At 36.4% G+C, this 72,089-nt stretch overlaps 3 protein-coding genes and 1 long non-coding RNA gene across 5 annotated transcripts; 2 read left to right on the top strand and 2 right to left on the bottom strand.

Annotated features, from left to right (window-relative positions):
• Positions 1-31,695: 31,695 nt before the first annotated feature.
• LOC148848516 (uncharacterized) lies at positions 31,696-35,304 on the top strand. The gene is made up of 9 exons (XM_088950694.1): positions 31,696-32,222; positions 32,590-32,741; positions 32,865-32,960; positions 33,044-33,106; positions 33,590-33,658; positions 33,745-33,847; positions 33,947-34,018; positions 34,671-34,759; positions 34,866-35,304. The coding sequence occupies exons 1-9, from the start codon at positions 31,880-31,882 to the stop codon at positions 35,016-35,018; spliced, it is 1,140 nt and encodes a 379-aa protein (XP_088806820.1). The 5' UTR covers positions 31,696-31,879; the 3' UTR covers positions 35,019-35,304.
• A 1,820-nt stretch (positions 35,305-37,124) lies between these two features.
• Positions 37,125-51,593, bottom strand: LOC148848515 (Peptidase M20/M25/M40 family protein). The gene is made up of 10 exons (XM_088949124.1): positions 51,146-51,593; positions 50,587-50,831; positions 50,361-50,469; positions 48,781-48,919; positions 48,559-48,616; positions 48,426-48,443; positions 47,771-47,893; positions 47,411-47,567; positions 47,297-47,330; positions 37,125-37,712 (listed from the first exon to the last, which is right to left on the bottom strand). The coding sequence occupies exons 1-10, from the start codon at positions 51,476-51,478 to the stop codon at positions 37,603-37,605; spliced, it is 1,326 nt and encodes a 441-aa protein (XP_088805250.1). The 5' UTR covers positions 51,479-51,593; the 3' UTR covers positions 37,125-37,602.
• Positions 51,594-51,797: 204 nt separating this feature from the next.
• On the top strand, positions 51,798-53,084 carry LOC148848514 (uncharacterized). The gene is made up of 2 exons (XR_016100597.1): positions 51,798-52,316; positions 52,409-53,084. It is a non-coding gene; the product is annotated as an uncharacterized LOC148848514 (long non-coding RNA).
• A 4,769-nt stretch (positions 53,085-57,853) lies between these two features.
• On the bottom strand, positions 57,854-67,404 carry LOC148848513 (uncharacterized). 2 transcript variants are annotated; one of them, XM_088949122.1, is made up of 4 exons: positions 67,047-67,404; positions 66,878-66,934; positions 65,492-65,680; positions 57,854-58,294 (listed from the first exon to the last, which is right to left on the bottom strand). In XM_088949122.1, exons 3-4 carry the CDS (start codon positions 65,671-65,673, stop codon positions 58,108-58,110), a joined length of 369 nt encoding a protein of 122 aa, XP_088805248.1. In that variant the 5' UTR covers positions 65,674-65,680; positions 66,878-66,934; positions 67,047-67,404; the 3' UTR covers positions 57,854-58,107. The 2 variants fall into 2 exon arrangements, with proteins under 2 accessions (XP_088805248.1, XP_088805249.1); XM_088949123.1 differs by lacking the exon at positions 67,047-67,404 and having other exon boundaries at positions 66,878-67,012.
• Positions 67,405-72,089: the final 4,685 nt, after the last annotated feature.

Below are 72,089 nucleotides of genomic sequence, written 5' to 3'. Positions count from 1 at the left end.
TCATAAGAAAGGTTTTTTCTAGTTCAATTTTGGGTAACAAGGCTCATACAATTGCATGGGTTCTGACTAATATACATATATTATATTATATTTTTTATTATATACATAATACTATTGGGCCAAGCTCAGGCTTGGGCTGATCTTACTTGGTAAAGCCTAACCCCACAATCTTAAAACTTTGTCCAAGCCTGATATAGCATGGACCAGATTGCCGGATTATTTGACCCATGAACATGGCCACCTAGGTGCCCGATACAATGACCACACCTCTTTTTAGCTAACTTGGTAACAATTAGTTAGGCTTTATTTTTTTTTAATTTAGGAGGTGTTTGGAACCGGTGTCATTCTCCCAAAAATGATGACATGTCAGTGCCACATTAGTGTTTCGAGTTCTGAAGACATGTTATATGTTTGGTTAGAATTTTTCATAAGATGTTGAAAAAAGACCATACCTAGGAAATTGGGAAGGCATGCATCAAAAAGACCATACCTAGGAAATTGGGAAGACATCTTTATTATGAATTGAGAGATGTGTGGCTGCAATTCACGGTGGCGGTTAGAGAGTGAGTAGGAAATCTGGGTTTGGCATGCATGGTTTTAGAAAACGTCAAAAATGGTGTTTTCTCTTTCCATACCGTTTAACAATAATTAGCGAACATGGCAAAGAAAACATTTAGGTGGCAGTTACGAAACCAAACAAAGAACATTATCATTACACCATTATATCACCTTTTTTTTTTATTAAATGGACAAAGAAATCAAACACCACCTTAAAAAAAGTTAAGGCTCCATTTGGAAGGAATACAAAACCTTATATTTTGTATAGATTTATACTATAGATATTTGTATTTGTACTCTTTCCAAACTAAACCTAAAGAAAGAACAAAAAACATTTCTAAACAATACAAAGAACTTGTATTTTTTGTATATATACACCAAGGAATTTATATTTTGGAGTACAATATATATATATACACAAAAGAATAAAATAATAAGGGAAATTAAGAAAAAAAAAATACAGTTGCCTATGCATAATATTTCTTAAATAGGTTATTTCCTAAGAAATGCTCGAGTACAATGGAAAGCAATAAAGATGGAGAGTCGTGCTTAATATTTACACTTCACCGAATTAGGAATCGGAAAAACTAATGCAAACAGCGACCTACTGAAATTGGTTTGGACCGTTCAACCGGTGGGCCAACGCTTATTGGATGGATAACGACACAAGATTTAAATGTGTTTGAGTCGAATAAGTAATAAAACTCTTGGAAATCGCAGCTAATTAAGCGATGGTTGGAACAGTAGAACATAATCCCTTTTTTTTTTTAAAGCTTCAAGCCTTCAATGCTTCTCTCTGCTGTGGCCTAAAGACAGCTAGCCTTTTACACTGACAGGCAGTGACAGCCATTTTTAGTAGCGCTGAACTAATGATGCGATTGAATAAGAAACAACCCATAATCAAACAAACACCTCCAATGTCACGTTTTCGATAAAGATGAAGATTGTTCACCAGAGAGAGAGACAGGCTCTTGTCGTGTGGGAGGTGCTTACGTAGAACCCTCCTCTCTTGTAGTGTTCACTCAAAGGTGGATGGTCTTCAGGTTATGTTTGGTTTGAAAGAAAAAAAAAAGTAAGAAAACTTGTACTAAATTTGTAATGGACACTGAATTCTTGTCTCAATCCAGTATTTAAGCCCCTTGTTGGCGATTCACCAAATATATCTACACGTGAGAAAAAGCCCTAATATTGTCAAATTCCTATGACAACTTTGCTTATTTTATTAATTCATTGGTTTCAGGAATCCATGTTATATTTTTAGAGTTATGTGGGATTAATTATAAAATAGAAAAAAGATTCATGTGGAAATGCTCTTATCCGGATAAATATTTATTAAAGAACATTTATCGGGACAAATACATTTACCAAGTAATTAAGTAGTTTCCTGAAAAATGAACTTTGAGCTAACGCAGCAGTAACCGAAGTCCAAATTCCTGCCTAGACCCTTATACCCGGCTCAATGACTAGGCTCTAATTAAGTTGGATCAGTTGATAAATAACCGAGCAAGTTTTGGTTCGAGTAATCGATAAGCCAGTTCAGTTTATCACCATGTTGATGGAGTTTTAAACACCTTATTGCAAATTGCTTTTTCTGTTTGAAATGTCAAATTTAATATTTCTCACGCATGCATTTTTATAATTGAAAGGACACTCATATTTGATATATGACATTTGAATAATTTTGTAATGATCAATCCAAAACCTAAAATGGCACGTCAGATAGAATATCGATCTATCTATCTATTTATATATCAGAAACATCTCTCGTACTTGTATATTGTTATTTATAAGGCTGAGTATAATATGAGGTACATCTGAGTAGCGATCTTCAAGTAAATCCGGATTCATACCAAATATTCATTCCATTTTCTTCTTTTGCAGGTTTAAAATGACTTATTAGATATTTTCCATTTTTTCCCACCCTCTAGAGGAGAAAATCACTTCGCTTCAACATTCCCAAATCAAGAATCAGACCGACTTAAAAATGTTCCAACGAAAGTACGAAGTTTCAAAGCTGTTAAAACTATCCACGTCTATCCTTGTGGAAGATGTTGCTTCAACAATTGGCCAAAGAATGATTAGGTGGAAGGTCTCAATCAAGTGGTTGGGCCCCATCATTAGATCAGGGTTCAAAATATCATGTATACGTATTCTGTCAATGGCTTCCCAATATGCCCGTATTGGTATGATATGGCCGAACAATATCACGCTGATTCGCTTAAAAAAAAGTATCAATACATACCGATATTTTGAACTTTGGATCACACGAATCCAAACTCAATTTACATGCTCTCTCTAAGCGGTATCATTAAATGGTTAAGTCGCAAAAATCAACTTTGATGTCTCCAGCACGACTATGAGCAAATCAATGGCAAGAGACGTTTAACCTTATCAAATTTAATTGCCATTTGATTGAGCTATCAAAACTCTGGTCTGAATCATTTCCAGTAATCCGTTTAATATAAGGTTCAGTTTGGAAAGACTTCAAATATAAATTCAGTGCAAAATTTTATATTCATAAACAATTCTAATTGAGCATAGCTGTCAATCTATACTACTATAAAAAGTATATATGAATAGGGTCTTAAGATTGCTGGAATTTTTTTGACTAAAATATCCTTTTTTTTTAAATAGAGTGTCTATTTATTATGAGGGTGAAAAATATAATTTGAATACTATTATTCATTGCATTCAGTTCTCTCTCATTAAATTACATTTAAGTTATTAACTCTTCTTCACCCTCATTTAACCATACATTTAAGGCATTTTTGTTTCTTTTAATTACTAAATGAGTAAATTCCACTAATTAAATCCATACATAAACAATTCTAATAACATAAAAATTTGTACTCTTGAAACTGACTTTGAAAAGCAATATATTTATGTGGTGGTAAGAAATTTAACAGTTTTGGGTCAAATATTGCCACAATTAAATAATAAAAAATAAAAAACTTGATAAACTGCAAAAAATATAGAAACTAAAGAAAAGTTTGGGAACATCTTTAATATCACATATTCATCATATTATACAAGAATAAGTATGATAAACAAGAAATAATTTTCTTGGTATATATTCTCTCATTAAATCCTGTATTCAAGATATATTTTTCTCATCATTAAATTCTATTAATTAAATCCACAACATTGATTTTAATAGTATAAAAATAATTTTATTTGTGTCAAATGGGTTAACCCCTAATGTCATAATTAAATAATAAAAAATCAAAATAAATAATATATAAAAATACAAAAAAAGGAATTGAGCATATCTCTAATATTATATATTCATTATATAGAATAAAGTTAAGTATGGAATGTAAGAAATATTTTTATTAAGGATGAAAATGGAATTACAAATCTAAAATAAACCTTGAAATTAAATCAAATGATGTCATAGTCAGATAATAAAAATTTTAAAATAAAAACAATAAATCACAAAAATAAAGAAAAAAAATTAGAGAACAATTTGGGCAAATATTTGATGTTATAAATCAAATATTGGGTCCATATATAATATTATGCATTCATTATATTAAATAAAAGTAAGTATTATATATAATTTTATCAATGTTGGAAATGCATTAATAAATGATTTGGGTGGTGGGTTAGTGGTTTGGGTCAAATGGATTAACTAATGATGTTATAGTAAAATAATAAATTTTTAAAAAATAAAAAAGGTAAAAAGAATAAAAAATATAAAAATTATAAAAAATTTGGACATATATTTAATATTATATATTAATTATATCAAATAAAAATTAAGTATGATAAACAAACATTATTTATATAATGTAGATGAAATATATAATTTAAAACTGATATGAAGGCAAGGCTATTTTCCCATCTAGATGGTGGGTCAATGATCAAACTTTTCAAATAAACTCAAGTTGATGTCATAATTGAATAATTAATATTTAAAAAGATAGAACATAAAAAAAAAGTATACAATTTTGTTGGAAACATTTACAGATATTTCTAATGTTATATATTCATCATATTAAATAAAAAATTGTTGAAATAAAAATTATTTTTATTTATTATAAAAATAGAATACAAAATAATAATAATGATGATAATAATAATTGTCATTGTAATTTAAAATTTCAACGTTGCATGTCCACATTTACTAGTAAAAAATAAAAGAGCATAAGAAAAACAAAAATGGGGCAACTCGTTCCCTGTTGCAAATACAATTGGATTTGAACCGGATATACCTTGATCAAAACGGTTAACATTTTGATTTGAATAGAATCTTATTCATTGGATTCAAATGAGATTGTACTCAGAATAATATTTATTATTAATAAAATGAGGGAAAATCTATGATACTGAAAATACATGGTAACGGAAGAGCTTTGACCAATTAAAGTAGTCTAGTGAATTTTGATAACACCTCCTTCTATGATACTGGTTGATTGGCTGTAAGTTATTTCTGTATCATAGTCGACTTGAACCCATAAAATCATGTATATATTGTATGTTATGAACAAAACTCATTAAAAAATTACTTATGAGACTTGAACCTGTGATTTTTAAGCTGGTGTTTGGCTTTGATGTCGTTGTTTTAGTGTCATATTGGGAAACCTAATCCCCACATTTCCTAGATGTATTTGGATAGTAGTTTCCCAAATTTCTTGGGGAACTTGTAGTTAGTAGAACTTATAATTAGCAATTTGCTACTGAAACTGAATCTCCTCTCCTAAATTCAGGCGTAGGAAATTGTATATATATGGTATACCTTGTATAATGAAGAGTGACAAATTCCACATAGTTTTTTCTCATGGTATCAGAGCAAGAAATAGGAGCAAGAGGTCTCTGTTCTAAGACTTGGAAACTAGTGGCGGTTGCGACATAGCTCAGCACCAGCAGAGTACAGGTTGTGCACTCCGATCTCTAGTTTGGCACTTTGCCTGTAGGCAGAGTACAGACTGCTTTTCGTCTTCCGCAATCGTCGCTATGACACTCCTAGAAACCAGAATCCAGACTCATCACCTCCATTGGAAATAGAAAGAAGAAGAAGACTCTTCGTCGTCCTCAATCCCTCACTGTGAGTTCAACTTCGGAATTTCAGCTTGAGCGGTTACCACAGTTCTACTGTTCGTCTGTTCTAGACCCTAGAGAAATAGAAATCGAAGGTTGCGACCGGCAAATTCGAGTTCCAAACTGAGACGTTCGCGGATCAGACAATAACTCTGTTGGGTTTTAATCTCATAAGAGATTAAATCCAATGGGGTTGATTGGTCAATTACATGATAAATTGCACCTGTACACTTGTTTGAAAAAATCAGTTTTTCTCTTACAAAAAACCCAGTTTTGAACTTGTCCCACATTGGAAAATTATAAGTTTTGTTTTCAATATTTCAATAGGAGCTGATTTACACTCCTTAGAATTAGTAGAGGAGAGTATGGGGATTCGATACTACGCAACGCGCGCACGCATGTGTGTGGCGCAATGAGGCGCTTTAGAGGCGCACTTTGCTTGCACTTCGTGCGCACCCACGTGGCTTGAGATGGGCGGCTCTGGTTTTGGTACATTGATGACCGTTGATCACCATTGATGAGATCAACAGTCACGATTCGATCGGGTGTGATCAGGAGGCACAATTCAAAGTTAATAGTCACCAACTGTTAACAACTTTTTAAACAGTCACAATGGTTGAAATTGTGACTGTTCAAGGTGCATTCTCTAAACCAGCACCTACCTTTTCCTCATACCTCTTCACAAGTTATTTAAGGAGTATGAATCAGACTCCAAAAACACAATTTTGAAATTCACTCTTTTTCTCAGTCCAGTTTGCTACAGTCTCACAGAAGGTTTCTTTGGAGACTCTTCAACTTTGTTGGTTGCAGATTCTCGCCCAAGGCTCTGTTGTATCATGAGAATGAATTTGCCTGTAACCCAACAGCAAACTCAGTAAAATTGAGTGGAAACAAATAACATTCTAAAGAGAGTGTCTTCATACGCGCATTTTTTATTATTCTTCAGCCTTCTCTATCTTTATTCAACAAACGGCTCCGCTTTCACCTCTTCAGTTTCTGCTACAGAGGCGAAGATTGGACTCTTTCCCGTCTGAACCAGAGCAGCGGCAGTGGAGCTTTTGAGCGGAAAGGAAGGGCGGCGAAGCTACTGTTCCTCTTCTCTCCCTATTCGAACGGAACTAGCGGCGGTTTCCGTCTGAACCAGAGCAGCGGCAGACAAGACACCGTTGAAGGTAGCAACGCAGTTTTTTCTATCGGGAGACACCTGAAACAAAACCAGCATTGCGACGGAAACAATCATGTTCAACGAATTGGCAATCTTTTTCGGCCATGGTAGTTTGGGCCAATTAGTTGTCTCCGTCTGAACCAGAGCAGCGGTAGCGAAACTTCTGAGCGGGAAAGAGCGGCGGCAAACTACTGATTCATCGTCCCCATCTCTGAGACAGTGACCAGAGTTTGGGTTCGCATTCTACGACGAAATCCAGAGAGAGTTTCGTCATCTTCGACATGGACTGTTCTCTCTCCTCTGTTTTCGGGAGTACTTCTTCGACCCTTCCTTCCAGACCGTTGGTTTCCACAGTGCGACGGAGTATGATCGAGATTGACAGATTCTATGCCGAAGCATGAAGCGGAGTGTTTGATTTGGTTTTCATGAACTGAAAAACTAGTTCTGGCCGGTTGATGGTTTGTGTTGTATTCTTCCAGTCGATCGATATATCCTTCGGAATCTAATCCTGCTGCGTAGGCCCTTGGTTTCTTGGATTCTTCTGCAAGGTACCGTGGCCGCACTTCTTTCGCAAACCTCATCCGGAGTTCGACGAACCCCAGAAATTGGGAGGATTTGCGCGACTGTCGTAATCTCTGATTACCATCATGATCGTAGCGGGTCTTCGGGGCTGAGTGGAGACGGATGGACAACATTTCTCAATATTCTAAATTCACATAAATCCGAAAGACTTTCTGGTAAGAAAAATTATGCTGATTGGATAATTGGTTCCGGGGCATCGCACCATATGACTGGAGAAATTAATTTATTGATTGATGTTCGGAATATTACACCATCCGGTGAAACTTCCCAATGTGAAGCAAACTACTATAGTAAAGGAAGGGACTCTACATATGGGTGGAAATATTTATTTACATCATGTATTCTTTGTACTAAGAATGAACTGCACCCTTATTTCTGTAGTTAAATTATTGCAAGAGATAAATTGTACTATTACTTTTATTGACAAGCTGTGCGTGATACATGACAAAACCTTGAAGACTCTGATTGAAGTGGGTGAGCAGTGTGATGGGGTCTATCATTTTAGAGGAGTAGCACCGGTTCGGGCAAATAGAACTAGTAGAATGAGTGAATGGGAGTTGTGGCATCGTAGATTGGGACATCCGTCTGAACAGATATTATCTTCACTTCCTAAAATAGGTAAATTCAACAGTAGACCTGAAAGAGATAAGCCATGTGATGTTTGTTACAGAGCAAAACAAACTAGGGAAGTTTTTTCTGAAAGTAAACATAAAGCCGATGACTGTTTCTCTCTAATTCATTGTGATACAAGGGGTGCTTATAAAGTACCGGCCTCTTGTGGTGCCGTTTACTTTCTAACCATTGTTGATGATTATTCTCGTGTTGTGTGAGTTTACCTGCTGCTTGAAAAAAGTGAAGTAGCACATATTGTTAAAAATTTTTGTGCCATGGCAAAATGCCAATTGGGCAAGCAAGTCAGAGTTGTTCGAAGTGATAATGGAACAGAGTTTAAAGGCCTGAAGTCATACTTCGAGACTCATGGCATTCTGCATCAGACCTCCTGTGTTGGAACACCCCAACAGAATGGTCGAGTGGAAAAAAAACATAGGCATATTTTGAATGTTGCTAGAGCATTGGGGTTTTAAGCAGGTTTACCTATTCGGTTTTGGGGGGAGTGTGCCTTAACCGCCGGATACTTGATAAACAGGACACCTTCTTTTGTACTTGGTGGGAAGACTCTGTATGAGGTACTGTTTGGGACACCACTTCAATATGAGCACATGAGAGTATTTGGCTGTCTCTGCTATACTCATTAGAGTCCTCGAGACAAGGATAAGTTTGGAGAAAGGAGTAGGAAGTGTGTTTTTGTGGGTTATCCCTACGAAAAGAAAGGTTAGCGCATACATGATGTTGAAAGAGGTGAATATTTTGTCTTCCATGATGTAGTCTTCTATGAAAATATATTTCCATATGTTACCGATTCAGAAGCCAATCTGGGAAACAAACCTGGCCCAGCCATTGCACAAGTTGATGCTGTAGTTTATGATGATGTTGTACACAACCACAGGGGGAGTGATGCAGCCAACATCTATGATAGGGGGAGCCTTGAGAATAATGGTGATGGAAGAGAGGAAGAGCACGGAGAAGAAGAGAGTGAGTAGGAAGTGGGAATTAATGGTAGTGATGACAGAATTAATGTGGATCCAGCACCACAAACGACACCAGAAGAGCAACTTGGTAGGGGACATCGGCATCGCACGTCGTCTGTTTTGTTGAAACCCTACGTGACCTACACTGCTCGATGTTTGAAGGACCCCATTCACACTCAAGCCAACTCTAAATCAGAGTCCTCAGGTGTGACTCCCTATCCCATAGCGAATTATGTGACATGTACTAACTTCTCTGCTAGACATCAAGCTTTCTTAGTAGCAGTCACTGCAGGAGCCGAGCCCACCAGCTTTTCTGAGGCAATGAAAAGTGAGAAATGGAGGGAAGCTATGAGGAAGGAAATCCAAGCTCTGGAGGATAATGGTACTTGGACATTGGAAACTCTACCTCCCGGGAAAAAGGAAATAGGGAGTAAATGGGTTTATAAGATCAAATATAATTCAAATGGGACGATTGAACGACATAAGGCTCAGCTAGTTATTCTTGGGAATAGATAGGTTGAGGGGTTAGATTATAATGAGACTTTCGCTCTTGTGGCCAAAATAACGACAGTCCGCACTTTCTTAGTCGTGGCAGCCGCTAGGAAGTGGGAGTTGCATCAGATGGGTGTACATAATGCCTTCTTATATGGGGATTTGAATGGAGAAGTATACATGTAGTTGCCGCCAGGATTTGCATCTAAGGATCGAACAAAGGTGTGCAAACTGAAGAAATCTCTCTATGGACTACGTCAAGCTCCCAGATGTTGGTTCTCGAAGTTAACAATGGTCTTGATATAGTTCGGGTTTGTCCAGTCATATCTTGACTACTCTCTGTTCACCTATTGCAAACACAATATTCGTTTGTACATGCTGATATATGTTGATGACCTGATTGTTGGGGGAAATGATACTGCTGCCATTGTAAAATTAAATAAGTATCTCCATTGATGCTTCCATATGAAAGATCTGGGTCCACTCAAATATTTCCTAGGGATTGAAGTATCTCGTGGTCCTGAGGGAATCTTTTTGTCTCAACGGAAGTATGCCCTAGACATCATCATAAAATGTGGACTCTTGGGAGCCAAACCAACATCTGTACCCATTGAATAGAATCATCATATTGCATTGGCAAAGGGCACTCTTATGGAAAATCCGAATCAGTATCGACGCTTAGTGGGACGGTTGATCTACTTGACCATTACATGTCATGAGTTGTGTTATTGTGTTCATATCCTAGCTCAGTTCATGCAAAGCCCACGGCAAGAACATTGGGAGGCAGTTTTGCGCGTAGTGCGTTATATGAAAGGATATCCAGGACAAGGTATATTGTTCCGTTCTGATAACGATCTACGTCTATATGCTTATTGTGACTCTGATTGGGCAAGCTACCCACTGACACGACGGTCGTTGATTGGCTACTTTGTTCTACTGGGGCAATCGTCGGTTTCTTGGAAAACGAAAAAACGACATACTGTGTCGCGCTCCTCTACAGAAGCCGAATATCGTTCGATGGCTTCGACAAGCTGTGAGCTGAAGTGGATGAAGAAACTTCTTCTGTCTTTTGGGGTGGCGCATGATGAACCAGCGCGATAGTACTGTGACAATTAGGCAGCTTTGCACATAGCCACGAATCCAGTGTTCCACGAGCGGACAAAGCATATTGTGGTCGATTGTCATTTTGTTCGCGATGAGATACGGTGTGGGAACATTGTCACTTGCCATGTTCGAACCACAGAGCAGTTGGCTGATATCTTGACGAAGGCTCTGGGAAAAGAGAAATTCACATATTTTCTTGGCAAATTGGGCATTCGGAATCTGCATGCACCAATTTGAGGGGGGTATTGGGAAACCTAATCCCCACGTTTCCTAGATGTATTTGGATAATAGTTTCCCAGATTTCTTAGGGAGCTTGCAGTTAGTAGAACTTGTAATTAGCAATTTCCTACTGAAACTGAATCTCCTCTCCTAAATTCAGGCATAGGAAATTGTATATATATGGTATACCTTGTATAATGAAGTGCAACAAATTCCACATAGTTTTTTGTCATGTCATTTTCTAAGAAAATATTACTGAATGAATGAGGGTCTGTTGCACTGTTTTCTGAGAAAATGACTCCTTTTTTTTTGTTTGGCATTGGTGTTGCCACATAGATTGTTTTCTGGGGAAACGACACTGGTTTTATTTGGTACAAGTGCTCTATAATCGTTTTCAACATTGGTCCACATTATCCAATGCTTCACATAATGTCACATAATCGTTTTCAGTAATGGTTATGAAAACGAGAAAATGCCAGATTTTTCTCAAACCATACCATCTCGAATTTCAAGGCATGGTCATTTTTTTGCATTTTTTGAAAAAAAGTCTCAAACAAGTCTGCATTTCTTGGCATACCGTTTTTCCTGAAATGACACCGATGTGGAGCCGTTTTCTGAGGCAATTGCATCGATGCAAACACCCCTAATAAACATACAACATTAATTCATGTTTTTCTTATAATTGATGCCATGGACACAGCTATATACTTGTACAAAAAAACGGAAGGGTTATTTATTGATGGGGGTTATTTTATTGATGTCATGATCGAGCTGAAGCAAGAATTCAGCCAGTCCATGGGGTGATTTATTGATGTCATAGAGTGGGCCTCAGCATGCATAATTATTACTTTATAAGCATGTGTAGACATGCTGGGCCTGGCCCAGACCAAATCCAATACTGAAACTCATCCTGGCTGAAAATTGGCCCAAAACCTCACGGATCCAAGCTTTGACATGTTTGAGGTGAGTTTGGGGTGATAATTACCCCCACAAAATAAGTTGGCTCGGTAATTATTACTCCTACGGGCAGTGCTGATGAAATGGTTGCCGTGGAGGATTCTTTGGGAATACACCTCCCAGAAGAACTGACAACACAATATTACAATTCCTCCCATGTTTGGAGCAAGTGAGCAACCACTCTAGTTTCTTTCGGCCCCGTTTGGAACTGTTTATTTTCAAGAATAATTTATTAAAATAGCCCTATAATTTCATGGATTTATTTAAATCTATCATATAGTTTTCATTTTATTAAAACACTCTTTATAATTACAACTTATTTACTTAATTAATCTTCATCAATAAGTGTTTGTTTTGCCATCTTAGGTGATCACCTACACTTAGTGGAAAATGTTCAAGGGCATGGGCCCATGATTGTTTATTACAAAAGTATTCCTAACATTTGTTCGTAGATAAAATAAAATTGACTAAAGAGGGTGGTTTCTTGTGTGTGTCTTACTAGGGGTGAAAATGATATTTTCATTTTATTTTCTTTTGATTAAATTTATTCAAATGGGTTAAAATTATGATTTTTCACTATCATCTCATGGAAGGCTGATGAAATAATTGATTGAAAACTATAGGGGTATTTTAGTAAAAGCAAACTATAAGGTAGGTTTTAGTGAATCTCTGAAATTATAGGGTATTATAAAAAAAATGAAATTATATTGGTGTTTTAGTAAATGGCCCTATTTTTAAGAACTTATTTTAGGCTGAAACGGCAGAATCACACCAATAACAACTTCCATGCATTTGCAAAATAAACCTAAATAAGCATTTCTTTAGGAAATAAGCCCGTTTTGAATAAGTCCAAAATTTTACCTCTTTTTCAATATTTTTCGAAAAAGTGCTTATTGTGTTTTCTAACCCATTTCGGCCTCCCAAATAAGTTTCAAAATACCTATATTGTCCTCATTTGAAAGTAGCATTTCTCACTAAGGGTGTCAATGGACCGGTTTTGAATTGGGCCCCGTCCAATCCAAAATCAATTTGGTCGGATTGGATGGACCAACAAGACATATTGGATTGTATCAATTTGGTCCAAAATATTTATTAGATTGGATTGGACCTGGTCCATCCATAAAAAAAATTATATTGGATTGGGTTGGATTTAGCCATTATCTAGTCCATTGATATACAATAAGAATGTATGTATCAATGGACCGGGTTTGGATTGAAATCAATCTAAAATCAAAATGAATTTGAACAGATTAAACGGTCCAAACATTGAATTGGACCGGTCTAAATTGATCCAAAGCATTCATTGAATTGGATTGGACCTGGTCCATTTATAATGAACTCACATTGGACTGGATCGGATTGGACCAAATCCAGTCCAATTGACACCCCTACTTCTCACCACACGCTTACAAACACTTAGTAGGATAATAAACACTGCCAAATAGAAGGCCAGTTGATATTCTCTTCAATGGCTTGTACAGAAAATTTAATTAGCATTACTTTAGGCTGTGTTTGATTTGATATCTCAATCAAATTTCTGTTTTACTTTCATTTTCTATCAATCCAAACACAGCTGTTTAAGCCTGCTTATGCTCCATCTCTTATTTGATATTTATTTCTTGTATGTTGCTGCTTACTCGAACGAGTAAGCATTCACATCGGACGTTATCATGTTTACCTTGCCTTTTTATAGTTCTACATATGTAGGTAGGGTCTTTGGTTCCACATATCGTAGGAAATTAATACTTGGGAGCGTTTGCAATGTACTTGTCTGTTGTGATGTTGTACTTGTAATTTTGGCACCTAGTAATGATAGTAGAAATTCAACCTTGCGCTTGATTAGTTTTATTCAATAAAGGAATTGTTTTTTATCTGATGTATCAATGCTTTTGATTTCAAGCGAAAATTGGACTCTAATATCTGAAATTTGGGGTAGTATCAAGTTAGTAATAACTGCATTACTTATACTTTTAAAAAGTGTCAAGTTGGTCCTTGCTGTTAATGGATCGTTAGTTATTTGTTAAAAATGTCAAAATTACCTTTTAAAAGAAGATATTGTTTATTGTCTTCTATCTTGAGACTGAATTGATTGAGGTGTTTGAGATTCTAGACTAATGAAGTCATTGTCTTTTACCTTTAGATGATAGGCCCACTTCTAACCAGAATGGGAAGAATTTTCCCATTAAAACCTTCTCATTCAAATAGGGGACCAAAATCTACTGTTTGGCATTGCTCACCTTCTTCATTCGAAATGAACAAGGCGGTGACTACCCCCTTCATCTCCCACCTCTCTCACTCTCTTTCCCCTCCTCCTCCTCCTCCCCCTCCTCTTCTTCTTCTTTTTCTTGCTTCACCCTCTCTGTTTCTTCTTGATCGCGGTTGCAACTCATGGCAACAACAATCTGCTTTCTCCCGACCATTCTACTTTATCAACCCCCTTCATTTTCATTGTTCCTGTTAAAGTAGCAATTGGTGGGCCAGTCGGTGGCTCATCAAATTAGCAAGTGGTGGCCCACTAAACTAAGCCCGCCACATTAATCGGTGGCACACCATTTGCAATCCACCGGTTCTAGTTACTTAGCAATGAAGACATATTTTCATTATTCCCAGTATATCCCTCTACTCAAGTATAAATAGGGGTTCCTCTGTTATTTCTCATCCTATTCCATTTCATTTCATTGTATAGTATATATAGTGTGTTGAGAGGAATATGTTGTTAGGTGTATTGAGTGTTGGGTATGGGTGTGATTCTGATGAGATAATTTTTGTATTTTCTTCTGTTTATAGTGAGAAGGAAAGCTTGGAGCGTTGCCCATGGACGTAGGCAATTTGGCCAAACCACATAAATCTGGTGTTTTCTCTTCTTTCTTTCTTTATTGCTATCTACTTTTGTTTCTTTTTGTGCAAATATAGAATATATTTTCACTATGCTATTCCAACAATTGGTATCAGAACTTCACGGTTTTGTTCCGGGATTTTGCCAAAATCTGTATTTGCTGTTCTAGTATTGCACGTGTTGAATATGGCAAGTTCGAGCTCTACCCGGTTCAACATACCGAAATTCAACAGGTCCAACTATGCAATGTGGATGTTGAAGATGCATGCTGTGTTTGTGAAAGAAGATTGTACAATTGCCTTACAAGGAAAAGAGAAGTCTGTTGATATGAAATATAAAGATTTTGAGAAGAAAAATCAGATATCCAATGTTGATTTTCTTCTTGCTTTAGAAGATTCAGTTCTATTCAACGTGTCCGAGGAAACCACTACCAAAGGTTTATGAGACAAGTTGTGGAATCTCTATGGGGGAAAATCGATGTCCAATAAAATCTTTCTTCGGCAACAACTCTACAATTTGAGGATGAAGGATGGAGCCTCTCTATAAGAACACTTGGATGAGTTTAACACTCTAATAAGCAAATTAGTAGTTGTTGAGGTAAATATTGATGACGAAGAAAATGTTGCTTTTTTGCTTTGTTCAATGTCAGACTCTTCGGATAGTTTGTTAATGAATTTGAGCAATACTAAAGATTTGTCATTAGAATCTACTATTCTGTGTTGCTTACGGAAGAATCTCGTAGAAAAATTAGTGAGAATTCTTCATGTGATGCAATGATGGTACGAGGTAGATCGAATGAGAGAAATGTCTCTAACAGAAATCAAACGAGATCCAAGTCAAGAAAGGTAAGAGAAAATGACTCAAGTGTTGAAACTGCGTTAAGAATAGTCACCTTCGAAAAGATTGTCGACAATTCAAAGAAGATGAAAATCGGCCTAACTCTGACAAAGATTCAGCTTCAAATAATTCCCAAGGAAATATTGCAGAAGGAAGTGATTCATCAGAAGATGGTGAGATGCTATCTATTGATTCATGTGTAAACTTAAAACCCAATTGGATATTAGGTTATGGTGCTTCTTTCCATATGACACTGTGCAGAGATTGGTTCTACACATACCAATCGTGCGATGGTGGGACATCTTACATGGGCGACAACAGCACATGCAAAATAGTGGGAGTTGGAGATGTCAGAATCACTATGTTTGATGGCATCACTCGTACAATCTCTAGTGTACGGTACGTTCTTGAATTATGAAAAAGTCTTTTGTCACTGGGAAAGTTTGATGAGGACGGTTGCAAGTTTTTTTGGAGAAAAAAGGCCAATTGAAGATTGGTAAAGGAGTTATGGTAAATGTGAAAGGAAAATTACAAGGAAAGCTATACCACTTGATTGGGGATACCATGGTCGGCGATGCCATCATTGCAAATGCTATGACCGATTCCGTCATGATTTGGCACTAATGTTTGGGTCATATGAGCAAGAAAGTGCTAATGGTACATCTTGATCAAAATCTACTTCCTGGCTTAAAATTTACTGATTTGAATTTCTGTGAAGATTGTCTATTTCGTAAACACCATAGAGCTAGTTTTCCCAAGTCTAAAGCTAGAAGTAGAGAGGTATTAGATCTAATACACTCTAATGCGTGGGAAGCTACTACGAAATTTCTTGGAGGTTTGTTCTACTTTGTCTCTTTTATTGATGATTTCTCTAGGAAAGTGTGGGTGTATATGCTCTGAAGGAAGAGTGATACTTTTTCCTATTTTAAGAAGTTCAAAGCTCGAGTTGAAAATTAGAAGGGGAAAAAGAATTAAATGTCTAGGAACTGATAATGTGAAGGAAAATACCTCAAAAGAGTTTGAAGGTTTTTATAGTGAGCACGACATTTTGAAACAGTATACGATTCCTCGAATTCCACAAAAAAATGGAATTGCTGAATGGATGAACCATACACTTATGGGTCGAGCTAGAAGCATGTTAAGTGCAACCGGGCTAGAGCAGTGCTTTTGGGCAGAAGCAATCAATACAACATATTATCTAGTAAATCACTCTCCCGCTAAGACACTTGATTGCTAAATTCTGAAAGAGGTATGGTCAGGAAACATTGTTGATTATTCTTTGCTACATACCTTTGGTTATGATGCTTATGGTTGGATTCCTAAGGAGTAGAGGACCAAGCTAGATGCAAAGTCCAAAAAATGTATTTTTCTTAGCTATATAGAAGGTACAAAAGGGTATAGATTGTGGGATCCTACTTCCCACAAGATAGTTATTAGCCAAGATTTTGTCTTCAATGAAGATTTAATGCAGAAAGAACCACGCTATAAAACAACAGAGAAAGTTGAAGTGGAATCTTTTGAAAGGATTCAGGAGCAACAAATTGATGCAACTGTTGATGTACTTGAAGAGCATGTTGAAAATTTTGAAGGAGAGACTCATGATAATCAAGGTCGATTGAGGAGAACTACAAGATCTCCTCTGGCTTCAGGATTATATAACAACTTATATTTGCATAACAAAAGAGCATGGGGTATCGAGTTAGGAGTTAGTTAAACTACCTAAGGATTGAAAGGCCATTGGTTGTAGATGGGTCTACAAACTCAAAAAGGACACTAGTGGGAATATTGGAAAATACAATGCTCGACTAGTTGTAAAAGGATACGCTCAGAAATCAGGTATCGACTTCAACGAAATATTTTCTCTTGTTGTTCGATTAAGTACTATTCATATTCTATTGAGTATGACTACAGTACTTGACTTGGAGTTGGAGCAGATAGATGTTAAAATTGCCTATTTGCATGGTAATCTTGAAGAAGAGATTTATATGACTCAACTTGAAGGATTTATCGAGGATGACAAAAAGGATCTGGTTTGTCGGCTGACCAAATCGCTTTATGGTCTAAAGTAGGCGCCAAGGTGTTGGTATAAGCGGTTTGATTCCTTCATTGTGATCTTGGCCTTTAGCAAATGCCAAGCAGATCATTGTACGTACACATACTTTGGTAATGATCACTTCATCATTTTGCTGTTATATGTTGATGACATGCTAGTTGCAGGTACTGATAAAGGAAGTATATCAACACTGAAAACTCGTTTAGCTAGGGACTTTGACATTAAGGATTTGGGGGCAGTTAATCAGATTCTTAGGATGATGGTATATAGGGACAGAAAGAACAGGAAAGTCTGGATAATTCAGAAAAGTTTTGTTCAAAGGATCTTGCATCGTTTCAACATGCAAGAAGCTGGGAAGACAAAGATGTCCCACATACCATATTCATTAGTAGTAGGGAGCCTTATGTTTGCCATGGTATGCACCAGACCAGGCATTACACAAGTAGTGGGAGTAGTTAGTAAGTTCATGGCAAATCCAGGAAGAGATCATTTGATTGTAGCGAAAAGAATCCTTTGTTATTTGAAATGTACTTTTGAAATCTCCATTTGTTATAGTGGCCAATGCTTGAAGCTAGTTGTTTATGTGGATGCAGACTATGCAAGAGATGGCGATAATAGAAAATCAACTATTGTTATGTGTTTTTTTTTAGCTAATGGTGCAGTGAGCTGAGCATCAAAATTGTAGTTTGTGGTGGCCTTATTTATAATAGAAGTAGAATATAGGTCAGTTGCACAAGCATGCAAAGAAAGTATTTGGCTAAAGAGGTTGCTTGAAGAATTCCACATCAAGCAAGAAGTTGTGACTATTCATTATGATAGTCAAAGTGCATTACACTTAGCACGAAATCCTGTCTTTCATGCTCAGACCAAAGACATTGATGTATAGTACCACTTTGTTTGTGAAGTAGTTGAGGAGGGGCAAATCTCGTTACAAAAGATTCACACTAACACCAACGTTGCTAATATGCTAACAAAGCCGGTGATGAGAGAAGTTTATTTGGTGTAGAGGTTTTTCGGGACTTGAAGCCACTTAACAAGATATGATTGACAACTATTCTCGATAAGGTTTTTCACTATGAAAATAGTATTCAAGTGGGAGAATGTTAAAGAAGTGTTTGGTGGGCTAGTCGGTGGCTCATGAAATTAGCAAGCAGTGACCGACCGAACTGAGCCCACCACATTAACCGGTAGCACACCATTTGCAATCCAATGATTCTGGTTACTTAGCAATAAAGACATATTTTCATTATTCCCAGTATACCCCTTTGCTCAAGTATAAATAGGGGTCATCCCATTCCATTTCATTTTATTGTATAGTATATACAATGCGTTGAGAGGAGTGTGTTGTTGGGTGCATTGAGTGTTGGGTACGAGTGTGATTCTAGTGAGGTCACTTTTGTATTTTCTCCTATTTATAGTGAGAAAGAAAGCTTCGAGATGCTACCCGTAGACATAGGCAATTTGGCCGAACCATGCAAATTTGGTGTTCTCTCTTCTTTCTTTATTTATTTCTATCTGCTTTTGTTTCTTTCTGTGCACATACAAATTATATTTCCGTTGTGCCATTCCAACAGTTCCTTTATTATTCATCACCCATACTGAGCGGTTTTAATATTGCAGCTCCTCCAACACATCACCTATCCCCTATTTCCACACTCATATATTGCTAAACAGAGCAGGAGATAGCAGTGGCGGCTCAAGTTCCCTGACTTTGGATGTGATTCACACCTAAGGGCTAAGGTATTTTGCTCATTCTCATCACTCTCAATCCCGACAATGCTTGTCAATAGTCAAACTCCATTTGTTCACAGCAGCAACAACTTTCATCTCCACAATTGCACATTATCCCAACCGATCAACCTCCCCTAAACTTGATCATCCAATTGGGTTTTCTTCACATCATAAAGACTTGCCTCGAGTAGGCTTCAAAAATGATACTCTGTTTTAAATTTCTCCATCGGAAGTCTTGGTCTCAGAATCTCCTTTAGTTGTCGACAACATTGTTTAAAAGGTTCAAAGTATTGTCTAAGATGAGGGAATCCCTTATTGCATTGTTTCAAACCTAGGTTAAATTTCAACCCAGGATAATTGACAACTAGGCAATGGTTAGAGGCTCAAAGCTAGCTGTGAAGCTTCCGCCAAACCAGTCTCTAGGTAATCATTGAAACCAATCCATTTCTGTTGTAGCTAATCTAAAACACATTCTTGTTTACTAGGTGTTTGGCATTAGGGCTGGGAACACCACACCGTTTTCTCATAAAAACTGTGTTGGGCATGTGGAGTTGGAAGCACCTGTGTTGCCACATGGGATTTTTTCTAAGAAAAAAACATTGGTTTTGTTTGGTAACATTGCTGACAGCAATGTTTTCAACATGGTCTATATTATCCAACGTCCAAGATGATGCCGCATCATTGCACCATTGGAGGCAAAGCATCGTTTTCTCATAAAACATTGAATTTGACATTGCTCCATACCACACTTTCCCAATTTCTGAGGCATGGTTTGGAACAATATTTTTTCTGGAAAAATGGTACCAAACAAGAGGTTGTTGTTCAAAGCATAGCTTTCTCTGATGTGGCACCTACATGGCGCTGTTTTCTCAGAAAACGACATCCATGCCAAACACTACGCTAGTTATTTCTTTGCTTTCAATTGTTGTTTCCCTCTATCATATTTCATGTTTTGTCTTTCTTTTTTTTTTTTTGAAGATGACCGATTCAGTCTCAAGGTAGAAGATAATAGACAATGTTTTCTTTTGAATGGTAATTTTGACATTTTCAATAGATAATTGACAGTTGGTTAACGATAGGGACCAACTTGACACTTTTTGAAAGTTTAGGTATGACATGTTTGAAAATCCGGGTATTAATTTGACACTACCCATAAAGTTTAAGATAGTAAAGTGGAATTTTCCCTAAATTAGATAATTAAAACATCAAAATCATCTAAGTTATAAAATATTGAATGTCTTTGTATTAAGAATCCTAGTGTTGTTAATAAATTAATATGTGCTAAATATTTACTAAGTGGGATTTACCTTTTAATTAGTTCATATTTTATAAGATATACTTACTAATCATGCCAAAAACTTTAATATTAATTTTTGAATCGTACCATTTAACTATATATTAATTATATTATATAAAAAGGAAAAATATTTAGCACATAAATTAATATGTGCTAAATATTTACTAAGTGGCTAAGTTTTTCCAATATCATGTCTATCCGGTATCATTTTTTCTTTTTAGCTTCTACAAAATCCAGTATCATATTCTAACCATAAATAAAAATAAATATGAGAAATGAGAAATATTGATGATAACAAATATAAAAAACAAAATATTAAATATCCTGATGACTGGATCAAATGTTTCAATGATTCAATTCATGGGATCGTGGGGTTGTTGGCTGGTCAACTAGTCTGACCAGCCGATTCGACTGCTGGTCAATTCATGATTCAATTCTATATTTGGGCTTGATGACTGCTTTCGGCCTAAGGCAAGACGGGCCTGATCATTGGGCATCTCTAAGGATAGTCTGGTCTGGGCTTCCAATCCAAGTTCAGTTCAATTTCTTTACTAACACAAACACTCCACTGACGAATACGTGATCTAATTGATTATTAACTTTCACAAAAGAAAAAAGAAAAAAGAAAAATAAGAAGAAAATCCAGCCTTGAATACAGTGCCCGGTTACCAGTTCAATTCAACAGTCAGTGAGACCTACCTGATTTTCAACCATAGAGCAGATTGGCTTAAAAAAATAAAAATAAAAAACCATAGAGTAGATTGACCATCGAACATAGAAAAGTCTAGACTGGCTGCATGGGAATTGCCTCGTTCAAAACCATAGAGCAGATTTGCAACATCGCCATGCCAACCAATTTTTAGCACGAGCCCATGCCAGTTGCCACCTGGCAAAGAACTTTCTAAAGTAAGATTAGATCCTTAACAGCCATATTACCTTATAAGTTCCTCATGAGACCAATCTAGTGGCAAAAAGTTTCCCATGATTCAAGGGGCCCATAATCAAATAGTGGCCCTAAAATTAAATGAAAATAAAAGTTTTGATGGCATTTTTTTCTGCATATTTGATGTTTTATCCTCTTAGGAGGATAATTTCAACTTTTCTTTTTTAATACTAGACAATTAAATTGGGATTTTTAATTTCTGGAAATGATTGGATTGGATGTATTGAGATTTCAATATGGATATTGTACCTTCATAGTAATAGAGATAAAAGATTCTAATTCAATGGTCTTAGTTGTTAGATGCTATCAACATGCATCTGGATGATGAAATGTTCATCCCAGCGCACCGAAAGAACTCCGGATCTGCTACTTGCCATACCAGTTTGGTCAAAAGACACAAAGTTGAGTTCAAGAAGGGAAAAAGAGAAAAAGAAAAGGTCATACACTTCCTTTCCCAAGTGTTTCTTTTGATAATACATTGGATGAACCGATGTTTAAAGACATGGGCTTTGTGGGTTGTTTCTTCAGTTTTTTTTTTTTTTTATCGTTTTTGATAAAAGCAATGAAACCTACAGGCTAAAGATAAGTGATTTGTTAGTCAAACAACAAATAAGCGCACAGAAGGGAGAGAGGCAGGAATTTTTTATGAAGGGGTCAGTTGGGATTGCTGGGCCATAGGGTGGCCATGGTTCCCCTGGCTCCACCCAGAGATTTCTGTGTGACCAGGAATATTACATGTCATAAGTAAGTTTGCATTTGGATAAGTTTCTGGATTTATGTGCTTTCACAAGTGAGGAGAGATAAAGTTTATTTTCGGCCTTAGGTGGGGAATAGATCCCAAGTAGGGCCGTAGGGATGCAACTTGGGTTGGATTGGATAGGAAAAAGGTCACATTTTCAATGGGCTTGAACCCTAACTGGAGCGTGAAGTAATTGAAATTCTTCAAATTTGCCACGTCAATAAATTATATGGTTGTAGCGTTGGTAAGGTCTTCTGCTGGTAGAGCTGTAAAACGGGTTGTGCCTCTCTTTCCTATAAAACGGCATGTCTTGCGTGTGGCTCATGCAAAGTGCAGGGCGTGTTGTGCTGGTCCACAGGCTGTGACTTTTTACCGTGAGATAATTTGGGGGTCGGCCTGAGCCCGTGTGGGCCTAAGGGTGTCAATGGACCGGTTTTGGATTGGATCCTGTCCAGTCCAAAATCAATTTGAACAGATTGGACATACCAACAAGACATATTGGATTGGGTTGGATTAAACCAATATCTAATCCATTGATATAAGATAAAAATATGTGTCAATGGATTGAGTTTGGGTTGAAATCAATCTAAATCAAAATGAATTTGAACAGATTGGACGGTCCAAACATTAAATTGGACCATTCAAATTGGTCCAAAACATTCATCGGATTGGATTGGACTTGGTCCATTTATAATGGACACACATTGGAATGGATCGGATTGGACCAAATCCAGTCCAATTGACACCCCTATGTGGGCCCGTGCTGCGGTCCTTGGTCAAGTGGGTTGCAGACTATGTCGTGGACCTGGGCCGTGCTAGATTGGGCTACAGGCCAGGCCTTGGGCTTGGGGTGAACTAGGCCAAACTGTTTTTTTATTTGTTTTCTTGACTTTTTTTTTTTGCTAAGTAAAACTAAAATACTTATTTTACTTTGGGAATAAATTGAAAAATTAAGAAATCTAATAAAGAAATGAAAATATATTTCACCAACTAGAAAGTGGACAACAAATTGGAAAAAAAATAGGAATTTTATTTCACTTAAATTTGAACAATACAATGGTGAGATGAATGAAATATGAAAAATTGAATAAATTAATAAAATATAAAAAATAGAATAGGATTACAAATTGAAAATAAAAAATTACATTGTTGAAAAAATATCAAATAATTTAAATAAAATTGAAAACAAAATTTACAATAATCTAAAAAAAAATGCTACACAATTGTTGAGTATACAAAAAGTATTGACTTCATCGCATCATTTTCTTTAAATTCCACATGCACCTCCATTTCCTTGACTTTGATCATCTGCTTCAAGTGAAAGATTAGGTGTAGTGCCATGCCCTCCTTTGTTTTGTAATCTATTCTCAGCATCTAGCCAATATTTAAAGTAGATGCACATCTTCAATCTTCAATCATTCATGCAGTTTCTCTTGTCGTCCAGCACCCTAATACCTACACTAAAACAAAACTCTAATGGAACTGTAGATACCGAAGGGGTTAGTAGATCACGTGCCATGATTGCAAGGGCTAGATAATTTTTTTTCATGTCCACTCCACTAGGCTAAAATATTAAAATTATCCATTTCCTTCAAGTCGAAGGAATCACCTAAACTAGAAAAAATTGCTTATAAATAAAATTAAGTTTAGTAAATGAACTTGCTGATGAAATGATAGTAGATTTCTACCTCCTACTTATTAGAAACATAAATTTTCTTTTCCACTACTGGACCTAGTTTTAGAAGTGAAAGATGCACTTCTACGAGTTGCAAATTTCTTATGCCTTATCATTTGAGATTCATATAAACTATACATTTCAAATAATAAACTATTAATTTCTTCTTTTTTATTTCCAATTTCAATATTCATATTTTCACAACATGTTTCAAGTAAAATATCTAAACCATCTTTCCTATTCCTAGGATCTAATATTGTATCTAAGCAATAAATAGAAAAAATGTTCTCCCAATATTTTTTAAATTTATTTTTCATTATTTTAACAATACTTTTAAATTGTGAATTTTCCTATAATCTGTAAAACAATCACTAATAATCATTAATTGATAAGTTAAATTACAACTTGTTAGGTAATAAACACCCGATAATTCATTAATTACATCATAAAAATGTTGTAAAATTTTTTTTATACAAATTGCTATTTACCATTCTTCCTCAAGTATAATATCATCTGACATTTTTGCATTATAAAAATCACTAAGAATTGTTTGTATGAAATACAACTTCCTACCATTATAAAAATCACTATTAGTTTCTATATTTAAAATTCTAGTTTTTTTGCTCCACAACTTTTAGAATGTATAATACAATTTCTAATTTTAGAAATATGATGAAAATAATATTTAAAGCATCCTAAATGCATAAATTTAAGATGTGACATGCACATCTAATATGAACTAATTTATCATTTAAACATGATTTCAATTAAGATTTTAAAATATTTATTGTTAAATCATTATTACTAGCATTATCAAAACTAATAGAAAATAGTTTATTTTCAATTCCGTAAGCATGTAAAGTATTTAAAATAGTTGCAACAATAGATGGGCTAGTATGTGGCTATTCAAGCTTAGTAAAACTTAAAATTCTTTTTTGTAAAGTCCAATTTTCATCATTAACATGATTGGTAACACAAATATAACTTATATTAAATTTGGAGGTCCAAATATCAAAAGTAATTGCAACTCTAGAGTTAAGATTTGATAAAATATAAATCAAATTTTGTTTATATGAATAAAAAGCTTTTAAAGCTTCTGATCTAATAGTATTCCTAGAAACTTTTTTTAAATTGTGAATTTATAGAATTACATAAAAGTCTTTCAAGTTTAGTATCTTTAGCTAACAAAAATGGTTGTTCAACATGTACATTGGCTAGTCATAAGAATTCTCCATTGTCATAAGAATATCCATGTTTTATTGGCTAGTCATAAGAATTATCCTTTGTCACAAAAATGGGTATTGGTTTTATGTTTTGTAATTGAAGAATTGAGGAAGAAAACATGAATTCATTAACTTGATACCCGCTAAACCATGGGCTTGATTCCAAATTTAAGTATACCTTGATGATGACAATCACAAAAACTTAATTGAACAAGGAAAGGTGCTTAGCTCTGTTGCATAGGGGTGTAACTTGGTTAGGTTATGGTTGGGATTTTGACAAAATAGATAGAGTAAAATACAAATCAAGCCAAATCATCTAAATACATTTGCATTGATTTTTGATAAAACTTATAATAGAAGAGTTAGCGTTCTATTAGGACTTTTACAAAATTAGAGTAATTGATATACATTAGAGCTAGGAGGAGACATAAACTAGTGTATTATATGAACTCCTCAGCAATACGTATCTTAACACCCCCCTCAAGAAAAACCAAGGGAAATACTGTGAACTTATGATGCAAGAAGGTGAACCGATGTACATGCTAAGTGATGTAGGGATACTTGGTAGGCCTCAGATCGCGTTATGTGGCGTTAGCCAGATTAAATCTTGGCCGCACATCACCAAATGCTTCCAACCATTCCTAAGGCAAGGTTAACTATAAAAGGGGGCACTCATCTCAAGGTAAGGATACTAAGAACCACTCTTGGCTATTAAGGACTAAGTTCTGAGCTCTAGTCTGTTGCCTGGTCCAACCCCTCTTTAAGCACTCACCTAACTTGACCGTCAAAGTCTCCACTCCTGAATAACACTTAGGGCCATTGACGTGTGCTCTTCTCCTGTTTATAGATTAGACCTATTGGCCTCGAACACTAGCAAAATCACCTTATTGCACTCAGTCTCATATTTGCAAACAACAATTGGCACCATCTATAGGAATGTTTTCAAGACTTCCCTCTAAAAACAACATAACTTAATCCATCAAATTTCTGATATGACTGATAAACAAGAAAACACTCCTAATGCTTAGAACCCCTCTCTCTAACCCCTTATATAGAGCATTCTCTTAATCTTATTAGGAGTTAATCCAAATCATATTTAGATTAGGACTTAATTTGAATCAGATTTAGATAAACACATTATATTCTTAAGAGAATGAGTGCTCCATACCCATTTCCAAACCCAAATTTGACACATGTCCATGTGACCTCTTAATCTAACCTTATTAGTAATTGGCCTAAGGCCCATTTTCCTTAAAGGCTCATATATCTAGGCGTTGCATGGCTACTTATGCCTAAATATTGTGTATTGTAAGACTCACAAAGGTAAAAGTTTCACACAAGTCCACATGGGTTTAACCTATCCCTAGAAAAGGGTAGGTCAAGTTCCTTACCTTAGGGTGGGGAGCCCCTGAGCCAATCAAGTCTGACTCAATTTGGGCCCCAACACTTAAACATAAGTGATCATTGGATTTAGCCACCCTATGAAAACTCAATGATGATAGACTTACGTAAGATAAATCCCATCAGGTTATCAGTCCTCTAATGGTCTCTTGCCTTTAACCTCTCAATCGTTAATAATTAAAACATTGCTCATAAGGAAGGATCTCTTCCCTAACTACAAAATGCAATGCCACACCCTCTGATCAAATGGATCATGGAATTAAAATCTTTTGCAAACTTTTTTTTAGAAAGTGACATAATATATGTGTAAATACACTTTGTAAATCTGATTTCAAATACTGTTGAAATCCACTATTGGCAATTTTAGGTTTCCATCAGAGAGAGTGTAAACCCTGATATTTACTTTATTTGACAAAGAGACCGGTCCTATCACATAATTACCTACTCAAATAATTTTCTAAACTACTCTTAATGCTCAAGTATTTGACCTTTGATGGATCTCACTAGTTGGTATATTAAAAGCAACTCAATCTAAGATATAGTGTAACATCATAATCAATTTTGGGGTTAAATGCAACTTTCTAGTTTTGCCCATTTGTCTCCAAGGTTCAAGTCATAACTGAAAATTGGTTCAGGTTTAGTGCTTTTTTCAAACACCATGGTTGTGTTTGGGGTTTCAACCTGGTAGTTGAGACAAGCTGCTCCACCAATTCAGCATCGCACCAGTATCAGGCTTGTTGGGATAAGTTTTTTAATAGCTAAAAACATTCTAAACTAACGCAAGTTTCATAACTGTCCAATTTAAGGAGTAATTTATACAAACACACCAATCTGAAAACAATAATATACTTAATTATATTATTCATATATGAAAGTCTGTGTGCATCAATGTCATTAGATCTAAGGACATACAGTGTTTAACAAGAAGCTGCTATTCCCATCCAAGAGAAGAGTCAAGGTTTGGCTAAGAGAAGTGGAATTTGAAGTTTCTATTGACTTCAGATGCTGAATCAAGAATTGAGATTGTAAGGCTAATATGATTCTAATACCATATTAGACCTGGTTCGATTGAATGAATGAACACACTCTGAAAGACTTGCAAGAGTTGCTAAGTATATATTGAATCATGCAATGGAAGTGTTTTGTTACGGGGCTTGTATATCAAGATTGTTAGAGAGTGTGTGTGACGTACATGTGCATGCTATGTCACATGGTTTAACAATATGCGTGGAAGGCACGTTATAAAAAAGGCAATGCAAGGGGAGTTCTTACAACCCGACTTGGGTTATAATTAATGCTTTAACTCACTTTTTGGGAATTCAGCTTAAGCTTGACTAGGACTACTGTTATACATTTACATTGGCTTGACATGCATGTAACGAGTCATAATATAACATGGAGTCTTCCAACACCATCAATGTCACATTGAAAGTGAATGTAGATGGTGCATCGAATCAAATTGGTTGTGGCATTGGAATAGTAGTGAGGAACTCTTTGGGTGTGAATTTCATATATCAAACCCACATGAAGTAATTGAAGATTTAGTTTTCAAAGAAGGTATTCTCTTTGCTAGGATTGCGTCTAAAGTGTGGTTTTATATTTTTTAGTTTTTTTTTTTTTTTCAAAATTTGATTATTGACAAGGTTTTTATACATGTTCTTTTTATTAAAACAAAATGGGTGTCGAAACACGTATAAACAGATGTATCGAGATGCGCCCAATACGGAATGCATCGTATCAAAATTTTGATGAGATATATACATCATATTGCTGCTGATTGCAAGAACTTGTTTCATGATTGTGAGCATCTTAATTTTTATCTCCTTCATTCATTGTACAGGTAATATTGTTATTGCCAACTATTTTGCTAACCATGTGGTATCTATCTCTAGGCCCGCCAGTTACATGGTCGGTTTCTCCCCAATTTCTAATACTTGTACTCATGAAAGTCTTAATGTAATGTTTTGCCTAGGGGCTTTAAAAAAGGGGTGTAATATAACATGTCATAAGTTAGGTTGCGTTTGAATAAATTTTAGGATTTGTGACTTTCAAAGCTCCTTGGTTTTATATTTTTAAGTTTTTAAAATCTACTCTTACCAAACACCTAAAACATTTTTACGTTCATTTTTATTTCCCACAGCTTAGAGATTCAAAGCAAAAACTTATCCAAACCCGAGAGCCAAAGTTTATTTTTGGCTTTAAGTGGAAAATAGATGTCAAATAAGACTACAATTTGGGTCAGATTGGGTTGGAAAATTATTAAATTTTCAATGGATTCTGTTCCTAAGGCTTAGTATTAGTATGGAAGGAGTGGAAATACAAATATATAGAATATAAAACCAATTATTTTGTATATATTTGTATTTGTAATTAAAATTCTTGACGACCCTATTTGTAGCCCTAACCCCAGGCCTCCGCTGCAATAAATTAGAGCCTTATCTTTTCTTTTTTATTTATTTTATTTTATTTTTGCTTCTAAATTAGATACCTTATCACTTGAGTTAAGTTAGAAACTAAAAAGAGAGATCATTTGTGTTTGTCCTGCAACTAAATCACACAATGAATCCACCATTAACCCAGCGCGGCCCAGCCAGTCGGTGTAGTGATCCAATTACAATTTTGATTCGGATCAACGATTATAAACCATTGACCCAATCAGTAATCCGTCGATGGAATCTTCTGCAAATGGGTATGGGTCATCCATGTTTTATTTGGTCAGTCATGAAAATTCCATATAGTCACACAAATGGGTATGGGTTATCTATTTTTGTAATTGAATAAGAAAACGTGAATTCATGAACTTGCTATCAATCAAACCATGGGCTTGGTTCCAAGTATTAAGTATATCATGTTGATCACTATCACAAACATTTATTGAACAAGGAAGACTGATTTATCTTGGAAGAATAAAAGAGTGCACAGAAAGCAACCATTACTAGTTATTAATGGGTTTTGATTAGTCAAACCTTTTCCCTCTAACATATTTTTCCGGCATTATAGATTTTTTCTTATGGGGCTATATTTTCCAATTTCCCTCCTTCAAAAGAGGATTTCCTAGATTGGTCCCCACACCACTTGTAACCGTGTATTGGTAACATCTTTACATCGCCAAACGAAAACAAACAAATATGGGAGATATTTCCGTTGTACGGTTGCAACTTGCTGTGAGGTGGGGATGTACGAGGAAATCCAAACTCAAACCGACCAAACATGTTAGCATGCTTTGACCCAATAACTGATCTCCCTAAAACAGCCCAAACCAAAGAGTTGGATCACCTACCAATACAAAATGTTCTAATACCCTCCCAACATATCTCACACTCAATCTCATTATGAGATTGGGATCCACCATAAAAGTGAGGGTGTGAGGAGTCTAGATTACATGCCAATAAAACATATTCCAACCCTCTACCAACATGAATCTTACACCCCACATCTCATCATGAGACTAGGACCCACCATAAAGTTGAACCCATCGTATATGAGATGTGCAATGTGAGATCATATCTCAATGATGACATCATCATTTCTGATATTATCATCGGGAGATGTTTCCAATACATAGTGAGAATGTATTATGGGACGTTATGGGGCGTAGTCTTATGGGGGGCTGATTAGGGTTGGAACATGTTTATTGGTAGAAGATTTCAACTCGAGTGTGAAACCAGCCATATATGAGATATGCGGTGTCAAATCATGTTGGAAGGGTATTGATATGGCTTTTTTTTTTTTTGTTGGCAAGTGATTCGGACTCCAAAAAAAAAGAGTAAAATACAAAAACCTCCTCTGAAGTTTCTGACAATCATAAAACCTCCCCTATAGTTTCATTTTAACAAATACCTCCCCTAAACTTTTGAGAAATTCAGCAAAAACCTCCCTCCCTTCCGTTATTGTTTCAAACAGAAAACGTTAGATTGATCCACCAGTTTTTCCAAATACCCATTCTACCCGTTGTGTATGAGATGTGCGATGTAAGATCATATCTCAATGATGACATCATCATTTATGATATTATCATCGAGAGATGTTTCTAATACATAGCGAGAATGTATCATGGGACATTATGGGGTGTAGTCTTAGGGGGGCCTGATTAGGGTTGGAGCATGTTTATTGGCAGAAGATTTCAACTCGAGTGTGAAACCAGCCATATATGAGATATGCGGTGTCAAATCATGTTGGAAGGGTATTGATATGGTTTTTTTTTTGTTGGCAAGTGATCCGGACTCCAAAAAAAGGGTAAAATACAAAAACCTCCTCTGAAGTTTTTGACAATCATAAAAGCCTCCCCTATAGTTTCATTTTAACAAATACCTCCCCTGAACTTTTGAGAAATTCAGCAAAAACCTCCCTTCCATCATTGTTTCAAACGAAAACGTTAGATTGATGCACCAATTTTTTCAAATACCCATTCTACCCTTTTATAAATTATTTTAGAAACAAAATTACTGAAATAATCCCATTTTTAACTCAACAAAAAAAAATATTTCAGTAATTTTGAATGTAAAATAGTTTATAAAATGGTAGAATGGGTATTTAGAAAAAACTGGTGCATTAATCTAATGTTTTCCTTCTAGAACTGTGACAAAAGGGAGGTTTTAGTTTCTCAAAAATTCAGAGATGCATTTGTTAAAATGAAATGGGAGTTTTTTATGATTGTCAGAAAATTCAGGTGAGATTTTTGTATTTTACGGTTTTTACCCAAGAAAATGAATACACGTTCGCCCCCTGTTTCTTTACCCACGGCTAGAAATACAGCGGCAAAGAATAATGAAACAAGAGTCCAATCGGACGGTCCAAATTGATAGGATAAGCACGTGAAATTTAAAGTTTGACTTTGATTTCCGGAATCCCAACAAACAAGCAAAACTATTGGAGGAAACTAGCTTCGTCGTCAGCGGTCAGCTGTCAATTGTCATCTTTCATTCTTTCCCAAACAGGCAAACACTATTTGCCACTTGTCATTTAGTTAACCTTTATAAAATCGTGGGCGTTGTCTACTTGCATTATCTTCTCTCCACGTGGCCTTCCCTCATTGGATATACCAGATATCTAAATACGTCCAGACTCCAGGCACCATCATCCCCTGGAAAAGTGAATATCCACCACCCAATTGCAACTCCCAGAAGCCAGAACTTCGCCTGATCTGGAAATCCATTTTCTTCCCTACACGGAATCCGTACCGTCCATCAAGGATCAGTCGGACACATCAGACGTGATCGACGACTTCTAAAGTCTTCCCAACCTAGCTCTATGCCCAGAGAATCTCTGATCTGCTACGTATTTAAGAAACGAGTGGACGAGGGTGTTTACACTTTGCTCACGAACACGATGACAGAAGTGCACCACCACGGTGGATTAATGAAGATCTTTTCATGGGGATTTCGACATGGAGTTTTTTAATGGATTCAATATGAACTAGTTTTAGGAAGAGATTGGTTATGGAGTTTTCGTTGATTTCTCGAGTGCGGAGCCCTTCTCTTCTTTCGTTTTCTGCTTCTTGCTCTTCTCCTGCGGGCCGAGGTGGTTGCTTGGACCCCAAGTTCAGTGAGCTGCAGGTGAGGAGGAGAAGGAGCTTCGATGGGTTTCGGGTTTCGGGCCAATGCGTTAAGGCTTCGGCAGAGGGGAGTAGCAGTGAAAGGATTGAGGGTACGCGGGAGGGAGAGAGGAGAGGATTTGCAGGACCAGTCATGGAGGTCACGACCTTTAATCAGAGCTTTGACGATGCAGAGTTCCCTGTTTGGGAGAAATTGGGTGCTATTGTGAGGCTAAGCTATGGAATTGGTGAGTTTATCGATCCAAAAAATTAGATCCAATTGACTTTGTTCCTAGTAGGTTCTGGTTTTTTGCTTTTTACATGTTTCCTTCGAGTGATTCCTACTTTTCCTCTAACATTATATATGTTACAACGTTGAGTTGGTTTTATCTAGTTTTCAGTGTTACTACTGATCCTGCAGTTCCTTCCTATTGCTTTGCTGGTTGGACTGTGAAGTGAAACAACAGATTTCCTGGCTCTACCAATTTCTGGCCTCCTTTAATCTTATAGAAGGATTAGATCCAAACTATATTTATCTAATTCCAATAAACTTATATATTCTGTTTTCAAAGTTTCTTCATATTAATTAACAAGCTCTTGTTTGGCAAAATTCAGGCATATATGGTGCAATGGCTCTAGCAGGAAGATTTATATGTTCAGTTACTGGAATTGATTGCATGGGAGGTTTTCATCCATCACTGGATGCTATTTTAGAAGGACTTGGATATGCAGCTCCTCCAATCATGGCCCTTCTCTTTATACTGGATGTATGTTGTTTTCTTATCATCGACATAAAAAATTTCCATATAAGTTGATTATGCAGTTTTCTTAGTAAGTTGATTGTTGTTTGAGTCTGGAATGCATTCGGACAATATTACCTAATTTTTCAGGATGAAGTTGTGAAAGTATCACCTCATGCTCGTGCCATCAGAGATGTAGAGGTTGAGGAGCTACGGAGCTTCTTCTATGGGATGTCGCCTTGGCAGGTAATATATCAGCTGATATTATCTCCTTATTCTATGTATTGCAGAAACTGTGAAATAGATCTAATGATCCTATTCTTTTGCAGTTTATACTCATTGTTGCTGCAAGCTCAGTAGGGGAGGAGCTTTTCTACCGTGCTGCTGTTCAGGTAAGCTCCCATATATATGACTAACTTGACCTTTTAAAGTTTCATTGTTAATTTATACATTTCTAATGAGTTTCAAATAGTTTGTGTTTCTTCTCAATAAAAAGCTCCATCATGGAGAAGTTGATAGGACTCTGATGTGTGCAAAGTTTATTAATGTAGCTTGTTTCTTCAGTGATTCATTTCTGATTTCTAATGTAAGCAGAGCCATGAAAACCCACTTGAGTTGAGGCATCTTCTAGGCACGGCTAGTTCATGCTTTACCTTGATGGGTTTAGTTGGTTAAGTCATGAGTTAGGTTGATGGATTTTTAGCATGGTTAAACCAGGAAGCTTACCATACCTTGAAAGCTTTACTTTAATTATGTTCCCTGTTTCCATACATAGATTTCTACAGATTAGAGATCATGAAAAAGAAAAGTTTCTACTAGAGAAATCTTCTTACGTTTAGGAACAGACATTTCTGATCTAATCCTTTCACATGTAGGGAGCATTGGCTGATATTTTTCTAAGAGGCACCGACCTGGTAATTGATGCTCGAGGAATTGCATCTCTGGTATGGGGAACTCCTTTAACCTGTATCTTCCTTGTACTGAGATTGCTGCTGTCTTGTTCCGTTTTAATTTTCTAAAACCTGTGCAGACTGGTGTTCTTCCTCCATTTGTTCCATTTGCTCAAGCATTTGCAGCTGTTCTTACAGCTGTACTTACAGGATCATTGTATTATGTGGCTGCCTCCCCAAAAGGTTATTTTCCTTCTCTGTTGTAGTCAATGTTTTTTCACTGGTTTCCTTCACTCCCTGTTCTTGTTTTGATTCATAGATTTGTTTCAATTGTCTTTTCAGATCCCACTTATGTAGTTGCACCAGTCTTACAGTCTCGCTCTGCTCGTGAAGATCTGAAGAAACTCTTTGCAGGTTTGTCCTTTTTCCTAGAACCTGAAGCCTATATATACCACCTTTTCTTTTGTGAATTGCACTCAGAGTATGAGGTATTGAGGATGATTACTAAACTTGAGCAGCTTACAAACAAATTACTAGATACGCGCATAATATCCAGGTTATGAGACCCATCATTCAATGAATGCAGATAGGCTATTAACTCTGCAAAATATTATTGCTTTGGTCCTAGGAAAAAGTTGTGGGGTGTTGTAATGGATTTGGGACTGTTTGTTGACATGAAAATAGAGGTTATCTCTGAAATTATTAGCTAGCTTTCTGCTTCATGGAAAGGTCTAGATACTTGAAAGTTATATCCCTTTTTCCTGTATCCATTTCTGTGTCAATACCTGTATCTAGCAACCTTAAGGACAAATGAGAAAAATAGTACCTGGGAAATGTAGGTAATAGAAATTTCCCATTTAAGCCATTCAACAGATTCTGGGCAACCACCATTTTTCCTTACTCTTTTGTGCCAAATTTGGTTTTTACAAGTTCCCATGTACTGTCACTCATGTCTGGTATCTTCTTGATGATTTAACTTGTTAGATTTCCACTTGAAGGATCGAATTTTGTATCAGCTAGCATTCCATTTGAACCATTTTTCTTGTGCCGGATGTTAACTGTGCAGCCTGGTATGAAAGAAGGCAAATGAAGAAGATATACTCTCCTCTCCTGGAAGGTCTATTAGCCCTCTACCTTGGGTTTGAATGGATTCAGGTAATTTCAGTTTCAGTTGCTTTCACATCAAATATCTTTGGAAAATATTTCAAATCCTTTGTTAAGAAACTGAGATGGCGTCATTTCCTTTTTTCAACTCATGCAGACAGACAACATTCTAGCTCCCATTATCACACATGGAATATACTCTGCGGTCATATTGGGACATGGCCTTTGGAAGATTCATGATCACAGGCGAAGACTACGCCAGAGAATTCAGCAGGTTAGATTAGAAGGAAGAAATTCAAACAAATTATAGAAGCTGAGAACTAGGCTATATGAAGAGGCATCCCCCTCTCTCCCCTTATCAAATTAACAAGGCTGAGAGGAGTCTTATCAAGGTGTGGAGTTATGTATAGATGTAAATGAGAAATGTATTATATGCGAGGACTGTTTGTATATGAAAAGCATGATATGTACACAGCATGGAATACTCATTATAGAAGAGGATATGGAGCCCCCTATGTATAAAGTATAAACTAGCATCTTTTTTGTCAGCTACTCAGCTCCTCTATTAAAAATTAAGCACATCTTCCCACTTATCATTTGTTTGGATGTTAAATCCATTATTATTAGCTCATGTGTCTTTTGCGCCAGACTTGAGGAGGCCCCTTTATTGATTTTAATGTAGGTTTCAATTAAGGCTGCATTTGTTTCCGGTGCAAAAACAAATATATACCAATCAAACATTCCCCTGGCCCGTTTATGAATACAATCTGGCTTATTTTTGCATGGATAAGCTTTGTATTCCAATCAAACAGTTTTTGGTTGTAATGAGTGCAAACACGGATTTTAAGACTGAAATCCACCTTTTTTACATCAATCAACTATGATTGCAAAGTTTGTATCCAAAAAATTGATACAAACTCTATCAATTGTGAAAACAAACATTTCTTGGAGTTGAGATAACTGCCATTATCAGTACACAAATGTATGCTTACCAAACGCTTACAAAATTGAACCAGAGTACATTTAAGTATCTTATGCATAACTGACATTTGCACCGCAAACAGACAGCCAAATGAATTTTGTAAAAGGTTTTCGCAAATAAGTAGAAATCAACTGCATCAAGTTTCTAAGTCTTCACTGTCCAAAATCAAGGGTCGAAAACCAACTGCAGCAGGGGAAGCCGTCAAGCCAAGGCCTCGTTGACATTCACGTGGTGAGCAATATTATTGGCTCAAGTTGGGTTGGCCGTTTGGGGCCTAGTCTTCCTCACTACAATCTATATGCTTCTTAGTCTTTTTCTTAGGCTGTGTTTTTCTATTCACATAATATATACTGCATTAATCGAAACATTTAAGCTGAAAATCTGGTGAAGATAGATACTTCTAACTTGTATGTTTTACAATTTATCCACTTCAACATATTTGCCTCGGACGTTCTCATTTAATTAAATTAAAGTATAGATGGTCTTATAGTCATTTTACTAGGGATTTAAATTGAATAGAATTGCTTCAGATTTTGCATTTACTTGTGATTATGCAACTTAATTGATTACCTCCTCGAACAGACTATATATCCCAATTGATGAAATTGTCGCATGGTTTTTACCTCGTCTCTGTGTTACCGTGTTTTGGGTGAGGGGATAGGGGCTGGGGGGATGATGTATAGAAGCTGTATGCACACATGTTCCATGGCTAATGGTGACTGAAATGTTGAATACCCAAGCACATATCCTCAATAAAATTAAACCTGAAGAACTCACTGAAGTGCAGTTGCAAGTGAGATTGATTCTAATTTTCTATAGAACTGCCCTTTGTGGGAATTCGGATTAACTAAACGCTTTAGCTGCTCAGCAGGCTGGAACCAATGATGAGGTTCCATGGCGTAAAACACAGCCTGCTGAACAGCTAAACCTTGCTCCCTTTGGGGATACTGTATATTAAATGTCCTTTTGGGAGGGCTTTCAGGATGCCGCTTCTGGCGTTCTGAGCTGGGCCTCACATGAGAACACCAGAAAGTGTGCAAGTGTATTGTATTTGGTAAAAATCTAAAACGCCCAAACCACTGCTCGTTCTGACTTCTGAGCTGGGACTTCACATGAGAACCCCAGAAGCTATATTTGGTAAAAATCTACAACACCCAAACCACTGCTCAAATATGAAGCTACCATGAGTAGTTTCTCCAGAACACCGGTGCTTAGCCACTGCAGCTCAATTAAGTGATTAACACGGCACCCCAAACGGGCTCTAAGCCCCGGTTAGCATGGGGACTTGGAGAGTGCTTCTATTTTAGCAAATATACTCCTATCCTAAAGTTGAAAACATTCTCTCGCTGTGATGTGAAGTTCGCTGACAATCAAACTTACACTGCTATTGGTAAGGACTAAGGACATGAAATTTAGGATATCTCTTCGGGCAAATTATAAATAAAGAGGTCTATTTGACTATTAATACTGGCATGGCATCTTCAAGAAAAAGGTCTAATACATGAGTCATGACAACATTTGAATAAATTCCATTTGAGTTGGGGATATAATCACAATCACAAAGCCTTTCCGGACTCCAGACTGAAACATCAACTTGGGAACTCTTGCTCTAATTTCACAATGACAAATTGACAACCAAGCTACTAACTGAACTTGCTGAACACAACATGGTCTTTAATGGAAAACTTCACTCCTAGCAGATAAAACCAATTAAAAGGCTCATTTGGATTCCCAAGTTGAGAACCAGGTCCACTAGTAAATCCTTGGGAAAACCTGAACTTGCAGCCATTCAGGAGATGCCTACGCCCGGAAAAGGAAAAGAAAATTGTATCACACTAGAGTTATTTTACCAGCAAATTACTGAGATCTCGTTGCCTAGGAAGATAACCTTCGGGGGATGGTATCAACGCCTTTAACTGTCATCTTCCAATTGCGAAATGATGCTTGTAAACACTTCAAAACCTTGGCACATATCTGAGAGAAGGCAATATTCATTCTTTGCATGGTATGTGGCCATCAAGCCTGCATGCAGCCAAAATAAGTATCAAGTCTTCATCAGTTAAAGGAAATTTAGCTTGAAAAAACATCACGATAAAAGGCATGCATGTTTTTTTATAAATAAATATGTAACAATAACCTAGTGAATCTGGGATATTATTTACAGAATAATCAGTGATGCTGTTTTTGAAAAAAAAAAGGATGGCGATTTGGCCGCAAACTATTTTTGAATAAACAGGGCACTCCCAACTAAAAAGTATGTTTTAAAAGAAGGTAACTACTTCGTGCACTAATCCTTCAGTTGTAAACAGGCATACCCCCTTCCAACAAGAGATGTGCCCCATTATGGGATTTATCAAATAAGCACTGATTAAAAAAGGCATTGTACATTTTCAACCAATGCATAATGGCTCTCAAAAAAAGTCCCCCAAAATTCCTATCTTACTTGATGAAATGCCCAGCAATGTTCTACCATAAGTACCATAACAACATCAAGTGCCTATTTAGCAATTCTTCTCTCCTTTTCCCCCATTTTTAGTTATCAATGAATACAGGAACATTTCTCAAATAGATCAATAGCATGATTATGGAAAGGGAAGAGTAGAAGTCGTTCTTGGAAACCTTACCTTGATTTTTTTTTTTTTTTTTGCTACTACTACTTTGATTATTGGTTGTTCCCTATTTTCTTTTCTCCTTCACTTTGTTTGCTGCTATGATAGTTATTGGCTGTGGATTTCTAACTCTTTTTTGAATAAAGATCTGGATTTGAATTTGTAGTATTGGAAATCAAGTCAACACTAAATAAGCCACCATTTTGTTGAGTCTTTGACCTAAGGCATGCCAGTCAGCCCACTTAAACAATAATTTCTCTCACATTACCCTAATAATAATTCTCAATTGTTCCCAAAAGCTTCCTTGTCATCACAAATCCTAGACTGACCAAAACTCCCTTTTATATTAAAATGAGTATGTATAACCCATTTTGAGTCGATCCTAAGTGTATGGAGTGTATACATATTTTATTCAAATATGCTTGTCACTTTCTTCTCTAAATATCAGACAGAAGTTGTCGTTGGATCATTTGCTATTCTGATTTGTAGTTTTAATAGTTTGTAGTTATCATGTAATTACATAATAGTCATGATAGTCATGTTTCACATTATAGAATATACATTTATTTATTTTTGTTGGCTAGAGAACACCTAAGTGTTACATAGACATCAACTTGCATTGCCAGACCAAAATGCCTATGTATCACCTGACCTTAATTATAGTTTTCTTTCTAAATTACAACACTAACTCTTGAAAAAGCCCTGGCTGCTGCCACACAATATGATAGCATAACTTCAATAAAGTTAAATAAAGAAATGCTAATTAAAGTTCCAACTTTTAATGCAAAACCACTAAAAGACAAAACTATCAGATATGGATGAAAAGCGAGCCTCATCTCCTCCTGTTCATCTCTATTTCCTCTTCTTTCCCTTCTTTTCTTTCTCTTTATCTTCTGTTTTTTTTTTGACAAATAACTTTAGCTTTTATTAGAAAAATATCAATATATACAAGCAGTACAAGCACCTGGGCCAGTTCCTAAGCCAAATGTAGGGAAGCAAAAGCTGAAATTGGTGATGAGAGCATCCTAGAAGAGGAGGCTAGGAGTAAACGAATACAGGCCATGATTGAAAGTTTCTTTGAGGACTTGAAGGGAGAGGAAATGGAGAAAGGAAATTATTGTGAGGTGGAAGAGAGTGGGTTTGAGCCTGTTAACCTTAGTACAGATTCAGGGGGTGATTATGAGGAGCAGGGAGAAAGAAAGAGTGGATCTGGGCCAAGTGAATCAGTGGCTGAATTCATGGAAAAAATGGGGTGTAAAAGTACAAGATCCATTGACATGAAAGTCTACTCAAGGAAAGATATGGAGGGGAGGCAAGGCAAGAAAAAGGAAAATAAGTGAAGTGGAAAGATTGAAAAGAGATGTCGAGGGGGATTAAATTTGTGGCAGGAATGAAGATTGTGAGTTGGAACTATGAGGTTTAGGGAGGGAGAGGAAAAGATCTATCATCAGAGAGGTTCTTAAAAAGGAAAATCTGGATATTGTTTTAATTCAAGAACCAAAAGTGATGAACTTTGACAATAGATGGCCTAGGAGTGTTTGGATAGCCAGGGGGTTAAATTGGGCAATGTCCCCAACATGGGGAGCCTCAGGAGGTATTCTGACAATGTGGAATAGTGAATCTTTGGTTGGAATTGAAGAGTTGGTGGGTAACTTCACAGTTTCATCAAATTTAGGCAAGTTCCAGATGGATCTGAATGGGTATTGGCAAATGTTTATGAGCCTAATGGATATCGGGAAAGAAATAAGCTCTAGGAAGAATTGGAAGATATTAAGGTTTTGTGGGATGGACCTTGGTTCCTAGGGGGACATTAATGTGATAAGATTCTTAAAAGAAACCAACAATCCAAGACGGAGAACAATTTTCAGTATGAGGAAATTTAACCAATTCATTGATGCCTTCGCAGTTGAGGAACTGCTTCTTTCCTATAGAAAATTTACATGGTCTAACTTGCAGGCTGACCCTATATGCTCCAAATTGGACAGCTTTTTTTTTTTTTGTTGTTATGATAGGAAACAGTAACTTTCACTAAAAAATTTAAAACAAGACATTACAACTCAAGAATTCCAAATCCAGAAGGCTGAACAAAATTCACAACCATTGTTACAAAGCTGCCCAGAAAAGTTCACTCCTATTTGGTCCTTGTTTGGCTAGAGCATCAGCCAGACCATTTGCTGTTCTTCAACTTCCAATGACACTTCATTCCTTCCCATTTCACCCTTGGATTACTTTCCTCCCACCAATCCTTACCATTGATTGGGAGGATCACAGGAGCACTCTAGTTTCTAGAGCCTTGCCAAGAGTGACATCAGATCATTGGCCAATTTCCAAATCTGAGGAGGATGTGGGGGTAGAGGCCCAACTCCTTTTAGATTTGAAAAGATGTGGTTGTGCTCTAGTGGATTTATTGAGAGAGATAAAGAATGGTGGGAGGAAAGTAATCCAAGGGTGAAATGGGAAGGACTGAAGTGTCATTGGACGTTGAAGGAATTTAAAGGCAAAGTCAAATTATTGATCAGATGCTAATTGCCAATGAATGTGTAGAGGATATGAAGAGAATAGGGAAGAAAGGGTTTGTTTGCAAATTGGATCTGGAAAAGGCATATAGCTTAGTTGATTGGAGTTTCTTGTTGGAGGTCATGGAAAGTTTTAGGTTTGGTGAGAGATGGTGTAAATGGATAATGGGAATGTGTTAATACTTGCCATTACTCAATCTTGGTTAGTGGGACAGTTGTTGATCATTTTCCAGCCCTGATTGTATATGTATTTGGGAGACTCCTTGATAGGGAAGATTCTAGAAGATTAATAAGGGGATGGAAAGACTCACTCGTCGTCTCTGCTCTCTGCCTCCAACTCTCGCTACTCTCTCTCACTCAATCTCACCACTCACCCTCCATCTCCCTAGTATCTATCCTCTCCCCTTTCACTCTCACTACCCTCACTTAGCACCTCCTTTGTATTGGCTTAGCCCTATTAACCAAAACCTAATCTTAGCCTCTCTCACTCTCACTTAGCACCACTACCACCACCATCCACTGCTCCGACCACCCATTTGGCATTGTTTTCCCACTATTCATCATCACTCTAGTCACCTATTTGGCATTGTTCCCCACCACCCCAAATCTAGACCCCATCAACATACTTGTGATGTAAACCCAACCCAAGCAAGCAAGCACTAGCGTATATATGTCTATATATATATATATATATATATATATCGCTTTCAATCTCTATGTTTAAAACCCTAAAAAGGAAGGACAAGAAGAAATAGTTGATGGACAGGGACGACCATAGAGATTTAGACATCCCTTCAGTTCAAAAAGAGATGATTGTGTATAGAAGGGGCATAGTTGTCAAGGCGACAAGGCGCCCTTGGAGGCTCGCTTCACCCAATCACGAAGCAGTTTTGCATACTATGTAATAAAATACTTTTATATTGTTATTTTTTTTAGATTATAATTATAAAATAAACATTATTAAAGAAAAATATTCACTTTTGTGTTTATAAACTAATTTCTTTTTATTATTTTCTTATTTGTTAGGGTTTAATCAACACAAGCATTGCTAACTGCTGTATTGAATCCTCAATGACTTCAAAATCTGAACCAATAAGAGAACTTAAAGTTTTGCCTAATCAACACATCTCTTCTTTTCTTTTCTTCTTTTCCTATAACAAAAATAGGGGTTCAGCCCCTATATTTTCGAATTTTCTTTACTTTCTTCTTTTTCTTCTCATAAATATGCTGATTTTCTGAACTTAAACATGAAGTTTATAATTTTCTTATGAAAATTATGGATAGTTATTAAAGAAAGTTGGCTATGGAACCTAGGGAACTACCCTAGGATATGTGATTTTTACTTAAAAAAATCCATTGCCTAGGCAACTAGGCGACAAGATGCCACCCTGTCACCTCGCCTCGCCTTGGCACCTTGAAAACTATGAGAAGGGGCTAGGAGGATGGAAAGCTTCGTTCTAGTGGAGAGCTGGAAAAAAGAACTTGAGTTGGAGAACAAAAAATTCTCTTGGAGGAATCGAGAAGTAGAGGAGAAATGATTCTAAAAATCAAATAGGCTAACAAAGCAATTTTTTTTTTTTTTGGGGGGGGGGGGTATCAAAGGTAGTAGGGTGGTTCAAAGGATTTGTGGATGGAGTGACGCTTACAAGAAAAACGCAGGATTGGAGAAATGAACTAATAAGAGAAGGAAAGAAATTTATTGTTGAAGTTAGAAGAAATGAAAAGGGTTGGTTCATCACACTTGTAGAAAACTTCGGCCAAGGGAGAAGACAGAGGATATGCCGTTTAGAAGGCAAGGATAAACAGGGGTGGAAGATGATGGCAGGAATGTTAGAAAAATTTTTGGAAAGACAACCGAAGCTGATGAAACCAGAATGTCCAAAAAGCAGTGATAAGAAAGAAGGAACAGAGGAAAGAGTTAAGAAGGTAAGTGAAAGGAAAGAAGAAGACACTTTGTTGGTTTCCACTCTATTGGCTCCCAAACTCATTTGGGGGGGGAGGGGGGCAAAAAGGTAGATTGGGGAAGAAAAAAGGTGATTTTGATAGAAAAGAGAATAACTAATTGGAACGACATCCTGGACTTGATCATGGAGAAGCCCAACTAAAGGAAAAACCAAAGATACTCCCCTTTGATGATTGAAAGAGAATAGTGGATGTGGGGGAGATCAAAGAGGAGATAGTGATGTTCGTCTCAAACTTCGAACAAATTATTCTTGAAAGCCGGACACCTTCTTGTAATGAAAAGGAGTTCCTTGAGGAAAGCTTAGTTGTTAAGATCTGGGATTGCCATTCAACCTCTGGCAGGAAGACATCTTTAGGAAAATTGTAGAGGTTTGTGGGGGAGTGCTAGAGGCTTACTACTCAAAGGATCCCCGTGCAGCTTCACTAAAGATTCTAGGAACATGACCAAAACTCATCCCACGATCCATCGAAATATTCACAAATGAAAGATGGAGAGGAGTGTGGTTGGCAAAGGCAGCTGAAGTGACACTCTGGTTAGAAGGAACAAAGGAGGAAGAAGGTGCTGAGCTGGTAAGTAATACTCCACATGGGTCTCACTAGTTCACGCAAGGAAGGCTCGAGAAAGGAAAAATCAATTTGAACTCTAAAAAGATGGAAACCACAACGTCATTGGGTGGGCTTCCATTTAAGGATAATTTTTTAAATAATTTTGAACCCAATCTTGCAACTTCAAAATCGTCCTATGCACAAACCTTAAGGTTAAGCACATCAATAGACGATCAATCACTTATTAAAAAGGGGAAATTGAAAGATCTGGGTCAAAACTGAACTGAACCAGATCGGGCTGACCCAAAAGCAAGGCCGAGTGTCTTTGTTTTAGCTCATCGATGAGGGGCAATACTTTCCATCTTTCATCCCCCCATTGACTATCCCAAAGCTTTGCTTTGTGGGAAGAACATTTGTCTCCCACAAAGCAGGTTGAACCTATACCAAGGTTATCCCAAAGCTCTCCTCAGCGTCTAAGAAGCCATTGAAACCAAAAGGTAAGTAACTTGTGTGGGTTCAATGTCAAGTAGAAAACTCAACCACCCCAGAGAAGCCCAATCTGCACTACAATAGGGAACACCTAGATGATTCAGATTTTGAGGAAGAAACGGACTCGAAGGACCTCAGATTTGCAGAAGAAGAAGAGGTTGACCAACCTTCAAGCATTGGAAGTATCGACACTACAAAAGGCTACAAACACTTGGACATTGATCAGTTGGGTCTTGAGTTGCTCTTTGAGGAAACCTCTGCTACGGAAACTCTCGAGTTGAAGGATTTGGAGGAAGAAAAAGGAACCATTTCTTTTGGGGGAAATCTGGATGTGCTATTGAGAGAAGAGAACATAGAAATAATCCAAAAACAAGTAAAGAAGGTCCCTAATTGGGGCAACGAGCTTCAAAACAAGTTAGATGTAAATACATGGGAGGAACAGATCAAGTTGGATGTACAGGTCGAATCTTGAAAAGAACATACCCCTCCAATGCTTGGTCTTGGGGAGGAACTTGTCACTAAACCTCAAGGAATACCCTCACCACCCTCTAATTTTTTTTTCATCTCCTTTGTTGTTCACAACATTTTTCCCCTTTGCCTTGTACTAATTCTCTATGTGTTGGCTTTGCAGATCCAATTATTTCTCCTATTCCAACTACGGACAACGACTTGAATACCTCTGAAAAAGTGGAAGGGGATAGTTTAGTGGCAAGGGAAGAGAAGGAAATAATGGATCTAGTTTTAGAAAATCTAAATACCTTGATTGCTCTTGAGGAAAAAGTAGGGAACCGATGGAATGTTAGGCTATGGAAAAATCTCAAGGTGGGCAACAACCAGGGAACCAAATTGTTGGAGAAACAACCACCAAATTCTCTCAAAGGAGGGGTAAAAGAACAAAAGAAGGCAAAGAAGAAAATGCCAATTTGAAAGTCTATGTGAGGAAAGAAGGGGGAGGGGTGAAGTAGAAAGATTAACCGGTGGTGTCTCATATGACAAGATTGAGAATCGAAAGAGGGCAAGAAAGGGAGGGAAATTTTAAGAGGGTGAAGAGGTGACAAGGGTCCTTTCTAACAAATTTTAGATGAAGATAATTTGTTGGAATGTAAGAGGCCTAGGGAGTGCAAAAAAGAGGAGACTGGTTAGAAATGTACTGAGGAAAGAGAAACCAAATGTAGTGTTGTTCCAAGAAACAAAACTTTCAAAGGCAAACAGAAAATGGATAAGGAATATTTGGGGTTGTAGGGTATTGAGTTGGACGTTTGCCTCATCTTGGGAAGCCTCCAGAGGGATACTGACAATGTGGAAAAATGAAGAATTGGAAAGCCAAGAGGAACTCACTGGGCAATATTTACTCTCGGTAAAGTTCAAAAAGGGAAGTGATAGCAGGACATGGGTCTTAACAAATGTATATGGTCCTAATTCTTATAGAGAAAAAGACCTGTTTTGGGAGGAATTAGCTATAATTAGTGGTCCGTGGGCTAGCTTGGTGTGTGGGAGGTGATTTCAATGTCATTAGATACACTAGCAAAACAAACAACCCTAGTCAAGGTATAACCACAAGCATGAGGAAATCCAATACTTTGGTGGAATCTTTGGAACTAAAAGAACCACCCCTGTTGCAAGCTACCTTTACTTGGTCTAATTCCCAAGAGAATCCAGTGTGCTCTAAGTTGGACAGGTTCCTTTTTTTCAATAGATTGGGAGGACCTTTGGGGTAGCCTAGTTCTGAAAACACTTCCTAGAGTGACCTCAGACCATTGTCCTCTTTGTCTTTTTGAGAAGTACTAGGGGGGCCCTACTCCCTTTAGGTTTGAAAATATGTGGCTAGAAGATTCAAAATTTATTGATAAAGTTAAAGAATGGTAGTCAAAAAGTGGGATCAATTTGGGAAACAAGGAGTTCAACTTCACTAGGAAATTAAAGTTTCTCAAAGGAAGAATAAAAGAGTGGAACAAGCAAGAATTTGGAAGATTAGAGGATTTAAAAGAAAGATTTACAAAAAGGATTGAAGAGATCAATCTTAAGGAGTCTCAGAGAGAATGTATGGAAAAGGAAAGATCATAAAGGTACTAAAGGTGGAATTAGAGGACTTCATTAGAAAAGAAATTTTTTGGAGACAAAAATCGAGATGTAAGTGGCTCTTAGAAGAGGATGGCAACACAAAATTTTTCCAGTCCCTGGCAAATGGAAGAAGAAGAAAGAACTTAACCTCAAGTATTGAGGTTGCAAGACAGGCTTATAGCAGGGAGGAGGAAATTGCTAAGATTTTTGTGGATCACTTTAAAGCAATCTTTTCCACCTTAGGAAGGAAAAATGGGGAAAGCTTGGATCTGGATTGGGACAGGACACCCGAAACTCACTCAACTCTTTTAGAAAGGAATTTTAATCTGGAAGAGATCCATGAAGCAATACTTTCAATGGAAAGATCAAAAGCTCCAAGCCCAGATGGATTCCCATTGGATTTTTTACCAAGACTGTTGGGAAGTCATAAAGGATGATTTGTTGGAGGTCTTTAAGGAATTTTTTGGAAAAGGAGAAATCTCACTAGGAGCAAATGCAATGTTCATTGCTTTGATTCCTAAAATAAAATAAGCAAAAATCCCAAAGGACTTTAGGCCCATCAGTTTCATAGGAAGCTTATATAAAATCATTGCCAAAGTCCTAACTGGAAGGTTGAAATCTTGCCAAAAGCCTACCTTTAGTGATTTCCCAATATCTAGGAGCCTTTGTGGATGGGAGGCAAATAGTGGATCAAAATCTGGTCGCATATGAGTGTGTGGAAGAAAAGAGGATGAAAGCAAGAAAGGGTTTGATTTGTAAATTAGACCTAGAAAAAGCTTATGACGCGGTGGACTGGAGTTCCCTTCTTGGATTGTTAGAGAAGATTGATTTGGGGGAAAGATGGAGGAATTGGATTAGAGGTTGTATTAGCTCAGTACATTTACCCATCTTAATAAATGGAGTTGCTAGAGATTTCTTTTCTTCACAGCTAAAAGAGGTTTGAGATAGGAAGACTCCTTATCCCCTTTCTTGTTCACCCTAATTGCTTAAGTCCTAAGCAGAATGATCATCAAGGCTGATTTGGATAACCTGATCAGGGGATGGAGGGTAGGAAGAAATAAGGTGGTGATGTCTCATTTACATTTGCAGATGACATAATAATTTTTTGTGAAGACTGTAATGAGGAGAAAATAAGGAAACTAGGGGATTTAGTCAATGATTTTTAAAGGATCTCAAGTCTAAAGGTTAATCAGGATAAGAGTTGTGTGGCAGGAATCAATTTGGAAGAGGGTAGCATTCAACTATGGGCACAAATCCTAGGTTGTGAGGTGAAAGAGTGGCCCCTAAATTACCTTGGCCTACTGTTGGGAGGAAACCCAAGAGCATAGAGTTTCTGGAAACCAGTCCTAGAAAGATTTGGTATAATCCAATAAAACATAACCCAAGCTCCATATTTTGTAAGAAATAGTAAAAGTTATCATACCATAGCCTGAAGTTTGAACATCGAAGCCTTCATCCTAGAAGATAAAAACAAAGTTAGAAATAATTTAGTTGACAAGAATTCCAGAAGGCTTTCTACTAAGAGATGGAAATAAACCTGCAATTGTCGAATCAATGGTAAGCTGCCAGTGATTGAATAGGGTTTTACATATCCAACCACATCTTCAGTTGCTTTACATAACACGTGAAAGCCACGAGAATCAAGATTACAGGCAACTCCAGACATCATTGCCTCATCAAAAGTAATTGTAAGTCTGGACAAAAGTGAATATATAATCTTGTGAGTGAAAGAAAAAATAAATGGAAATACAGTAACAAGCCTATAGCACTCACTCTTCTAACCTGACAAATGAAGTCCAAGAAAAATTTAACATCCAATAGCCAGGGCTAATGGAGCAGTTTAAAACTGTAAAATAGTCTTTCAATCTGAACATGAATGAGAAGAAAATAAACATACCTTCCCCTGAGATTCTCTTCTGGAAGTACATATTTTGATACTGGCCCTCGAGTATCTAGTTTCTCTATGTTGGCATTGATATCATCTACATATTCCTGTACTTTCTTCACAACATCTGTTATGCTGGAATAGATAATCAAAAGAAGAAAATGAATCAGAAGGTTTTCATCTTTTTAATTATCAATCTATAGATATGATCCAGGCAAATATGGTTCATTGTAGATTTACAGTTTTTTGCTCTAAACCATTGTACTTATTCCCCTTTTATTATTTAATCATGTTTTTCATTGTTAATCTGAGGTTCTTGGCATATTGTCATTTGACTTTCTTTACAACATATAATTTCCTATCTAAAATCCATTCCTGTGTCAAAGTGTGCCTTTCTGTTCAATGTACTTTAAGGTCGTGTTTGGTTTGAAGGAAAAAGTAGGGAAAGGAAGGGAAACCTACACAAGGATTGTAAAGGTTCCCCTACCTTTTCCTTCAAACCAAACATAGCCTAAGAGAAAAGGGTGAGGATTAAAACCAAATCAAAAGTTTCAGGAAGTAAATTACTCAATTATTTCTTTTGTTTATTTTTCTCTACCACTATTTTTTTACTTTCATTTTATTATTTAATCATCTGGTGTGGGGGGGGGGGGCGTAAGCTACTTACTTGTAGAAAGGAGTTAACCTGCAACAAAAAAAAAAAAAAGTCATAGTCAGGCTTCAGATTTCTTCAGTGGAATTGGAAATGCAATTTACAGTTTTTGTGAATGTATCTTCATTTTGTTGTTGAAAGGACAGACCTGACATCTCCACAAATTGTACACTCATATGGAATCTGATTGACACCACCTCCAGGATCTGTAACATTTGAAAAAATATTGGAATAATAGAGTACATGAGGTTCTCCACACCAGCCGATACCAAGAAAACTGATTATTTTTTTCTTTTTTTCTGACACCTGCTGATAATAGTTTCCAAATGCTAACATGAACATGTTATTGTATAATAGGCTCATAACTTACAGCTCCATTGAGTTGGTTTCATGGTTGATGGTGTTGCAAATCCATAGACCTGTTCCTTGGGATGCTGAGGGAAGTCCCTGTAGAACCGTAGTTGAATCTCTTTAAGTGCTTCCATAGCTAGCTCCAAAGGATTTATAGCCTACACACCATAGGCCTTCTTAGTTCTTAACATGGATTTCAGAAAACAAAATTCTTTTTTTCTTTTACCCTTTATGACTTTTAACTAAAAATGTCCTTATAGATCACTCAAACACATGATTTAGATGGGGGAGGCACAGAGTTTCTTCTGTGTGAATGGAAACATTGAAGGTTCCCAAGTGAACAAACTATCAGATCCCATAATTTAGTTTACTTTACCTAAAGAATGTGTCAAGGTACCATTTTGGTTGAGTTTCAATTAATAGTTTCCACTACTATTCTGCTATGTGGAGAGATCAAGCAGCCATGAATCAGAGAAGCTAGGCACTCAAGGGCAGAAGAAAACTAGATAAACTTAGGATACTTTTGCGCCTCGCCTTGTGCCTTGCACCTTGGGTGAAAATTGCCCCTTGTGTGTTTTTTTTTTCTTTTTTTTTTTTGCGCCTTGCACTTTTAAAACACTGCCATAAAAATAAAAGATTCAACACTTTTTTCATTTTTGGTATTTTATTCTTAATTATGTCTAAAATATAAATATTGTGCTTCCAGTTTTACATAGATTGTATTTAGCACCTTCCAAACCTTTTTGGGGCAATATTGTTCCCTTCTCTTAATCAGTAACTATCAATTGTATCAACATATGGTATAAAAATAAAAGAAGCAAACTCCAGTTCTCAACACAAAAAGTAGAAGCCATGGAAGTTTGAGCCCAGACAAGCTTCTCTATTCACCAATGAAGGGCAATAGTGGCATATCATGGCACTATTCTGCTTCCATCATCATCATATTCATGGCTGCTTCTTGAAATAAAATTTTATAATTCCAATTAATATTTAATTGAAAAATATTACTTGTAATTAGCAAGTGCAAAAATTAAGTGTTATTTTTTTCACCTATGCAACTTTATCATTTTTTATAGTAATAGGCAAAAACATTGTTAAAAGAAAAGAAGATAAAGTCTACAACTTTAGTTTTTCTTCAACATGATAGTTAGATTATTGATGTGTTTCTCCTAAATATGCATATCGTGAATATCTTTTGATGGGTGTATATAGTGTATATTTCCATGTGTTTGTGTTTCTATTCCTTTCCAGAGAGATGAGATCATAACCCTCACACCTGTCTTTTAAAACACCATACTATTATCAGAAAATGGCAATGGCCTTTGCTTTTGGTCTGTGACAATGTAACAAAGCAATTATACACCTTGTTTTTATGATAACATCAGGAGTTACTGAATTTATTGCTTGATGAAAAATAAGAACTGGATGGTTTGACCTTTTTTTCATGGCTCATGTTTAGAAGTGCAAAACAGAGTACACAGTTCAATTTCTATCCAACATTATATAGGCCGAGAATGTTGCTAACTGCTGAGTATAGAAAACCAAAGAATTGATAAAAAAAAAAAAAAAGTATAGACAACCAAAGATCAAATAAGGTACCTTGTGAGCTAGACCACTATGGAAAAGTTTCCCTATTGTTCTAAGCTTCCAAGATACCATGCCACCAGTACCAATGCAAGGTTGTTTATCTGCAGTATCAATCCAAAACCTACATAGAGATAACAATGCACATGAATCATTATTAGACGAAATACCATAATATTGAACTTTTGATTCCATCTTTTCTCTTTTTCTAATTCTGGTAAAGGGAGTGTTTATTGCTTACAAAGGACCTTGTTTGAGCTTATTAAGCAACCCATCTTTTACAAGAGCATCAACACCGACCCCCAATATTGATGAGTTTTCTTCGTTCGCTATAAAGGCCGCCACCACAGTTGACTTCAACTGCGGTTTTGTTTTCCCCAGCATCCGCATGAGTTCAGTTACAAGAGCCACATGCCCCAAACAATCAGTCGTTCCACGGCCACGAAGTTTGTCTCCATCAATGCTCAAAGAGAAAGGATCAAAATCCTGAAAACAGATGTTAAAAGTTCAATCCTGCTGTCTGATCAGCAGATAATTTACGTTATATGTTCATACTCCAAGAAATAAATCTGTCACTGATGTTGCAAAAAGAAAAAGAAAGCCATATTTCCCTTTATACACTTAGTATCTGTTAACAAGATGAAATAGGTAATTAATAAAAAAAAAGGACAAAACCAGAAGCTTGAATCCAAGAAGAAACTGAAAAGGTTAATCATAGAAATAACAAAGGGCATAACTGAAGCATACTAAAGAGAAACCCAGAAAGAATCATGAAAGAAGAATAAAAAGAGAGAAGATACCCATTCATCAGGGTTGGCCGTGACAACGTCCATGTGACAGCCGACGAAGGACAGAATCTTCCCGGAAACGGTTCCCGGGTACTCGACGATAATGTTGCCTCTGCCTTGAACGTAAGTAACATGATTTACTATTAAGGGTCCTCCACCAGTAGTGGTGCTGTAAGGGAGGAGTGCATCCAAGACGTGCTTGGCCACCCTGTCCTCTTCTGGGATCAGCTCCGGTGGGTTGTTCTGAACGTATTTGGCCTCTCCAATGAGCTTAGAGAGGAGGGAGACGAACGAGTCTTTGTCGAATTGACCCAGTACATCCTTCAAACCGGAAGAACCCATCATGGCCTCTGGGAAAAAGTTCTTTGGGAATTGCCTTGACAAGTTGAGATCAAATCCTTCGGATGGAAAGAACGATACTTATTCGAATAGATGAAGAATACAAGTGGAATACAAGTGGGAACATTATATGGGGATTGGGGATATAATTGACTGAGGCTATCCTACTGTTTCTAACAATTGATTAATTCCTACCCTTATCGTTAATTTTCATTATTATTCCGTTAAAACCCGCACACACGTGAGATCACACGTTGGAATTCTTTTAAAATCCAATATTACCCCTCCCTCGTCCCCTTCCTCTAACCGACACAGGAACCGATCTAACGCCTTTGACATGACCCGTCCTTTGCTTCTTATTTGCCATTGCCCACTTCGGTACATTAATGGCAAAGCCTTCCAACCTAAGATAAAGACAGAAAAAAGAGTCATACAAGAAGCCATTAAAGCATCTTCTAAGCTTTCTGTTTTCCGTACTTTAATGTCCACTTGTTTGTGCTGTGGCGATCGCGGCAATCGTATGGAGTTCAGATCTGTCCATTTCGTTCAAGGAGGCTCTTACTGGTCCTCGATTTCGCTCATGTCAGCCCCCACCTGATTCCGTTGTTTATTTAGCATTTCTTTAATCGAGTGCGTCTCTGTTCTTTGAATATGGTGGAATTCGTTTCATCAGCTTCTCATTTGCGGCTTTCGCTGCCTTATTATTTTGTTCTAGAAACCCTTTAAAGACAAAACCCCACCTTACACCTTTCAATCCGATCCAAATTAAAAATTAAAAAGAAAAAGGAAAAAAAAAATCTCGCAAAACCAATCCATCAAGCTATTAAGCAATCAAGCAAGCTCTGTAAGTCCATCGTTTTTTATACTTCTTAGTCTCTTACTCTGTTCATCCTTTCCACTTCTCACTTCTCATTCGCTGGAATTTTGGATTTGTAGAGAAGGGCTTGAAATTGGCGATTTTGGAAGCATCAACGACTGCAACGGCTGAGAATTCTGAAGAGAATCAGGAGAACTCAGATCCATTAGTTCCTAGGTTACCGGACAAGATCGCCAAGCACTGTATTTTACATCTCCCCTACCCTTATCAGACGCTGGTTTGTTCTGTGTCTTCATCTTGGAACAAAGCCATCACGAACACCAACTTTCTACTTTCCAAGAAAACCCTCTCGCTCTCTTTGCTTTACATCTTCGTCTTCGCCTTTCACAAACCGACGGGCAAGTTCAATGCAAGCCCTGGACCCACGATCGGGTCGTTGGTTCGTCTTACCTCCCATGCCCTGCCTTAAACCTGTGTGCCCTCCTGGCTTCGCCTACGCATCGCTATCACGGCAAGGTGCGCTTTACGTGCTTGGCGGGATGCGCTTCAACACGGAGACATCGCTGCAAACATTGATGACCTACAAGCCGGTGCTGGTGGCCAAAATGCGCGCGGGGTTGGCGAGGTACACTAACGAGAGTTCTAAGGGTAAAACGGTCATTTTATATTTTCATTCATGTTTGACGATCCTGGTAATGTTTAGACAATTGTCAGGGTAGCCTCACTCAATTTTCAAATAGTAAGGGTACATTTAGTCAATTAGCTAAAGTAGTTTAAGAAATTTACCTATTTATAATTCCTCTTTCTCTCTTAAATTCTCTTTAAAACTACTTTTGTAAAAGTGTTTTAATAAAACTACTTCTGTATAGGAGTAAGCATTCGGTTTATCGATTAAAAACCAAACAGAATAAATCAAAATTTTTAAAACCTAAATAAAAAAATAAAAACTAAAACCGAAACCGAATTTCAATAAAACCAAAATAACTGAATCAAAAATTTTCGGTTCAGTTTTTGGTTATTTCGGTTAAAAATCGAATTTAATTAATATATATAATATTATATATTATAGCCTATAATATATATTATGAAATTTAATTTCGTTATAATACATTTAATATAATATATTAATATATAAATATATAGCATATTATATTGTATATTATATATTATGTAATGAATTTTAGTTAAGTTGGTTTTTTCGGTTAACTGAATTACCCAAAAACCGAAACCAAATTTTTCAGTTCAGTAATTCGGTTTTAATTGAATAATGTTCACCCCTACTTCTGTAAAAGTACTTTCATAAAAGTATTTTTGTAAAAGTGTTTTCATAAAAGTACTTTTCATAAAATTACTTTATAAGTGCTTTTGTAAAAGTGTTTTAGTAAAAGTGCTTTCATAAAAAGTGATTTTATGCTGGCTTCAGTTTTGATTGATTTTAAATTGGACAAGGGTTTAGCCTCATTATCGGATTATTGGAAATTCTACTTAGGTCCAATTCAAGCCAATAAGAATATGGACCAATTTATTTTGGATTGACCCAATCCAATAATCATAATGGACCATCTAAATATGATTTGATAAGGTTTGAATCAGATTGGATTCAAATCAAAACCGATCGATTGACACCCCTAGATTGAACAATATAAACCTAATTTATAGGTAAAAGTGATCAATTGTTTAATTTATTTAGTAATATTTATGATCAAAACAATGGAAAATGTCTAAAACTCACCACGAGTTTTCAACATTTCTCTTAAACTCACAACTTTTCAAAATGTCTAAAACTCACATTGTCAGAAAGTTTTTATTTTCCAAAACTCACCTGTTGTTAGTGCACCGTTAATGCTTCTTAACAGAGGTGTCTATGTTAGCATAAATAACAATATTCATGACCAAATTACCCTTGAATGGTGAATTAGAGGAAAAATGGTCATTTTCAGTTTTCAATTTTCTTTTTTTTTTTTTGCATTTTTAGTGTTTTGTTATAATTTCCAATATTTTTTATAATTTCTGTTTTTTTACATTTTTTCTATTTTCTACAATCTACAATTTTTATTTTCTGATTTTGTTTTTCAATTTCTATAGTTTCTATAATTAGAAAATATTTTTTATTTTGTTTGCAACCTCTATTTTTTATATTTTTTGCAATTTCTATGTTTTATGTATTTTATATTTGAAAATATTTTTTTGAACTTTTTTCATGTCTAAATATTAAAATGGTAATATATTAACACACATTATTTATTTTGTATATATTTTATATTTTTCTATGAAGATTAAAATGATAATATATTAACACCCGTTAGTCTATTTCTCGTCAAATTAGTGACATTGTGAGTTTTAGACATTTTGAAAAGTTATGGTGAGTTTAAGAGAAATACTGAAAACTCATGGTGAGTTTTAGACAATTTATGGGTAAATGACTTACCAAAAGATGAATGGCCCCTTCCAATAATGAAATTTATAAGTAAAAGTGGTCAATTGTTTAATTTGGGCAATATTTATGACCAAAAGAATACGAGTAAATGAATTATCAAAAAGATGAAAAAAATGAAGGGGTCTAAATGGATGCCTTTTTCAAACTAAAAACCTGAAATTATTGATTCTTTAAGGGTAAAATACTTAAACTACCTCTAAATTTTAAGAAATTAACTAAAATTTTCCTACTATTTAAAAATCCTTGAAGTACCCTAAATTTTTTGACAATTGACAAAATCCTCCATTGCTATTAGTGCCCCATTACAAATCCACTTGCATGTGTTCCAGGTGAAATATATATTTTAAATTTCAATGTTACCCTTTTGTGTTGAAAACATTTATTTTACCCTTCATTATTCTTTACATTTTCAATACATCTTTCCACACAAATAAGGAATCAATCATCTTCTCATTCTCCTTCCCTCCTTTAATCAGAAAAATCACCAACAACTACATGTTCGTCAAAGAAAATCATCAACAAACATAGCAAAAACATGTTTGATTTGAATCAAGATATCAACGTAGTTACGTGGTGAAGAGTGCTAGATTTTTGGCTCACAAAGAAAATAATAAAGTCTTATTAAGTTGAATTAAATAAAAAACAGGTTTAGTAATTAATAAATTTGACAAACTCACAAACCTATAACAAAATATTAGAAAAATACAAAAACAATAAAAAATGCTAATGAAAGTTACCAGAAACAGTTGCGGAAGAGCTTAGTTGTACCTTCCCTTAGCTTAATATTCATTAGCCTCATTGTCTCTTCCCAAGTAAGATAGTCAAACTCAATTATGTATGCTTAAGAAGCCAACTCATCTCTTCTTCAAGACTTCAACTACAATAATGAAGGAAAATTAAAATCAGAAAGAAAAAAAAATGAAGAATCTCTCGAACAATCTTGAAGAGAATATTAGATTGTTGGAAATAATCTTGGAAATACTATTTTATGTTCCTGTTTTATTTTGTTAATTACATGGTTTTCAAAATCAGATTGGACCGGAAAAACTGGGAATCTGACCAGTTCCGTTTTTTCCTAAAACCGTTGATTTTGATCAACAAACCACTGAACCGGCCAGTTAATTATTCGAACTGTTTTGACCATTTTTTAATTTTTTTAATTTTTTAATTTTTTAATTTTTTTAATTTTTTAATTTTTTTTTTCAGAATGGGCCAATCATTTGAGTCGAATGATCAGACCATTTGAACCAGTAACTGGACCCCTGACCAGTTCGATCACCGATTCGATTTTAAAAATCATGGTTAATTAGTTTTTTGGGTATTAAATGAGATGTAATAGAATAATGAATTATCTTTGGTCAGACCCAATCTAAGAGGCCTAATGACAAGTTGATGAATAATCAGTAATTGCGTTGTCCAATGATGCCTATATCGAAATTTCAAGGGTTTGATTAGTTGTCGTTCATCAGCCTCTACTTGAAATTTTAGTAGAAAACCCCATTTTACATGTGGGTCGCCCATTCTTCAGACAAAATTATAAGATTGGAGCAAGAGCAACACCTGGCAATCCCAAAATTATAAGACAAAATACTGCTTATTCAAATGTTATCATTTGAAAATTTGAAGAAAAATGAAAGGTAAAATAAATAATTTTGTCCATCTTTCCATTAATGTTTGTTGACGATTGATTGTTAGAAAAGTTTGGGGTACTTTTAGGTCCATTTCCTAAAAACTTAGGGGATGGTTTAAGTATTTTACCTTTTATTTAATAGCAAAAACTTTGTTTTGGTGATTTGGTTTGAAATTTTATTTGTCCATATTACATTGAAAAAATAAGTGCTAAGAGTGTTTTAAAAATTGGCTCGAAGGCCAAAATGCTTTTGCCTTCGGGTCATAGGTCACCGGCTTGACTATTCAGGTATATGTTTATTTTATGTTTATTTTTTATTTATAAAAAATGCTAAAAATTGTGATTTGAGGCCAAAAAATGGATTTTTTTTTTGCGAAAATAGCAAGGCAACAAGCCTTGGGGCACAAATCTCAAACATGTATCCAAAATTAGAAAAAAAAGTCACCCGAGTTAGACATATGAGCACAACGTTATGGGCTCCGAAAATTTACACATACATTGAAAGTGTAACCCGTGACATAATGACCAGGTCAAATAAATCAACAGTTGAACCACTTGGGTCAAACAATTTTTGACCAAATGGTTGATTTCATACAAACCAAACCAAAAATCTTGATCAAATGATGGTTCAAAGAATTCAACCAATCAAATCAGGCGGGTTGAAAACACTGCTAGACACGTGGCAACCATTTGCTTGGGAACAAAGAATTGTTCAGTCCCAAAGGATCTAGCTTCAGAATTCACGAATGATATGATATTATCAATCAATAAACCATCATCATTTGTGCAATCTAATTGATTGAGCACATGTTCAATGCCCTAAACCCGTCTTCATTATACTCATCATGAAAATCCCACCTTCCATACTGGAAAAACCAGGAACCGATCAGATGACAAGTTCCATTTTACCTCAGAACCGTTATTTCACCAAAAACAATTGATTTGGTCAACTGCTGGCCCAGGCGATCAAACAATTCAAACCATTCAACGGTTTTAACCGTTTTCTATTTTTAAATTTATTTTATTCTTTGTTAGAACAAATTGACCATTCGGTTCAAATGGTCAAATCATTTGACCCAGGAACCGGACCCTTAACCGGTTTGGTTTTAAACCTTGCCACCTTCATTATAACTTCAGGAAAACCACTATGGACCTTTATCCCCTTAAAATTTGTCGTCCACTTCGGGCACAGGCTTCAACAGATTGTTCCTGTCAAACTTAGTTGATTTCTTCCCATTGTACAATAAAAAAAAATGATGATTCAAGCCTTCAAGGGTCGTCATTATGGACCCTTATCCCCTTAAAATGTGTCGCCTATGACTTCAGGCACAGACTTCAACAAATTGTTTCCAAAATACATGATTGTTCGTTTGTTCCTGTCAAACTTGGTTGATGATTTCTTCCCATTGGACAAATTTTATAAAAAAAAAAAGAAGGGTTGATTGTTCAAGCCTTCAAGGGTTTTTCACTCTAGTATTTAATTGACTTTAACCATCGTTAAAAGTAACTTTGGATATAAATTACTAAAAAAAAATTGTGCAGTACACAGATGAAGTGAAAAATTACCAATGAAGAGATTATTAACGCTACAGCACTGGTATTGCTGACTTGACAGCTTCAAAACTTTGGCAGAAAGAACAAAATTTTGCAAGAAGAATGAAGTCAGTGAATCAAATCACTCATGAGAAGCATATAAATGAAAACCCACTAGTTTTTCCTAACGTGTCTGCCCCCAGTAGTATCCGGCGCCCTTAGGGATAGTATCCGGTGAATGTAAATCCTCTCCCCACAATCTCACCAGCGCAGTACCACGCGTAGCACTCTAATCCGAACAGAGCAGCAATTCCAGCATCCTCAACTTTTAGCTCCTGCCTGTTTTTCCAGAGTTGCTTGACACAGTCAAGTTCTTTCCAGAATGACTCGTAACGGCCAGGAATACTGTAAAATTTAAGCACAAAGTCAGATGGGTAACACATTGTATTGTACTCGATGGGAGCCAAGAAAGTGCTTAGGATGTTTATAGCATAAAAATACAACATTTCCATCTATCTTAATTAAATTTAATGATTTCTCAATATCTGTTACAATCAAAAGTCAGTGAGTGGCAAATTAAGGGTGCGTTTGGTTTGTAGGAATAGGGGTTTGGAATCAGAATCAGAGTGTCCAACCGTTTGGTTGGGCAGAATTGGAATTCCCACTCCTAGTAGAATGGCATTCCCCCATTTGAGGGAATGACCATTCCCACCCCCTCTTGGGAATGAGAATCTGTTCCAGCAGTCCAGCTGCTTCCGATTCCGGTCCAATTCCAATTCCCATCTAAACCAAACAGGTGGGAGGAATAGACCATACCGATTCAGATTCTAATGGATTTCAATTCTAATTCCGACTGACAACCAAACAGGCCCCAAGTACTCACTATAAAGGAGTTCAAGTCTAGACTCGTAATGGAACATATTGAGAGGCTGATTTGTGATGGCTGCTTTTGCTCCAAGAAGGCAACAAGTGGCTTGAGCTTGTATGGCCCCAAAGATGGGAGCAATAAAAATTTAAACTTTTATTTTTTGTTTCCTGGGAAAAACAGGTCCATCAGATATTTCATGGTCTTTAAGATCAATTAGCAAACATTGCCATAAGCTTCTTCAGATGAAATGAACTGATAGTGGAATTATCAAAAAACAAAGACTGATTGTGGTACAGGACTGACAATTCATTGTCATCTAATCTTAACTCATTAAGGTGGACACCAAGACCAGCCAATAGCCTAGAAGATGAATTGGCAAGGAATAAGAAGAGATGACTTGATATGGGAGAACTAGCTATCAGCGTTAGGCTGTTGTACTAATAAAATTTCCATGGAATTTATGAACTAATAAAATTTCCATGATATGGAAGAACTAACCATCTAATCTTAACTCGGAATGTATGGATTTCTTTTCTTTTGTTACGGTAATAAAATTGCCATGGAATCAACAAAAATAACTCCCGACTGCCTAATAAATCCAATATGAAAAGTTGCTTTCATCATGGAATCAATAAAAAATGCCTTCCTGCCCTATATGAGCAGTTGCTTTCATCTTGAAATCAGCAAAAAATGCTTAGTCCTATATTATTATTATGACAATGCCACTGGAATATGCTCCCAATCTATGTATTCAATCCTTGGAATTATAAGGAGATTCATCTCCATAGACATCAACAACTTCTAATATAATATCCCGTACAAAGTTCATAATGATAGCAGACAGGAGGATATATAGTGGTTGACACTGAATCATGGCCTCATGTTGCAACTGCCATACAAACTATTACTGTATAGCAAGTGCAATAAGGGGGAAAAGGAGAAAATAATGGGCCGAGAACTTGGAACCAAAGACGAATCAGAACAGGTTGCATCTTAAGTTGAATCTATAGCTGCAGAACTTTCACCAGTAGTAAGATTTCTCTCTGTAATTAGGCCTTGAGCTGGCTATGATAATATCAAATTTTTATCCATGACAAATATTTTTTATCTATAGCTATGTGTGTTGCTCCACAGTATATAATTTTCCTTTGCCATAGTCCCAGGCTCTGTAGAAACTTCTTTCACTATAGGCATGTTAAGTTTCAGATTCTTCCATGTTTGCTTTGATAGTAAAATAATTGCAGACAGGAAAGGAGGTGGAATCCTTAATAGTTAATTTTGAGATGGGAAAGGGTTCGAAATGTTCCTAGTGTATGTCAAATGTCACAAGGAATATCAGCCCTAGTGGAGCAAATAGGTTTAATGTGGTTTAGGATGCTTTTAGAGTTGGATGATTTTATTCTAGGGAGAAATTCTTTCTACCTTTAGGACAAATCATGTAGGCCAAAGGAAAAGAATCAAAGAACTATGTGGCAAAAAACCTTTTTTATCAATATACAGCAAGAAAAAAATCAGAGAAGAACTTTAAATCATGATTCATCAAGCAACCAAGAAAGATTAAAGAGAAATAGGAAGAATATGCAAGAAAGTCGAGCAAGAACATAAATAATCAAGAATAGAGTCAAGAACCAGCGACTAGCCCAAATCAATCAAGAACAGTCCAAAACTCTAAGAAGAAGCAGAGATCAGGTCAGATGGCAAGAAATAGGAAAGAAGGCTTACATTTTAATCAAGGAGAATAGAGAAGAAAAAAGACTACAAGTGTAATAACATAAATCCTTGACTCTTAAATTTCAAATCTTAAATCATGATTCATCAAGCAACCAAGAAAGATTCAAGAGAAATAGGAAGAATATGCAAGAAAGTCAAGCAAGAACACAAATAATCAAGAATAGAGTCAAGAACTAGCCCAAATCAAACAAGAACAGTCAAAAAATCTATGAGAAAACAGAGATCAGGTCAGATAGCAAGAAATAGGAAAGAAGGCTTACATTTTAATCAAGGAGAATAGAGAAGAAAAAAGGAATACAAGTGCAATAACATAAATTCTTGAATCTTAAGCATCAAATCTTTGTTGCACAAATTGTTCACTCTAGTTTTGATCAGACAATGTGCATGGAATTTGGAGCTTTATATTATGGCCATCTCACATGGTGCTGGGAGGACATCTTCTTTTATTCTTCCCTTGATGTATAAGAGGAATACCAGTGTTATAAAGCATCGACTAGTTGGTCAATGCTCATGGTTGGTTAACTAGGATGAGTAAGCATCAACTAGGTTGACTCAGAGTTTCAAAAGTGCAAGGCACAAAGGTCATTTGGTATCTTGGTGCGGACCATTTTGAAGCAAGGAGCAGGATTTAAAAAAAAATGCAAGTAAAAAAAAACTAAAAATAAATGAGTAAATTTCTTAAACTACCCTTACTGTTTAGCGAATTGACAAACTGTACCCTACTGTTTAACTATTGCCTTGCACTACCCCTACTGTTTTCGACCATTGTCATCATCGTTAAACATTGACGGAAAAAAAGTAAAAAGCCAAACTTACCCTTCACTATGTCTCATGTTTTCAAAATAAAATATCAAATTTAACCCAAGCCACCAAGGAGCCAATCAAGTACGGAGAACTCTGCATTTTCTTCTCGAAACAGAACTTGCATTTTCAATCAGACTCTCTCTCTTCGGCATGGGCACCGAACAACTCCCCGATCCTATCACCTGAGTTATCACACACACACACACACAGAGATTAGGAAGATACCCGGTTCCTTTAAAGAAAATTAAAGCTATGAACCGGAAAGAAGATGTTTCTGAAGGTGGAGACGTCAAAGTGTTTATCAAAGAAAACAGTCACTGGGGAAAATTTGGAATCTTTATAAAGAAGCAGGAATGGCAGCATTTTACACACAGGTGGGAAATGCTAATCCAAGTGAAATCAGTTTTTATTGCTTTGCAGGAATCCGCACCCCCTAAGCCTCCAAAGAACAGCTCTAAAGAAACCAGTAATGATCGGTTTTTTTGTAAGAAAGAGGACCGAGCTGGGGACTCTCTCTCTCTCTCTCCATCTTCGTTATCCGGCTCCTGTCTCTCTTCATGTCAACACCATCACCGCTGCAACTTCAAGCAGCAGTGGCATTTTTTTGCTTGCTCCCTCAATCTCTCTCTCTCTCCCCTCTCTACTCTGTCTCCCCCCCCCCCTTTCGCCATTTCACTAATTCTCTGCAATAGCATCTTCACAAACAAGCTCCCCCTTGTCCTTTCACTTATTTTGCAGTGGCATCTTCACGGACAAGCTCCCCCTTACACAATCGATGAAGGACAGAGAGGTTCCTACCGATCTGATGCCCAAATGCAAATCCAAGGGAAATTCCTCTCGGACAAGCTCCCCCCGCACCATCAACCGAAGACCTCTTCCCAGTTGCCAACTGTGATCCTTAACACTGCTGGGATAGAACGCACCATTGAGCTGTTGGTCTTTTGACATTAACGGAAACATCTATGCTTGCATTTCAAAACCATTCAATTGAAATTTCTCTGGACCAATGCTTGTGAAAAATGAAAAATTAGAAGAAACCAAGCTATTTAGATCCACACCAAGGTTCCTGTTAATGTCCTGGAATGTGTTCTCTCATCTCTGAAACAACCAACAAAACCGATCTCTCTCTCTCCCCACACAAGTTAAATCAACTGTTGGCCAAAGCAGATAACCAGCAGAGCAACCTTCTCTCTCGCCGGATTCAGCATTTTAAGGATTGCAAAGGTTTCAGGTCCGATGTAACCTCTGATCCATCATAGATCAGGTCCAATGTAATCTCTCCCATAAAGACAGAGAGGAATATCGGGTTTTAAAAAAGTTTTATTGGTCACATGACGTCACATGTGTACGGATTTTGATGGAACATTAACAGATGCTGGCAGTAGGGATAGGACATGGTCAATTGCCAGAAACAGTAGGGGAAATGCAAGACAATAGTTAAACAGTAAGGGTGCAGTTTGTCAATTAACTAAACAGTACGGGTAGTTTAAGAAATTTGCCCATAAACAGTAGGGGTAATGCAAGACAATCTTAAAATCATATTTATTAATTAAAAATGCAAACTTTAATTTTAAACTAAATATTTTAAAAATCTTATTAGCTCAAATTAAAATACATAACCATAAAACATATTTAAGTATGTCAAACTTTCAATTTCTTTATTTCTTTACTAATTGCACTATTTCAATAGATAATATGATGTTAAACATGTAGCCACTCTTATACCAAGCCCCTTGAGGTAAGCCCAAACAAATCCATGTTAGGGTCTTAAATTCATAATCCCTACAAAAAAATGGTTTTATCTTTTAGAAAATATCTTTTATTAGGAAAAATGAAATGAACAATGTTAGCAAATAGGGGGTTCTCGGAGCTATTTGTGGAATTCATCTTTCACAAAGGTGGCTCATCGACACATAGTGAATTGTAAGGGGTGTGCCTCTAGATAGTGTTATTTTCTTAGGAGACATTCTCAACCATAGAATTCAATAAAGCACAGAGAGTTCAACAAAGATTACTTACTGACCTGTAAGAGAGTACATTTACATAACAATAAAGATGAATTTAATCCATCCTTGGGGTTAATACTTTAATAATGTAAGGGGCTCTTAATGGAGCAGGGAGGTGTAAAAGGTTGCTGTTGGTATTTTTATTTCCTGGTTTTTCAATAAAATCTTATTCTTTGATTGCTAACTTTTCACTAAATTTTGAATTTGTTGATTAAAAAAATTAACCCATCCTTTTAGCTCTAACAGAAACCATAATAGAAAATCACAGAAAAAATGAGAGAGCTTGAAGTGGAGAGAGAGAGAGAGAAAGATACATGGATTGATAGAGAAGAGGCAAGATATCAGGAAAAAAAAACTATTCTCAAATTTAGTTTTAATCATTACCAAAAAGACTCTTTAATAATCAAAATAACTTAAAACATGTATACCAATGCTCTCTATGGGATCAGGTAGCACTATTTTGGACATTTACCAAAATACCCATACATTATAAATAAAAGAAAAATAAATAAAAAAACTTTGGACTGACATTTTGACCTAAAAAAACTCGAAGGATTCCACAGTTTAGCTTACCGTCCAACATAGTTGTCAAGGCGACGCCTAGGCGACAAGGCGCCCTTGGAGGCTCGTCTCGCCCAGTCGCCTAGCAGTTTTGTGCATTGGGTTATGAAATACTTTTAGATTTTTAATTTTTTGACATTATAATTATAAAATAGACATTATTAAACTAGAATATTCATTTTATGTGTTTATATACTAATTTCTTTTTATTATTTTCTTATTTTGTTAGGGTTTAATCAATGCAAACATTGCTAACTGCTGTATTGAACCCATGGTTCACAGTATCGATACACCTCTGTGTATTGGAACTTATAACGATACTCCCCCTACTTTTTTTATTTCTTTGGTTTTCAATTTCATTTTTAAATATATATATTTATTTAAACAATGGGTCCCCGAAAACACCTGTAAACAGGTATCGGGACCCCAAAGATGCAATACAATACACCCGATACGGGGCGTATCATATCAAAATTTTGATCCTTGATTGAACCCTCAAAATTTTCAAAACCTGAACCTATAAGCAAGGGAAGAACTTAAAATTTTGTCTAATCAACACATTTTTTGAATTTTCTTTACTTTGTTCTTTTTCTTCTCATAAAATGTTGATTTTCTAGACTTAAACATGAAATTTATACTTTTCTTATGAAAATTATGAACAATTATTAAGGAAAGATGGTTATGGAACCTAGGGAACTACCCTAGGATCTAGGGTTTTACTTAAAAAATCCATCGCCTAGGCGTGTTGCCTAGGCAAGGCACCCCCCTGTCACCTAGCCTCGCCTTGGCGCCTTGAAAACTATGCTGTCCATATCATCACTTCTTTGAAAGGCATTGATGACATTATGCAAGAGTAAGATTTCATATCACAAAATGCAAATTTATTGTGGTTATATACAGATAAGACACACATAGATATAAGTACCATAGAATACACAGTCCATAACATGTCAGTTTACCAACCTGATCATAAACATGTATATCACTAGAAAAGTTGAATGTCAAAACAGAAAGTATCAGTGTTTGGATGTTCAATGAAATGGATAAAAATGGTTATAAGAAAAATTTGTATCTACCTTAAGACTTAAGAGTAGAAGAATGGATCTGTACTGGGTTAAGAAATACAACTGAACACCTTACAAAAACAAAACAAATAATAAAAAAAAAAATGAATGTAACTAAATAGCACCTGAAACAATGAACATAAAATGCGATTATTTGCTTTGTCTTCTTTAAGATCATATAGCAAAACATGAAACACTCAAATGACTAAAAAGTTATTCAAAAAATGCTTTTGTAAGTAGGTTGTTATGAGAACGCTGGAATTATATCCAAGATCATACAACTGCTCATAAATCATAATACAAATCAGGACATCCACATATTCATAAAATATGAATGGAGTGAACCAAAGAATTAATGAAGCAACACAAGGATCATGAAAGGGATCACTAAATTTCATATACCACATTTGAAGACATCAGTGCTATAGTAAGCCATAAGATAGTAATGAAAATATAGAAAACAAGAAGCAGAGGCATTCAAATTATTAATTGGGCCTAACATGACCAAATACAATCAACGAAGAAAAGATGGAGGTAAAAGCTAGACATATTATAAAAAGAGATTAACCTGGCAAGACGAGTATAAAAGAGTTGTTTCGAAAGGAGGTTGCATTTCTCCACAGTAGGTGGTTCAACAACATATTGCTTGTTCTTTTCCATCAATTGCTTGTAGTAGGAACATCCATGCTTGGCGACAAACTGTGATGCCTGACAAGCCTTAGCTTGCAATTGATGCAACTTTGATGCCATGAACTTCCTAAATCACACCCAACAAAACAAATAAAAGAATTTAATCACTATAATACCAGTTTATCACTATCTCAGGACCAAAAATAGAGGTGATCCAGGAACAACAATTTCTACAAATTATAACGTACAGAGTCAGAGACATCAATCTTACATGGAAACCGTGCAATCATAACAGATAAAGGCCTTAAATATACTCTTCAGTGAGGAAACTAAAAATATCCCTGAATTAATGTAACTTATATGGAAGTATAAACTTAGTTACCAAAAAAATGCCTCCTAAGAAGATATGGCCAACATTTTCCTACAACACCCCATACCTCCCAAAAACATGAAAAGTCGGACCGAAATTATTTGAAATAGAAACCTGAAATGAAAATATTGTTCGTCTTTTTGACATATCTTAAAAATAAAATACACCCCCGCCAGTTTTAGGGGTAAAACTGAAGCATAAAAATAAATAAAACTGAGCTCTTTGAAAGCAGAATCGTGGAATAATAATTTATTAGATTAAATGGGAAGATAATCTTCTTACGTGAATCACCGTATTATGATTTATTCTTAGGTGACAACCTATCAACATTTATTCTATCAATGTTGACATAGCCAGGTAATCAACAACATTGTGAGGTAGAGAGTTCCAATGACTGTATCAAAATTCCAATTTGAAAGAAAATCGTGGGAAATCTTCAAAGGAGAAGCAAAGAACCAGAGAAGAACACCAAGAAAACAAGAGGAAAAATCGATCGAAAACAAAGAGAGATCTGCGAGAAAATTCAGCAGATGGATCTTCGATGTTGAATCCAAAGGCCCACTTATCAGTCCTAAATCCCAACAAACAACTGTCAAATCCCAGAAAATTGGAGAGGGAAAAACATTTGTCTAGAAAGACAGGATTTTTTACCCAAATAGCAAACCGGAGAAAAAAGAAAAAGAAAGAAAATCCGAGAGATCCACCAGCAAAAGGGCTTCAAGTTTTCATTCAAAAACCAATGTCATCGTATTACTAAGGATTCTAAACAAGCAACAGTGAAGTTTCAGCCTAAGAACATAAAGAAACAGAGAGATTTCAAGACCGCAGAACCTCAGATTAATACCAATAATTGAAGAAAGAAGCAAGGGAAGAGAGATATCAAGGAGATAGTAAGCATATATTGTTTAGAAAAAAAAAAAAACGAATAAGCATATATCTAGTAAGCATTCGAACCTCTCACAGCACGAGACGCGAAGAAGACCCGATCTGTACAGCACTGACGGCGATTTTCTGTTCCAACACAAAAACAAAATGAGGAGTCTTCGGTTCGAGGATGAGAAGAAGAAGAAGATGAACAAAGAGATAGAAAAAGAGATCGATGGAGGAAATGGGCGAGAAGTACCAGAGTCTTCGTTCAGTGCGGCGCTAGCGAGTAGCGATGGAGGAACCAACGTTAGAATGGAGGAGGGGAATGCTATACATACGGGTTAGTCAAAGCCGTCTTTAAATACGGTGCGTTGAACACCGATATCTAATTCATCAAGTAAGCCGGAGACGGTATTCGAGCATCCGTAATCAAAGACGAATTTGACCAACCGTATGGCCAGAATTCCTAAAGTGGAGGGGAAGACGTTAGATAGTCGGAACCCTAACACACGTGACAAGTCTACCACGTTTTCCTTGGAATGAGTAACTGAGCCTTAACATCTTTGCTTGAAGTTGAAAAATGTCGTTCAGTTCATTCCAAGCCACATTATGCTGAAAGTAAGCATTCATTTGAGACAGCATAATTCAGTCCGGATTGAATTGGGCCGTATTCCAATTTTTCGTTAGGCTGCGTTTGGTAGAGGTGTAAAATCAAACGGGGTAAATTTTACACGTCGATACGATTTTGCAAACATTCGGTAAATATATTTTACATTGAAAAGCGGTGTAAAATTATATATTTACTGTTAATTACATTGATAATTGATGTATCGATGTATTTATTACATCTCTCTCTCTCTCTTTTCTCCTTCTCTCCTAATAGCAGGTGGTGTCTATCAACACTATCGGAGTAAATCTAGATGGGCATTCTCTGCTTAGGCGTTCTCCTTCACCGTTGCCACTCCAACGGGGTTTGATTGGGGGAACTTGGAGGTCAATTCAGATGGGCACTCTCTGCTTGGGTGTTCTCCTTCACTGCCACCACCTCCGACGGGGTTTGATTGGGGGAACTTGGAGGTCGACTCAGATGGGTATTATCTGCTTTTGGGCATTTTGCTCCTCCATGGCTGCAACATCTCGTCGTTCTTGGGCGTTTTGCTCCTCCGTGGTTGCAACATCTCGTTGTTCCTGGGTGTTTTGCTTCCATTGGTGGCTCTATCCTTTTGCCCATTCTCTCTTCTGAGCTTTTGAGAAGGGGGATCTTTACACCCTAGTTCCACCCTTATCCCTCTCTCTCACCCTCTCTGATAAATCTCCCACTGCAACAAGATATAACCAAAATGGACGAGTGTAAATGGGCACATTGGCCGGTCCATATTTTATACTCTCACTGAACCATTGTTTTTCAACTTCATCAATGTAAAAGTACATTTACATCGGAAACAAATGCATCCTTAGGCTCAGTTTGAAAGCAATACAAATGCAAATATGTAGAGTGCAAAACCTTATATTTTGTATTATTTTGTATGTATTTGCATTTGTGCTCTTTCCAAAGTGAGCTGCAATTATTTGGGATCGGATTAGCTTTAAAATTACATATACACCCTGGCTGAACTACCTACCTATCACGGTTGAACACACCAATGTTTAGTACAACTGGATCCTAAATGGGGCCCATAGTGAGCATTAATGTGTTCAACCGTGATAGGTAGTTTAGCTAGGTATATATTATTTTGTCTCCAGCTTATCGAGACTGCAATTATTTATATAAAGTTCTGCAATAAATTTTTAAGGTACTTTATATAAAGTTTTGTTTGACATATTCACACTATCCACACAATGAATCATTGAAACCTCTTTGCAAATTGCAAAGCATGTTGCAGTCTCAACCACTCCACAATAGGGCCCAAATTGAAACGCTCTACGTTTTATTGAACCACAACAGCGAACAACCCCTAAATAGAATAGAATAACAATAGCATTTATACAATTGGTCCTCTATAATTGGGACAAGGCTTGAGATAATTATGTTATATCTAGCAATAATTTTACAATAGACCACCCCTCATCATCATCTTCTATCTTCCCTTTCTCACATATAGACATATTTATGACTTTATGAGTTAAGATCTACTACGAACACAAATGTGTGTAACGAGCTAGTAACCAATAACAAGTCGCACATTGTAAGTAGGGGTTAACATTCAGTTTATTCGATTAAAAACTGAACTTAAATTGAATTTAGCTAAAGTCAAAAAGACTGAACTAAAAATTTTGTTTAAAACCAAATTTCATTATATTTATTCAATATATTGATATATAAATATATATTATATGAATACATTCATACATATAATATTATATATTATATTATAGGGTAAATTATAAAGACCCTCTATAGTGTGAGGTCAGTGACAAATACCCCCTTTATTAGAGTTCTCTCAATTAACTTTGAAAAAGATTCTCATCCAGGTAATTATTATTTTTTAAATCCCTAAATTACCCTTTTTCTTGTTTATTTGAACAATTTATGATTTGATTAATTTTCTAAATATAATATTGAAATCCTTTTGATTGCTCTAATAGATCCTTAAAGATTGTTTACTGGATTCAATATTCAGATGAAATGGTAGAGGTTTCTTTCTAATAAATATAAAGGCATGTGCATTAAGCGAAAAATAAAAGAGTAAAAAGATGAAAAGGCATCTGGATCTTGAAAAATCTTTTTATTTTACTCTTTAAAAAGTTTTACTTTGGTGATTGGATTTAAAGATTAAATATTTAAATAATTATCGTTGTAAGCATTGACATTAAATTATGCCACTAAAAAAAATTAATTTAATTTTGGGAAACTAACAAAAACTCACCATGACTTTTAGCATTTCTCTTAAACTCGTCATAACTTTTCAAAATGTCTAGGGAACCCCATGTTAGTAACTTGATATTAGACAGACTGATGGAGTGCCGGTTCAGCCTTAGAGGGGAATCCCTGTTGTCAACCAGTCCTCCAACCGGTTCTGCACCCTATGTTACCCAGTGCCGGATGATGTCTTGAAGAGGGGGCTCAAATCTCTGTCATGAATCGGTTCTGTGACCGGTTCTGGTCTGTTTGTGACCCGGCATCGGTTCATGATTGGTTATTGATATCTTGCTGATTTATTTACTTATTTTGGTTATTTAATATTTACAAGTTTGCCATTATTTTGGTACATTATAAATACTTTATGTTTTAGGGTTTGTAATGAACTTTTTATCAATTATTCAAGCTACGTGCTTAATTCTCTTTGTGAGTGTTATTTGGTTTCTGAATCGAAACTTGATCTTGAGATTTGTTCGTGTGACAATCTCTGTTATCGCGCTACACGCTACGCCAGGTGGTATCAGAGCGGGAGTTCACCCAATCAGATGGCTAACCAAGATGGTAGTGGTGGCAATCAACCTCGTGACGGAGATCAGGGGTTACAAGTTGTTTGGGAAGCAATCGAAGAGCAACGAACAACAACTCGTAATATTGAACAACAGTTGACAGAGATCACTAGACAACTACGGACTATGTTGTGATAAGATGCTCCAAGGAATGGGAATAATGCATTGAATCAAGCTGGAGGAGATAACCATGGTAGGCCAATCATTGATCCTATACCTCAATTACCTAGGAGACCTATTGTTGATGATGATAGTGATGATGATTTAGAGTTTGGTGTTGCTCCAACTAATCCTGGTGTTGGTAGGATTGGTAGGAATTGGCAATATCAGGGTAATCTTAATCACAATAGGAATGATGATGAGCTTAAACTAAAAGTGGGTATCCCTACTTTTAGTGGAGATCTTGATATAGAGGATCTTCTAGATCGGATTACCGAGGTAGATCGTTTCTTTGAGTATATGGAAATCCCTGAAGAGAGAAGGGTGAAGTTAGTAGCTTTTCGATTGAAGGGAGGAGCATCTGTTTGGTGGGAACGAATGAGGGAGACTTGGATTAGAGAAGGAAGAGGTCCAGTTCGAACATGGAGACGTATGAAACAATTATTAAGAGGTAGATTTTTGCCTCCTGATTATGAACAATATGTGTTTGAATTGTATCAAAGATGTGCACAGGGAATGAGGAGTGTGAATGAGTACACCTTAGAATTTCTGAGATTGGCCGAGAGAAACCAATTGTGAGAAAGTGATAATCAACAAGCAACTTGTTATTTGAGTGGTTTGAAGCCTGTTATTCGAGACAAGATTGGAGTCCAAATGGTTATGAGTGTACAGGAAGCGAAGAACTTAGCTTTGAAGGCTGAGTTAATGTTTCAAGAGAGGACTTGAGCTGATAATTATCGACGGTATAGTGGAAATGACAATAGGCAAGCGGCTGTTGATAAGGGCAAGCCAACTCAAGGGGTGCAACCTTCCAACTCGCCTAATGTAGCTAACACCAATAAGGCTACAACGGGAGGAAACACTCGAGGTAACACTTCAAACCCTTCTAAAAACACTAATCCTTATGCAAAACCTATTCAAGTGTTTCAAGTGTAATGAGGTTGGGCATAGGTCTAGTGATTGTCCCAAGATAAAAGCAGTTAATATAGTAGAAAGGGAGGAGGAAGAAGTTTGTGATAATGAAGTGTATTATGGGCCTGATGGAGAGGACGAAGGAGGTGATTATGAACATGAGGAGTACACATGTGTTGTGAGGAAGCTTATGTTATCTCAGAAAAATGGGGATGACACACAGCGACACATGTTGTTTCACACTAGTTGTATGGTGTAAGGTCAATTATTTGAATTGATTATTGATAGTGGCAGCCAAGAGAACATTATTGGCAGAGATGTGGTGAAGAAGCTGCAACTAACTCCTGAGAAACACCCGAATCCTTACACAATTGGGTGGATCAAAGAAGTTGGTGGCGTACGTGTGGATGAACGTTGCAAGGTTCCATTTTCTATTGGTAAGTATATTGATGAGATTTATTGTGATATTGTGGATGTGGATGCTTGCCATATTTTGTTTGATAGACTTTGACAGTTTGATGTAGATGCTAAACACTTGGATAGGAAGAACACATACTAGCTTGAGAAAGAGGGTATGCGTTATACATTGTTGCCTATGGTAGTAAAGAATCAAACCAAAGCTTCAAAAGTGGAGGGGAGGAACTTTCTTACCATAACGCATCGACACTTTGAGTTTGTAAAGGAGTGTAAAGATACCCGAGAGGTTCACTTGTTGGTTATAAAGGGGGAGAGTATGAGTGAACCACTAGAAGTGAATAAAATTCCAGTGGAGGTGCAGGGATTGCTTGAAGAGTTTCATGAT

The sequence above is a fragment of the Nelumbo lutea genome, chromosome 6 (genome assembly GCF_056320005.1).
Source record: "Nelumbo lutea isolate HS-2025 chromosome 6, American lotus-T2T, whole genome shotgun sequence".
NCBI lineage: Eukaryota > Viridiplantae > Streptophyta > Magnoliopsida > Proteales > Nelumbonaceae > Nelumbo > Nelumbo lutea.
This window is presented reverse-complemented; position numbering and strand designations above follow the sequence as displayed.

Excerpts from the sequence above, each read along its gene's own strand:
- LOC148848515 (XM_088949124.1), bottom strand. The coding sequence starts at position 51,478 with ATGATGGGTTCTTCCGGTTTGAAGGATGTACTGGGTCAATTCGACAAA. Across the intron at positions 48,920-50,360 it reads ATAGTGGTCTAGCTCACAAG|GCTATAAATCCTTTGGAGCT; the intron begins GTACCTTATTTG and ends TATGGTGTGTAG. Across the intron at positions 37,713-47,296 it reads TGTTCAAACTTCAGGCTATG|GCTTGATGGCCACATACCAT; the intron begins GTATGATAACTT and ends GGCTGCATGCAG.
- LOC148848516 (XM_088950694.1), top strand. The coding sequence starts at position 31,880 with ATGGAGTTTTCGTTGATTTCTCGAGTGCGGAGCCCTTCTCTTCTTTCG. Across the intron at positions 32,223-32,589 it reads GAGGCTAAGCTATGGAATTG|GCATATATGGTGCAATGGCT; the intron begins GTGAGTTTATCG and ends GGCAAAATTCAG. Across the intron at positions 34,760-34,865 it reads TTGGGTTTGAATGGATTCAG|ACAGACAACATTCTAGCTCC; the intron begins GTAATTTCAGTT and ends CAACTCATGCAG.
- LOC148848513 (XM_088949122.1), bottom strand. The coding sequence starts at position 65,673 with ATGGCATCAAAGTTGCATCAATTGCAAGCTAAGGCTTGTCAGGCATCA. Across the intron at positions 58,295-65,491 it reads TTTTATACTCGTCTTGCCAG|TATTCCTGGCCGTTACGAGT; the intron begins GTTAATCTCTTT and ends TAAATTTTACAG.